Source organism: Papaver somniferum, unplaced genomic scaffold (assembly GCF_003573695.1).
Source record: "Papaver somniferum cultivar HN1 unplaced genomic scaffold, ASM357369v1 unplaced-scaffold_107, whole genome shotgun sequence".
NCBI lineage: Eukaryota > Viridiplantae > Streptophyta > Magnoliopsida > Ranunculales > Papaveraceae > Papaver > Papaver somniferum.
Genome location: NW_020619603.1, coordinates 10,248,101 through 10,320,189, shown reverse-complemented (window position 1 = coordinate 10,320,189; position 72,089 = coordinate 10,248,101). Strand labels below are relative to the sequence as shown.

At 37.6% G+C, this 72,089-nt stretch overlaps 4 protein-coding genes, 1 long non-coding RNA gene, 1 other non-coding gene and 1 pseudogene across 8 annotated transcripts; 6 read left to right on the top strand and 1 right to left on the bottom strand.

The window, feature by feature from the left end:
- The first annotated feature begins 25,788 nt into the window (after nt 1-25,788).
- Nucleotides 25,789-27,055, top strand: LOC113328040. Its single transcript, XM_026575134.1, has 2 exons — nt 25,789-26,883; nt 26,984-27,055. Exons 1-2 carry the CDS (start codon nt 25,789-25,791, stop codon nt 27,053-27,055), a joined length of 1,167 nt encoding a protein of 388 aa, XP_026430919.1.
- Nucleotides 27,056-31,517: 4,462 nt separating this feature from the next.
- LOC113327692 lies at nt 31,518-34,995 on the top strand. The gene is made up of 2 exons (XM_026574836.1): nt 31,518-31,636; nt 32,098-34,995. Exon 2 carries the CDS (start codon nt 32,205-32,207, stop codon nt 34,758-34,760), a length of 2,556 nt encoding a protein of 851 aa, XP_026430621.1. The 5' UTR covers nt 31,518-31,636; nt 32,098-32,204; the 3' UTR covers nt 34,761-34,995.
- LOC113328039 lies at nt 34,830-40,764 on the top strand. Its single transcript, XM_026575133.1, has 4 exons — nt 34,830-34,857; nt 35,518-35,655; nt 35,936-39,680; nt 40,143-40,764. The coding sequence occupies exons 1-4, from the start codon at nt 34,830-34,832 to the stop codon at nt 40,327-40,329; spliced, it is 4,098 nt and encodes a 1,365-aa protein (XP_026430918.1). The 3' UTR covers nt 40,330-40,764.
- A 264-nt stretch (nt 40,765-41,028) lies between these two features.
- On the top strand, nt 41,029-41,108 carry TRNAL-CAG. Its single transcript has one exon. It is a non-coding gene; the product is annotated as a tRNA-Leu (tRNA).
- Nucleotides 41,109-41,616: 508 nt separating this feature from the next.
- Nucleotides 41,617-48,954, top strand: LOC113328150 (zinc finger CCCH domain-containing protein 5-like). The gene is made up of 10 exons (XM_026575236.1): nt 41,617-41,882; nt 42,130-42,504; nt 42,793-42,942; nt 43,041-43,178; nt 43,379-43,537; nt 45,473-45,565; nt 45,872-45,988; nt 46,489-46,563; nt 46,696-46,916; nt 47,835-48,954. Exons 2-10 carry the CDS (start codon nt 42,139-42,141, stop codon nt 48,844-48,846), a joined length of 2,331 nt encoding a protein of 776 aa, XP_026431021.1. The 5' UTR covers nt 41,617-41,882; nt 42,130-42,138; the 3' UTR covers nt 48,847-48,954.
- A 617-nt stretch (nt 48,955-49,571) lies between these two features.
- Nucleotides 49,572-56,106, bottom strand: LOC113328038 (annotated as a pseudogene).
- LOC113328151 lies at nt 50,494-54,510 on the top strand. 3 transcript variants are annotated; one of them, XR_003349281.1, is made up of 10 exons: nt 50,494-50,651; nt 50,753-50,837; nt 51,892-51,987; nt 52,508-52,594; nt 52,731-52,823; nt 52,945-52,950; nt 53,190-53,224; nt 53,716-53,802; nt 53,880-53,943; nt 54,227-54,510. It is a non-coding gene; the product is annotated as an uncharacterized LOC113328151 (long non-coding RNA). The 3 variants fall into 3 exon arrangements; XR_003349280.1 differs by having other exon boundaries at nt 52,945-53,007; nt 54,299-54,510; XR_003349279.1 differs by having other exon boundaries at nt 52,945-53,007.
- Nucleotides 56,107-72,089: the final 15,983 nt, after the last annotated feature.

Here is a 72,089-nt window from a genome sequence, read left to right as displayed (position 1 = left end):
AATGATTGTCTTAGTCAAGGCGAGGTTATAATTTAGCTTTGTGCGATATTTCTCCCTTACATTTTGCCTCTTCTCGCGTTGTTCTTCTGTAAGTAGAATAACGCGAGAATCCTTTGGTCAATGCTTCGTGTCAGACCCGTCTTTTCGTTTTCTCTACTTTACCCAACATGCTTCCGTAATTTCCCCGTAACCGCCACACGTGTTAGTGGTTTCTTCCTCTCTAAGCGACACGTCTTTACTGCTACTCTTCGGATAAATATCTAGGATAAAGATAAAAGATAAAAGTTTTTTATTTTTCTTACTCTTCCTTCTCTTTTCTCTGTTTATCGTCTTCTTTCGAGTTCTTCCCTTCAGTTTTTTCATTTCTGATTTGATGGCGGAACAAGATATACCTGCTTCTGTTGTTGTTGCCCATCACTTTTTGGGTAAGTTACTTTTGCCTCAGTTAGTCGTTTAATGTTTTTCATGATTATTACCTTTCTTTTTCCTCTGCTATAGTTCTAACATCCCCATACTAACATCCCCATTTGGCAAATACAATGTAAAGCATAATCCTTCTAAGAAGTGGGTTGATGTCCTAAAAAGCTGTCGAACTGTTTTAGAAGATAAGGGATTCAAAATTATTGTTCCTCCTGGTTCATCTCCTACTGTTCCTTTGAGTGAGAAAGAGGTGATGGAAGGTTCGTGAAGTGCGACTTGTATTCCTATCGCGTTTGGACAACTAAAGGCGCTGGTCTTCTGTTTCCTCTCTTTGATCCTGAGGTCCCTTTATTCTATCAGGTTCTCGCGAAGATGAATCGAGCTGCTTATCATCTTATTGGAGATGCAATCCGTATCATTCGTGAGTTCTCACTTCGGATGACTGGTGAGGGGAAGATTCTTTATCCAACTGTGGTGGACCCTTATGATCCTGCGGACTATACTGTTGAATCTTTCTTTCAACAATACGTTGTAAATTAGGTTCTTAAAGATGGATCGCGCTGGTGTGTCCGCTTGACTAGGGTGAAGTTGAAATCCAATATGAAGAAGCTTATGGAGGTCGAGATCAACATAGCAATACCAACTCTATCCTTTGTCATTCTAGCAATCCTATCTTAATGCTGAAATATGATTTCTTGCTTTTCTTCTATTTGCTAGAGTATGAAAATACATTGTGTTATTATCTAAGTCCTTCAACCAATTATCTCTTGATTTCTGGTGCCAAAAGTCATCTTCCACTTTCTTCCAATGATTCATCCTTTGTATAGTGAGATTAATATTGCATGATTTATCATCACTATATGGTTGGGATTGATGAGTGGACAATTGCTCTCTTAGATGCCTTATATGAAAATCAATACGACCAAACTGCTCCATGTTCCACTTTGAGAGTTTATGTCTAGCACCACTAAGTTTTTGAGGTATGTTACTATCATTATTCGAGCAGTTCCAAGCATCTGCTATAACATCTAAACAATCTTTTAACCAACACCTATAGAATTTCCAAACATTCCTAGGTCTAACCAATTCTGGCTCAATACAAAGAAGAATGGGACAACGATTTGATCCTATAAAAGGAAAATGTGTAACTTTGGAATCAGGAAAATCTCTGATCCAATTCGAGTTATGCATTGCCAAGTCTATTCTGGCTCTTTTGGGTCCTTGGCCATTAATGCGGCTAGTCCAAGTATGATGAGAGCCAGAATATCCTTATCCATTAGCCCGTCACTATTAATTATTTTACATACCCAATTTTCCATAGAATTAACACTAGTAGAAGCATTTGATTTTGAGATATGAACATTTAGATCTCCCAAAACAACCCAAGCTTGAAAAACATTTTCACTAAGGTCTTCAAGGAATTTTGATTGTTGTTTTTTGAGATCATGGTGTGTTGATCCATAAACACAAGAAAGAAGCCATTCTTGTTTTGATGAATTTGAAGTGATAATAAGATGAATCATATTATCCTTACTACACACGATGTCACGGGGAAAACCATATTTCCAAAGTAGTGTTAAACCACCAGATAACCCTATAGAGCTAACAAAATGAGAATTAGGATAATTAAAATTCTGAGTGAAAGACTTTGCTTTTTCTATCCCCATTTTGGTTTCCATCAAAAAAATTATATCTGGGCTATGGATTCTAATAATATATTTCAAGTTATCTCTAGTTGTTTTACCAGCCAGACCTTGGACATTCCAAGATAATATTTTCATTGTTCTAAGAGGGTTGTTTATGAATACAGACCAAGGAATAGGAAATTGAAATCCTAAATAACTGAAATGTAAACTAGAAACTGTAATGCAAGATAAAGAATAAAAAAAAGGTAATTTAAGATAGAGAATTGATGTGAAATAGGAATTTACCTGGCCATCAGTGCTTGAGGTGGTTGCTTTGCGCCTTTTAGAATTGTTTTTCTCTGAAACAGTTCCATGAAATGATGAGTAAGAGTTAGGAGATGGTGATGGTTCATCCAAACTAACATGCTCATTGCCAGATAAATCTACATTATAATCACTAGAGTTATAGCTGGAAAGATTACCCTCAATCTGATTAACCAATTCTTGCAGAGGCTTCTTGAAGGCATTTTCTGAATGGAGTGAATCTGGATCTATGTTACTAGAATTGAAGTCGTCGAAAGAGACATCCAATTCTACTAAAGCCAAATAAGATTTAAGTAACTCCATATTCGACCTGTATCCACTTTCCTGACCCATTGAAGAATTGAAAAACTGCGACTGTTGTTCCACGTTTTCTTCAGACATATTTCCTGAAATATTATATCTTCCTAGATTTTGGTTCAAACTTTGATTCATGTTGTTAGAGATACTAGGAACACCATCCTCAAATCTGATTCTCTTTGCTTGTCTATGGACCAATTTATCTTTTTGTTTGTTGTTTATTATTTGGACTTGAATCATACCTTGAGGGTTGCAGCCAACCACAGTAATTGGAGAGGAAGAAGCCAAAGGAATCTTCCTTATATTCTTGTATGTGTCTTGCTCATTCAAACAGACTGAATATTTAGAGATTTCTACATTAAATTTCCCCAGGTTAAGATTTGTATTTCCTGCATGCATGCAAGCAGAATCATCAACCATCAATGTACCTTCATTTCTCTGTGTAGGTTCAAGATGATCGACTTCCTTAGTATTCTGATCCACTTGTTCGACAGTTGCATGTTTATTTCCATATTTCAACCCTCTTGTATCAGGGTTAATCCGTGATGGTGGATCAAGTATAAAGGTGGAAGATAGGTAACCTCTCTGTTGCTAGAGAAGATAAACAACAACGGTCTCACACTCAAGCTCTTTGTGATCAATGGTGTAGCAGAATCCACATAAGTTGAACGACTATTTTTCATAAAACAATCTTATATAGACCTTCTCACCAGTTGCATTTTTAATCCAGAAACCCCTACGAAGTGGATTTTTGACATCTAAAAGAACTAGAGCTTTTTGGACCTTTCCTTTTGGAACAATAAAGTCTGGTGGATCTAGCTCCTTAACTTCTCCCATTGTAGATGAAATACTGTTGACTATATTTGGGTTTGCAAACCTTGGTTGCATGTTGTACAGATGTAACCAAAAAAGCTGTTTAGTTAAATCAACTGAACTTCTTGGAATGTGGGGGTTCCATGGTTCTAGTACAAACAGATCTCCTTCCAAAAACCTAGGACCGAACTTGAGAACAACTTCATATTCGTCTTGAGAGTTAAATTTTATAAGATAATAGTCAGTGTCCTCCTTTTTGATAAAGATATCTTTGCTTTTTGGCCAAATATTTTTGAATTCTTTATCCAAATCACTAACTGAGTACACCTTTGTAGTATAGACCTTGCCCAAAAAACTAAATTTAAACTGTGCGGCTCCCTGTAAAAAATCTTCAGTTGAGATTTCTGGTTCCCTTAAAGCTCTCAATCTTTCGGTTATCCATGTACCTTCCATCTTTTGTTGGACTTGTATCAACTCAGAGTCCATCTCAAAACAACAAAAGAAATAAGATAAGAGTTGGGAGAAGAGAATGAGGTAGAAATACGATATTAATAAATTGTTGTTGCTTCTTCCCTGGATGAATGTCTTACACCTAGTATAAAAGTTCTTACAACACAATAACTTAAAAGAATTAAATGAAAGTCGGCTGCTGTGTCTTGAAACCCTAAAAAGAAGGCATGGGTACAATAAACCATTTCATTAATTGCTGTTTAGAGAGTATCAGATACAAAAGGTGGTAGTTGTATTAGCGCGTTCCATAAAAGTATCAAAAGTGGATCCATGGAACCAAATATGGAAGATTACTAGGAACATTAGGAAAAACCACTCCAAACTACAAGCAACCTTCAATCACCAAAGCCTGCACCTAGTGAAAAAGATGAGAGATTTCATTATAACCAATTAATAAAATATTAAACGATTAAGGAAGTATGTAAGATGACATGCAATGACAGGAATGAAAGATTAAAGATGGAAATCGTTTTGTAAAAATTTAGTGAGTCATTCCGATATTGTCGTCGATTCTATCTCCGATTTTCATGTAGTTGTTATATCCTCTTGATATACTCTATAGAGTTGAGTAGCATTATTCGATTAAAAGATTTGTTAGAGCATTGCTCGGTCGAATTCGCATGCGCTTCTATCTCAAGCATGTTTGGCAATGTTAGTGATCAGAACTATAAGTCTTGATTTCTAGTCTACTATAGCTAAGTATCGAACTAGGATAGAAAGTGTATTTGAGCTCAAGAACTCCATGGAAATAATCATACAAGACGAAGAACTACTCAAGGAACTGGTGGAACTTCAGCGGCTAAAAGGTATGTGGAGACTTGAACTTATCTATCACTCAAAAGTCTACCTACTCTATCTCCTATCTTGAGACAAAAGTCGTTTTCCTATATAGACTTTGATTATACACATTTGCTATTTCGAGCTGAGTTTATCTCGCCTATCTATTTCTCGAAATATGTGTTGGTAAGCTTTTCCTTTGGCCAAGTTCATCTTTACCTAGTGACGAAAGTCATGTTATATTTCAATCACTTTAAAAATTCTTACTTTGACGAAAAATAGTTTGTGAATAACAACTATACAATAACGTCCTCTAAGAAAGTTTCAATGATTGAAATGAGAGTTTAGATTATATAACCAATGATGAATACAAGCATTGTGTGGTAACACATATTTGTATAAGTCCTTTTTCCTTGAACCGAAGTTTGCGAACTTTGTTGATCAAGAGAACCGGAACAAGAGTTGTGACCTCAGTCCGCGAACTGGCGGAAGTTCTCGACCCGAGAAAATATGCTGGAGTTTGAGAACTCCTTCCGGGAACTTAAGTCCGCGAACTAAGTCTGTGAACTTAAGTAGGTTATATCTAAATACGATTGTTTGTGAACTTATATTTATATTAATAAGGAATGCAAAATGCAAACCGTGGCTATAAAGTTCATGAACTGATTCGAGGGAATCAAATTGTTTTTTCTTTGATTGTGTCTTGTGTAGTTACATAAGATTTTCTTGCAATTGAACAACTCTCTAACTAGTTCATTTGAGTCATTTGAACTAGTTCTGGTGAAGAAGAATATGGTTGATATGAAAGTGCTCATATGGCTAACCATCTGGTTAATTATTGTTGAACCAACAAATGTACATGTTTGGGTACGATTACACAAACCTAAAATCGTGCATTTTATTTGTGTGTAACAAGCTAAGTTTTCGATCCAACAGTTGAAAGATATTAGCTTGAATCCACATCAGATTTTCATCTAACGATGAATATTGAATGCTTTGTTACCAAGCTAACATTGATTGCAAACCCTGATTTCAAAGACTATATTAGGGAGAACTCTAGCAACTGGGAAACCTAATACCCGCACCTCCGGTGTGATACTAGTTGTATTAGATAGAGTCAATTCTCCTTTAACCTTAGGTTTCTTCCTGAAAACTAGGTTAACGACTTAAAGACTTCATTGGGATTGTGAAGCCAGACCGATACTACTTTCTCGTAGTTGTGTGATCTGATCTTGCATATTCTATCGTGTTGAGTACAATTTTAACGATTGGCTTGAGATTAATATATTCGACAGGAAAGATATAAAAGTAGTCACAAACATCTTTGTCTCATAGTTTGTGATTCCACAATATCTTCTTTCGCCACGTCGATTAAGATTATTGTGAGGTGATTGATAATACTAGGATGTTCTTCGGGAATATAAGTCCGGTTTATCAATTGGTTCCTGTTCACCTTGATTTATCAAAATACGGAACAAAAACTCGTAGGTATTTTTGTGGGAGACAGATTTATCTATTCCTGTAGACTTTTATGCGTGATATAGATTTGTTTATTAAAGTCTCCGACTTTGGGTCGTAGTAACTCTTAGTTGTGGGTGAGATCAGCTAACAGAATCAAGTGCGTAGTATTCTGTTGGGATCAGAGACGTAAAGAGAGCAACTGTACCTTGGATCAGTGTGATACTGATTGGGGTTCAACTACAGTCTGGACCGAAGTTAGTTTGTAGTAGGCTAGTGTCTGTAGCGGCTTAATATAGTGTGTATTCAATCTGGACTAGGTCCCAGGGTTATTCTGCATTTGCGGGTTCCTCGTTAACAGAATTATGGTGTCTGTGTTATTTATATTCTGCATTATATTTTGTTATATAATTTAAATATCACAGGTTGTGTGTTAGAATCAATCAATTGGAAATCCGACCTTTGGTTGTTCATTGAATTTGATTGATACTTGAACATTGGTCTTTGGTACCGTTCAAGTGATTTCTCTTGTATTCAATTAGACTCGCAGATTACTATTTTCTTTAGTAAGAATTGAATCAAGAAAGAGAGATATAACTCATTGATATACTTTATTAAGATTGAGTCTAGTTGATTCTCTTGAAAGTATATTAGAGTTAGTCCAACAGATTGCTAATCGAAATATTGGATGCGGTTGTTGTACCCCGATTTTTCAAGATTATCTAAAAGCGCATCTTTGGGATGAGTTTTGGTTTGTATCTCATTGGTAAAAGTTAACTTAGGTTATTTAGGATGTGGTTTGAATTATCACTATGTTAATAATTTAATAATTCTGTTCAACATTATTTATATTTTGTCCTTCCAAAATTAGTCTTTATTATAAGCAAGATCATATGTCCAAAATTATAATTTTAATTGATTATTATCGTTAAATTTTGGTATAAAAAATATGTATAATTTGATAATCATGTTTATGTTCGTTATATATGAGTCTTACTTTTCTTTTCAACGGTATAGAGTTCACAAATATCTGTGCCGTATACTTTGAGGATATACTGTATTATTGGGAAAAAAAATACCTAAAAGTATCCCTCTTTCACCTTTGTGTGAGCAATTGTTCAAACTTGAAATAGGTTCTTCTCCAATACGTAGTGAACCTTTTGGAATTGTACAAGTAGTTGCACAAATTTAAGAAAAACGTAAGAAAAAATCATTTTTTAGTATTTGTTCTTCGTCTTCTTTTGTGCTAAGACTTTCACAAGATGTACACGATGGGGATCCACCGAACCCAATTATGAGTAATTCTGAGTTAGGAAAAATGACAGTAATGTTTTAATAAACAGAAAATGGGCTATATAGCCAAAAGTATTTTGTGGGCCAAATGGACAGTTAGGATTCAGCCTAGGTCAAATGGACAGAGGAATCTTTAAAATGAGGAGTTTACGTTACTACCCTTTTGAAACCATCAAAGGGATGTCTTCTTCTCGTCTTCTCCATTTTCTGAAACATAACCAGATCTAAAAAAAAGCCAGAGAAAGCTCTCGTTTTCCATCACTTTTGCACCTCATCTTTCTCGTTTTCCATCAGCTCAATTACCAAACAAACAAGTATCATCGTCTTCGTCTTCTTTCTACACCGTCTCCAATATCAAAACCAGTAACATCATCATGTACCTCTACCATCTCCATATCCTCCACAAATCACCAACACCACCATCGACATCATCAACTTTATCCAACAACACCATCATAGATACCAGCAACACCACCATCAAAATGGGTTTTCGTAATTTGATTAAATTTCTCAAATTATGGTTTTATGTTAATTCGATTTCAGAAGATAAGAAATTGGTACTCTGCAATTTCCAAAATCAGGGTGTTACTCTGTTTTTTGTTGAGATTCTAGAGTACTCTGTTTTTGTCTAATTGGTAAGGATTAAGACTATGCTCAAATTGGTAAGTTTCTTGACCTTAATTGTGTTTTGATTTCAAATTCGTTCATCTTAATTAGATGAAACTGGTTTTATCTTGTGCTAGATTTAGTTGAACATACATGGCGAAAATGGGTTTCATCCTATACTAAATTGGGTTGAATTTGGTTTCACCCATTTTAAACTACCATGCAACTAGTTTTCATCCTATACTAAATTGGGTTGAATTTGCTTTGACCCATTTTAAACTAGGATGAAACCGGTTTCATCTATAGGTAGGATGAATCTATGATTTTTGAATTAGGTATCAGTCATTGTAAACAAGGATGAAAATGCGTTTCATCCTATACTAAATTGGGTTGAATTTGGTTTCACCCATTTTAAACTACCATGCAACTGGTTTTCATCATATACCAAGTTGGTTTGAATTTGCTTTCACCCATTTTAAACTAGGATGAAACCGGTTTCATCTATAGGTAGGATGAATCTATGATTTTTGAATTAGGTATCACTCATTGTAAACAAGGATGAAACTGGGTTTCATCCTATACTAAACTGGGTTTCATTCTAATGATTAGGATGAAACTGAATTTGGTTCCATCCACATTCACACTAGGATGAAACTGGTTTCATCCCGTTTTAAATTGAGTTAAATTGAAATTTGTTTCCGTACAAGCTTAAAATAGGAGGAAACCAATTTCATCCTTTCTTAGATTGAATAAAATTTTGTTTTCATCCATGTTTGAACTTGGATGAAACCAGTTTCATCTAATTCAACAGTGGATTGAATTTGGTTTCACCCAGGTTTAATCTTAGATGAAACTGGTTTCATCCAGTTTTAGATTGGGTTGAGCTGGTTTCATCATGTTCAAACTGGTTTATGTATGTTTATATTGCTCATTGTTGTTATGGAGCACTATCTGTTGAGTGTTTGAGCTCATGTAATGGTAAACTGGCCCTTTTATCCATTACTAGGGTTCTTGTTTGCTGGGTTGTTTGTCTGTTGAGATATATGGCTACTTACTGTCATTTTTTGAACTATTGTTATCCTTATTATCTACAGCTTGTTTTTGTTTTATGGTTTTGAACTAATGTTATCCTTATTATCTTGCGGAATCCACCTGCGATCCCATCAACCTGTACCCAATTGAAAATATCAGGCCAACATACTTCTACGCAGCTCATACTTCATTCTCTGTTGCTCCATTATATTCCGTTTCAGCTCAACCTGCACCTGCATGCATATGCCTGCTATTTCAGCTCCATCTCAACTGCATCTCATTATCTGCTCATACATCTACCAGCACCTCATTTGAGCCTCATTCTAGCTTCTCAGCATCAACTAGTAGCAATATCTCTTCAAAGACATTGAACTCATGGCATCAGTTCCCATTACAACAAATGCAACTCAAACTCACTGCACACCAACTTGCCTTACCACTCTCCAGTTGGTTCAATTCCTAAACATACATCTGATAGTCACAGGTTCAGCACAACCCAGGCCATTGCATTTAATCCTTGGCAGTTATCCATGCATGCAACTGAACTGCAATATAGAGATCCACCATTTCAGCGACTGCAATCAAGCAACAACATCTCATTACGGCAGCAACAGCGTCACATCACCAACTGAAGCTGCACATTACAGCATCTCTGCAAGCCAACTCCAGATCTTGCGCTTCCAGCTCTAACCCGCGGAACCAATTCTGCTTTATGAGACTACTCGGTTTTACGATAACCATTGCTTCATGATTACTATGTTCTATGAGATTACCAGTTTTATGAGATTGCCCCTATTTTATGTTACTCTGTTTTATATTGATAAGATTACTCTGTTTTTCCTGAGATTACGCTGATTTATGTAACTTCATATTTTCTTTTTTGCAGAGATCGAGTTCAATTAGAAGTTGGTGTTGTTGTTATTCATGAAGCAATGGTTATCGTGGAAGTAGGTGGAATGGTGATGACATCATTTGGACTCGATTGTCAACTGAAATGGTTGTAATTATGCGTACGTAGAAGCTCTGAGTAGGTTGTGTTGTGGTAGTTGTTGTGTAAAATGATAAAGTTCTGAGTAGGATCTGTTGTGTAGATTTTTTTTTAATTACCCTGAAACAGAGTACTATATTTAATATATTAACTCATGAAACAGAGTACTCTGTTTTTTTATGAGATTGCAGAGTACTCGGTTTTTTTTTTTCCAACCTTTACTAACCCAACGCAGTAAAGATTTGTAGAAGATAGGGACACATTTGTCTATTCATGTTAATAAATAAAAAATATTCTGGGTCAAATATCCATTTTGGCTAAATGAACAGTATTTTTCTGTTTTTTGGCTATATAAACAGTATCTAAAACTAACAATCTATTTCACCCAACTGTTTTGGTCTTTTTGACCAATTTTGTGTTTAATAAAAACAAATTCTCCAAAACCGATCAATTTTTGGCTATTTCTCTTCGAATTCGTCGCAATGGAGACATCTTTATATTATGCCTCTCATAATTGAAAGAGATTTCGACAAATTTTATCCAGATAGAAGGAAAAATTCGAGATTGAAATTTCAATCACAAACGAAGAATTTACAACTGAAATTGTGCCCTAGAATAACGGGTCAACATTAGATAAAACGCAGATGAAGAAGAACAGTCTATTCGAATGGATATAACCGTTCAAAATTGTGTTCCACCGATTAGTACAGCGGAAACATACCCCTTTAGTCCATAGTGCGGGCAAGAGATAGGGGGATCGCTCCAATTAGGGAGGTGTTACCGTCCTAGTCAGTGTAGCGCCATCATTATAGCTGCATATTTTCTGACTACTACACCCAAGTAAGATTAAAGACTAAAAACTACTTAAACATACAATATTCATCATGAACAAGATGTAAATATCACGAAATGTAAAGATTAACACAAGCATATAACGTGGTTCGTCCATGAATACCTACGTCCACGGAGAAGAAGATGTTTTCTTATTGATTATATGGTCTTACTCTTGAAAGTGTTACAGATCTCTTCTAGATTTCTCACTTTCTCTCTATCTAAGTTTCTATCAAGAATTCTCTGTAGAAAAACCATCTAAGATTACATAAGTTTTCCACCTCCTGGTACATGGACTGGTATTTATAGACGGAATAAAATCGTAGTCGCTTGATCGTCCGAGCTGGGTGGGCTGTCATTCATTCCCCTGGCTCCCACAGACTCGTTCTATACCTTCCCTCGTGATGGCGTACTTGGTCCTCCCTCCGAGTTGTCTTGCTCTCCCTTGGATCATGTCGCTCTTCTGTGGAGAACCTCGTGCTCCATCGCCTCTAGGTCGTTGTATAGATCGTTCGAGTCTTCTGTCACGATGCCCAACTACCCAAGTCCTGTTCTTATCCTTTATTAAATGCGGTCTTGCTTTTTATACTTGACCGTCTGAGCAGATTAGATCTTTACATACATGCGTCATTCATGTGGCGCTTGTGCAATTGCCTCGACTGAGACAAATCATTTTCTCATTGAGTGATTTGGTGCTTCAACCTCATCATATCATTATATATTCATCCCTTGGGATGTCGACACGTGGCCATCGGGTATTTTACCCACACATTTTGCTCCTTTTCTTTGCAACTTTCCTATGGCATGATGGAAAGAAAACTGTGTAATTGTGCCACTTTTTCGGCACGTATACCTGTCAGCCCGTTTTAAGATATCTATTGGTTCTCTCAGATTTTCTGGGAACAGGATGTCTTTTCTTTTGTACTTTTCATCCGGAAATCTTATCGTCTAGCTTGCCGCGCCTTTGACCTTCTTGGGTTTGGGAAATCTAGTTAGTTTTCCAAAGATTTTCTCTTCTATTTAAGAAGAGTCTTTTGTGATGAGGGTATGGTCTCCTTCATTCTTTTCTCCGATGTATGCTAAATTTTTTCCTCTTCGTCCTCTATGGGAAAAAGGTAGTTATTCATGTATTTTTTACCATGATGGTATGTACTCTCATTCATGTATTGCTTCGTTTTTTCTTGATCATGTTCTAGATCATCACCAATGTCTTCTCAGAGAGACCTATCTTTTCGCATGACATCTTTAGCCTCGTCTGTTCGCTAAGTGACTGCACCTTCTGTTACGGGATCTCGTATTTATCACTGATTCCTTTCACGGGCAAACTTCGAAACACTTCGTGTGTTGTGTTTCTTCTTACGATTGGCCTTGGGAACATTGTATGCTGTGCGGAGGTTCTAGGGTATAAAATACTATTTATGTTTTCAAACGTATATATATATATATATATATATATATATATATATATACCTTGCCCCTATTTTATGTCGTAGCACCGGAGGCTTGTCATATGTTTAAAGCGGTGGGAAATCGATTGGTGGTTTGCTCCAGTCCAGGGTGTGTGTGAAGAGAATGGTTGGTTGTGCTCCTTCTCATGGATGCTTTCTCGAGCGAGAAACAAGTAGGTGGCGAACCTGTTTCTCCAAGCGCGGCGCGAGCGCGATGTTCTTGTCTGAAGGCGTCGTGTATTTTGTAGCTATGTACTGTTCAGAGTTTGCTTATTTGATCGCTTTGTGCGAGTTGTGTGTCTCGGAGGAATGGCCATATGTAATTTTGATCCGATCATGGATGTCAAAGCCAAGGAGTGATCAGTTCATGTGTTTGGATAAGGCACCGCTTATAGTATTGGAAGTTTATACATAGGATCTTTTCCTTCGCGCTTTCTCATTTTTATTTATTTTTATTTTTTTATTTTTTGGTTCCCTATTTGGGACTAGATTTCCCCCATATGACTTGGAGGGTGATACCTCGGTCGAGTGATACTTGCCCCGGCCATGTGCAGGCATCTCAATTCTGGATATCTCCTGTTGTAGAGGACATCATCCAATTCCGTGATCGTGATGGAATTACCTTAGGTATGTGTCTATGTCGGGTAGCTTAGATAATATACCTGCATCATTCTATGTAGAATGGAAGGTGTGACTAGCACCATGCCATAGTGGTGTATGGGCTTTTGTGGTATGCAAGTATGGGATGAAGTAATTAAAAAAGAAAAAAAGGAAAACAAAACAGAAAAGAATAAAAGTAAATCAAATAAACAAAGCAAAAAAAAAACGAAATTAACACAAAGGAGCGATTTTATTATTTGTCAAAAGAGAGATTTCTAAGCTCTGAGTACATTCCAAGAAGGTTTTATGACCTGTGTACAAGTAGGGATCGTGCCCTATTCTAGGACCGTTGTCGGTTTTTCTAAGCGTTGTAAGCTTTTAGGTATTTGATGTTCCATGGGCGTTCAAGTTCATCGCCATTGGATTTGAGCAATCTGTATGCTCCATCCCCTGCCTTAGCGAGGAATGTTAGTGGGCCTTCCTATATGGGTGAAAATTTTCCTGACTCGCGTTGGTAGGGCGGAATCTCGCGCCAGACTTTATCGCCTGGGCTGAATTATCTCTGGTGAACACGTTTGATGTATTCCCGAGCCAATTTTCTGTGATAATTTTTTGTTTTTTGGAGAGCAATTTCTCTGTTTTCTTCCAAATCGTCCAGCTTGGAGAGTATCATGTCCGAGGTCAGATTTTTCTCCCATGCCTCGGTCTTCGTTGTGGGGATCATGGCTTATGTTGGTATGATTGCCTCTATGCCATATGTGAGGGTGAAGGGAGACATTCATGTGGCTTCCCATTTTGTGGTTCGATAGGCCCATAGGATGTTGTGTAGTTGTTCACACCAACTAGCTACATATCCGTCAAGTTTCTTCTTGAGGATGTCGGCAATAGTTTTGTTTGTGGCCTCTGCCAGGCCATTGCTCTCAGGATAGATTGGCGTAGATTTGTTTTTTCTGATCTTGAAACAATTAAAGAGAAGATCAATGTTTTTCCCTCGGAGTTGTGCCCCATTATCAGATACAATGGCGGCCGGGATACCGAAGCGGCATATAATATGCTCGAAGAGAAATTTAAATACATCATGATCTCTTATGTGTCTTAAAGCCGAGGCCTCCATCCATTTAGTGAAGTAGTCTGTGGCCACGATTAAATACTTCTGTTGTCCAGTACCGGCCCTTAGGGGTCCGACAATATCCACCCCCCATTTGGCGAATGGCCAAGGACTTAGGACAGACTTTAAGTCCATCGAAGGTGCATGTCTTCTTTTGCCAAATTTTTGGCACTCTATGCAAATTTTTGTCATTTGCTTCGAGTCCTCGTTCATGCAAGGCGAAAAATACCCATGTAATTTTGCTTTATGGGCGAAGGATCGTCCTCCACTATGGTTTCCTGCGTAACCATAGTGTATTTCTTTTAGTATGGTTTGTCCTTCCGCAAATGAGAGACATCTGAGGAGAGGCCCAAGGTAGGATTGTTTGTATAACACGCCATCCCGGAGTTGGTAGTTCCCAGACCTTGATATTATCTTGTGTGCGATTAATTGATCGATGGGGAGGTATCCGTTAGCTAGATACTTGATGGTGGGCGTCCCCCAGTCATCCTCTGGCATACTTTCCTCCTGGGCTACTGAGTCGACAGCGAGGATGTCCATGTTTCCTTCCAATGGGATGGAGGGGAGTAGAACCTTTTCGATTCTGACATTGGTAGCTTCGGGGATAACTGTCATGGAAGCTATGAATGCTAAGGCATCAGCATATCTGTTGTTGACTCGGTTTATGTGGCGGAATGTGATGTTAGGTATCTGCTCGATATAGTTCTTAGCGAGTTGAAGGTATCGCTGCAGACATGGATCTGAGGTTTGGTACGTTCCATCTATATGCCGGACAATGAGTTGTGAATCGCTTGTGAGACGCACATTATGGATGCCCAACGCGATGATGACTCGGAAGGCATGTATTACTGCCTCGTATTCGATTATATTGTTAGTGGCAGGGAGTTCGAGCCTTAAGCTATAGACGATCCTTCGGCCGGTGGGGGTTGTAAAAACCATTCTGATACCTGATCCTTCCGAGTTTCACGACCCATCAACGAAAACCTACCATCGGTTTGGATCTTCGGAGCAAAGTAGTTCGGGAGGATCCTCTATCTCTTCTTCCATCCCCGAGATTTCTTCAATCTTATCAGTATCGTCCATCGGGAAGGCCGCTAAGAAATCTGCGACCACCTGGGTCTTGATTGCTGTCTGGGCTTGGTATTTTACACCGAATTGTTTGATTTGGGCCCCCCATTTGGAGATTCTACCTGCTCTGTCGGCATGGTCTAACACGGACTCTATGGGGGATCTAGTGATGACTATTACAATGTGTGCATGAAAATAAGTACGCAACTTTTATGTTGCGTAGACCAGAGATAACACTATATTCTCGATATTTGAATAGTTTTTCTCAGCTGACGTCAAATTTTTGATGATGAAATATATCGGTTGTTCCGCATCTGCATTTATGCGAGTGAGTACTGCACTGATCGAACTATTAGTTGCTGATAGGTAGATGTAGAGGTTTTCACCTAGGTTAGGCTTTTGGAGGATCGGTAAGGTTTCTAGATGTTCCTTGATTTTTTGAAAGGCTTCCTCACAAGCACTAGTCCAAGAAAACTTTTCACCCTTCTTTAAGGTATTGAAGAAGTCTCTGTATTTGTCAGAAGATCGGGCGATGAATCTTCCTAGGCTGCTAGCAGGACATTCAGTCTCTCCACATCCTTGAGCGTGGCTGGGGAAGGCATTTCCAATATGTACCGTACCTTCTCCGGATCAACCTCGATTCCTCGTTTGGTGACCAGATAGCCCAAGAATTTTCCTCAGGTTACTCTGAAGGCACATTTTGCGGGATTGATCTTCATATTAAATTTTCTCATTTGTGCGAAGATTTTCCTGAGATCATGTGCATGATCTTGTGGGAGTTTGCTTTTAACAAGCATGTCGTCTACGTATACCTCTAGGGTTTTGTGTATCCAACCGCCAAACATCTTTTTGGTAGGTGGCCCCTGCATGTTTTAACCCAAATGGCATCTTGGTATAGCAGTAGAGGCCACGAGGGGTGAAGAAAGTGGTATGTTATTGATCTTCCTCGGCGAGGGGGATCTGGTTATAACCAGAGTATCCGTCCATCAGAGATAGCAATCCGTATCCTTAGGTTGCTTTTACAAGCTGGTCTATGTTAGGAAGTGAGAAGCTGTCCTTGGGGAAAGCTTTATTAAGGTCGTTGAAGTCGATACAGATCCTTCCTCCTCCTTTTTTCTTTGGCACGATCACCATGTTAGATATCCATGTTGGGTAATGGACTTCTCTTATCACCCCTGAAGCTTCCATTTTCTTTATCTCTTTATGGATGGCTTCATATTCTGGTGCCACTCTTCTCATTTTTTTTCCGCATAGGCTTGTGCTTTGGGTCAATTTTCAGATGATGACAGCACACTTCAAGGTCTATTCCTGGCATATCTTCCATACGCCAGGCGAAAACATCGGAATATTCCCTTAGAACCTGTATTAGATTCTCTTCCTCTTCTTTGCTGAGGAGTGTCCCTATTTTTACCATACCCGGGTTTTCTTGTGTTCTGATGTTGACTTCCTTGGTTGGATCCGAGGCCGAGAAATTGGATTTTAATTCTCCTATATCGGAGAGGTTTAGTATGGTCCCATGGGTGAGTCCTATGGGATGCTATTCTCCATTGCGAGTTCGTTGCCCGATCGTCTCGCCTCATTCGTTCTGGCCATGTAAGCATTGATTTCGGCCTGATTATTGGAATTCATAGATCGTTTATTTTTTGCTTTGGAAGAATTTATTTTGTTCTCTCCGTATTGAACTTCTGTCTTGTAGCAGCATTTTGCTTCAGCAATATCTCAGTGATTTCTGCCACTCCGTCAGGCGTAGGAAACCTTAGCCTTTGATGGTAAGTCGAGGCCACTCCTTTGATTTCGTGGACCCAGGATCGGCCCACAATGGCTGTGTAAGGTGATAGTACATCTACAACGCAGAAGGTGGTTAGGGTGAGGATCTTTCCCACCCGAACTTCTAGCGTTATTTAACCTTTTGGGCGGGTTGATGACCCGTTGAAGCCAAATATGTTGTAAGTGGAGGGGACGAGACATTCGTCTATGAGACCCATTTGTTTAAATGTTTCATAGAATAAGATCTCCACCGAACTTCCACCATCGATCAAAATTCTGGGCATCGCCCATGGGAGTGCCTTGGTTTTTGTCTCCCCGCCCTCGGGTTCAGGGAGGGCGATGGCCATCGTAACAACTAGTGAGGCTTCAAAGGTAATGGGAAGTCTCATCCATTCCTCCAGTTTGGGTTCTTTGGATCACTAAAGACTTCGTCACCGTTGAAATTTTGTTTGTGAATTTTTCCCGTGATATTTTCTTCTCGGATGGGGTTGTCCATCGCTGAGTGTGAGATGGTGTTACAGTCTAAGTACCATGTCTCGGGGCAGGTCTCCATACGATATATGGGTGCCCCAGAGGTCAGCGTCATACGATAAGTTCTAAGGTGCTCGATTGCATCTCTTGTTCATGTGAACGGGAGCGTGTAAACCGATGGGGATTATTTTTTTGGGAGGGGTAATCTTAATAGATTTTGGGATAAGGGGAATTGTCCTGCTTATTGCATGACTACTGCCAATTTCTTATTCTCATGCTTCCCTTTAGCTTCTCTATACATTGTCTCGAGTCGGTTGACTCGGACTTGGAGTTCGTCCTCATCTTGCCTGGTTTCAGCCTTCTTTCTCCTTCCCAGAGCTCTCTCGGGCGAGAAAGATGGTTCATGGGGGCGATGCCTTGATCGCCTCGAGTTCTCCCCTCGCTTTGGGTTTGTGGCTGCGAGATTCTCAGTCTCGTAGTCAATATTTACTTCGTCGATTCGATTCTTGTTTCGTTTGTGTTTGGGATCAACATCTGATGACCCTTCAGGTAGGCTACCCTCATGGTCGTGCACACCTCTACTTCCCTTAGTAAATCGATCCGATGTTTCCTCGTTCGAGGTGTCAGGGATGTTAATTCGTTCGTCGTGTTGCAGATGCTCGAAAGGGTTTTCCTTCTCCGGGATTTCTTCGATGGTGGTGAGTGGTACCTTCCTTGTTACTTTGTGTTTTAACCTGCGGTTTCTCCATTCTAGATTTCTATTGCGCCTTTCTAAGTTCATCATTCTCTTATCCTGAGCCTCTTGGGTTCTCAGGATGGCTGCAATTGCAGCATTGTTATCGGCGAGGTCTGAAGGGTTGTCCTTCTTGACCTCATCATTTGCTGCTTGTCTCTGCAAGAAGCTCAACCCTCCTGGATGAGTAAGACGAATATCGTCACGCTTCTCGAAGGGGTTTCCCTCTCCTTCGGAGCTTGAATTATCAGTTAATCCTTCCCGATATTGGTCATCGAGTTGTCCCTCGCCTGGGATCAGAGGATCACCTGGCTCCATATCGTCGAGTCCTTCTGTTTGGGCTCCACCATTTTATCCTTGGCTCGAACGAGTAGATCGTCGCCTCACCATTACCTTCCCTACAATATATGCAATTACTTAATTTGTAATTTATTTTAGAAAAGTGGGACTCTATATTTGCAGGTCACAAGCAATTACTAAGCCATAGTTCAGACTGGACATTTTAGTACAGGAAGACTTTGCAGTAGATTTTGGAGACATGTGAAAATGTCAAAACATCCCTGTTTGCATGAGATGTTGATGATGGAGAAAAGGTGTTTCTCCAGTCCTTTTTTTCCGAGGAGATATCTCCCTCAACACGCCATACCCCTATAGGGAAAGAATCTAATTATGACGATTGAGTACGTTTTCCCATTCTAGGAAATATAACTCATCATCTTTTAACTTATGACATCAAACAAAACTTTGAGTTTGATGACTGATTATATACTCATTAATTACTCCGCTTGACTTAAATTCAAATTCTTAAGAAGGAGATTCCGAGATTATGACGAGTTTGATGATGAACATCAAGAAAAGTTTGTGTTTTTCAACTCTCATAAGGTGATTGTTTCCCTATGTAGTCTACTGACTAGCATCTCTTCCCAGCTCTTTCATGGAGGAGATCGTTTGAGCACCGAAGCATTTAGAACTCCATGTTTACTCCGATCTACAACTCTCCTGAGCTACTTGAGGAAAACTTTGAAAATCTTGAAAATAACAAGAAATCTTAAATAAAATTAGTGAAAAAACGTAGATCTGATGATCTTGAGGTTCTCCTAGACTTCTTAGATCGTGAAGATCAATTTTGAGTCCGAGCTCTACTCATTCATCTCAAAAGAAATCTACTTTGTAGTATGAAAACACTTCTCTTACAGAGATTATGAAAGCAACATAGAGTTGATGTTAGGGAGGTAGATTAGATCTTCATACCTCCCTGTTTCTAGCGCCAAAATGTAGCTGCATATTTTCTGACTACTACATCCAAGTAAGATTAAAGACTAAAAAATACTTAAACATACAATATTCATCATGAAAAAGATGTGAATAGCATGAAATGTAAAGATTAACACAAACATATAACGTGGTGCGTCCATGAAGACCTACGTCCACGGAGAAGATGATGTTTTCTTATTGATTATAAGGTCTTACCCTTGAAAGTGTTACAGATCTCTTCTACATTTCTCACTTTCTCCCTATCTAAGTTTCTCTCAGGAATTCTCTGTAGAAAAACAATCTAAGATTACAAAAGTTGTCCACCTCCTGGTACATGGACTGGTATTTATAGACGGAATAAACTCGTAGTCGCTTGATCGTCCGAGCTGGGTGAGCTGTCATCCATCGCCCTGGATCCCTCGGACTCGTTCTTTACCGTCCCTCGCGATGGCGTACTTGGTTCTCCCTCGGATTTGTCTTACTCTCCCTTGGATCGTGTCGCCTTTCTGTGGAGAACCTTGTGCTCCATCGGCTCTTGGTCGTAGTATAGATCGTCTGAGTCTTCTGTCACGATGCCCAACTACCCAAGTCTTATTCTTATCCTTCATTAATTGCGGTCTTGCTTTTTAGACTTGACCGTCTGAGCAGATTATACCTTTACATACACGCGTCATTCATGTGGCGCTTGTGCAGTAGTCTCGACTGAGACAAATCCTTTTCTCATCTAGTGATATGGTGCTTCAACCTCATCATATCATTATATATTCATCCCTTGGGATGTCGACACGTGGCCATCGGTTATTTTACCCACACAATCATGGCGCAACACTGCAATCAGTGCCCTGGCAGAAGAAGCTTACAAGTCCGAGATGTAGCGCCATCATGGTTGAGACAAGAATGGCTACTTGACATGTGCGGTATTATGCGATAGAAAGTGTTGCATATTCCTTATTTAGAGTTATCTCATCTCAATGAAGGAATTATGGATGCACTGCAAGTCATGAAATGACTTAGGCATTAGGTAAGGCTTGGAAAATGCATATGCAACAGTAGCATTTCCAAATGGAACGTTGTTGTCTATTTCTCGGCAATAAGAATGAAAATGATGCACTTAAAGTGTGGAGCTAATCCAAGCAGCGGATTAAGGGATAAACGACATGAGTTTGCACGGATGATGCATCAAAATTAAATGAGATAAGTGCATGGCCATGATAATTGCAACACCATAATGTCTGTGCGTTGGTTTCGACAAAGAAAAGTATAACGCCATCATGGTCGTGCATTGGCTCAGACTGTCAGTTACAAGTTATGTGCGCATCACACGCGTGCCAAATCTAGGAGTTGGTTTGAGACGGTTATAATTAAATTGGCTTTATAACCGATTTTTGGAAAATCCTAGCGAACCACCAAGAACAGATGTGACATTATTTGGCTTGAAAATTTGGCGGTTAGGTAATGTGGATGTCGGTAGGATGTGCAAGCGGTTGCACAAGTTTTGGCATGATCTTTAGAATGAATAAATAGCTTAGGGATCAATAATTTTGGTGTTGTTGGATTGGAGAAGAACCGTTGAATTATAGAGGATAGTTTGTAGAGATGTAGTCTCATGTTTGAGAGAAAAAGACATTAATAAGAGAGTGATGGCATGTTTAGTCCATTGGTTGGACAGAAGTTTTTAATTTTTCTTGATGCAATAAAATGAATTTGTTGCACTATGTGTTTGTGTCTATGATGATGATCTTTTCAAATTGTTTAAGTACATTGATGCATGACAAACCTCTTATGCATGCTTATGGGAGCATAAAGATTTAGAGAGAAAAGAAGAAAGATTCCTGTTACGTAAATCCCTATGAATAAAGGAAACTGCATACTTGATGCAAGTGTGCAAGACTGAGTACTTGTCGGTAAAGTTAATTCACTGAACCATTGCCGATCATGTCCCATGAAAAATTTTAGGACCCAAAATGGACATCTGACAGGAGACATGTTATACAGATGACGGTTGCGTCAGTAGTGGGGACGGTCTATCTGGCCGGTTTACTCACACAAAGTGAGTCTAGCTGTGCCCAGAGAAAAATTTATTATTAGGTTAACAGCCACTTTCCCGTCCTCACCTAGTAGTGGAATGAATTTTCATCGACAAATATAAAACAACTAGTTTGGAACAAAATGTCTTGTACATGAACTCTAATTGATGTATCGGTGTGGAACGTGTTATAAGTTTAGGCTTTGGCCTTTTTCGAAGTATACATGCATAATTGATCGGCAATATCAGTAAACAAGTCATCTACTTTTTATATCTTGGAAAGACGACCGATATAAGAGTATTTTTTTTTCTTTTTAAATTGATCAAATAAGCAAATTGTTTAATTTTTCCTAACTCAATTAACTCGTCTCAGTTCTATCATCTAAGATTTGCTCAAGATTTTTTAAATGGCTACATAAATTTCCAGAGTGCTAATGGAGTAAAAGAGTTACACCATGTTTGTTTACTCCTGACTCATCTGGATCTGAATCATCTGAGTGAAATCACCTGACTCATCTGGATCTGAGTCGATATGTTTGTTTTGAGTCAGATCTGACTCATCTGACTCGGAAATAAGTGAGTCAGTGGTTTGGTCCCATGAGTCAGGGGTATTTTGTTACCTGACTCAAATGAGTCCGAGTCAGGGGTTATGTCTGAGTCATAGGTCGAGTCAGATCTGACTCAAAATGGAAAACAAACGGTCTGACTGCTGACTCGGTCCGAGTCAGCTGCAAACAAACAAGTTCTTAGGTGTATGTGTCGATTCAATTAGACATCAGATAAAAAGAATAAATAAAAAATCTGGCATCTGCCTCGGATTCTGATTGGAGCTCTCTATTTTCTGCCGCTTCTCAAAACTTGGAGGGAAAAAAACACCATCAATTTTGTCTTCCCTAGATCAGATTTAGTAATATTTAGGCCAACTACTTTGGTGCATGATTTCACTTCTCTATATCTTAATTGATTGTAACGAAAGACACCTATTATGGTCTTTCGTGTCTCTTACATGTAACGATATGCCTTAGCTATATTTCGAAGTTGATCAGATTTGATTCACCTCGTAGCTAAGGGAAATCACACAAAAACTGAGTTTTCATTGAAAAACTATTTTACAGATACTCGGTTTCTGTGTGATTTTTTTAACATATACTGAGTATCCATTTTTGTTTTTTACTCTTTTACACAAAAACTTTTTTTTCACTATTTTTATTTACAAAACTCTTTGTTTTCCTATTATATCTCATTTTTTTCTTTCTCTTAGTTATCTTTTAACCTATACAAATACTCCAACGGAAAAAAGAAATTTGGAAAAAAAAGAAAGACGAATACTTAGTTTTCATTTGACACTATTTACAAGAAAACATAATCTCCGTAACCGTAAGGTTTAGCTAAGGGATAACAGAGAGGTTGACCTGAGACCCATTTTCCTTAGCTTCAAATAAGCTATAGCTAAGAGAAATTCTTCACCATAGTTCTTGACCTTAGAGTTATTCAAAAGGAAATAAGTATTATAGAAAGAACGATGAGTTTGTCTCTCGGAATGTCATCCAAATACCACAACAATTCGACTTTATGAGCGCCTTTGTTGTTGGAATTTCTCTATTTTCATATTACAGACTATGACTGTATTGTTAGTTAATACTACCTTTGTTCCACTTTAGTTATAAAGTAGGTCACTTAATAGTGGGACGGAGGGAGTATGTGAAAACTAGATGTATTTGAGAACTGTACATAGTTGATGATTTTGTTCCTTCTAGCATAAGTCCAGTATTCATTTGAACCTTTACTGGATGCAACTTTTTCCACGGCCCCTTCATGGTCAGGCCAAGTCCAATTCGCATCCAAATAGCACAACAACCACTCCAACATTTTTCAATTTTATTGCTACACTCATGACTACTAACTCAATTTGAATCTTTCATAGTGGAATGAATGTCATCACGGAAGCCAACATACATGATGTTCAATGTTCTGCGAATTGACTTGTGACGTGGAAGTCAGGCTAAGAAGTCATAAGAAAACTGTATTTGACTTGAATACCTTAGAATTAGGTGTATGAGTTAAGTCATACAGCATGCAACTAAAAACAAAATAAAATCATAGTATTCATACACTGAACCATATTTAGATACCGAGTCGGATCCAAACAAATAAAATGGAACTCTAGAATGGGAATCAAACCATATCGGGTCCTACCAAACTGGGTTAACCCTACTTAGTTTTAAAAAGTCCACTAAGATTGGTTCATAGTGCAACATTCATTGTAATGTGCACTAGCTGCCTGTCCAAATTTGCAATACGGTTACCACACACAGGACAACTAGTTCAAGTTGAATCTTTGTAGTTGAGTGGAATAGAAGTGTCCGAAGTTTTTGTTCGAGGTAATCTGGGAATAAATAAATTTCCCAACTCAATTGGTTTGTCCGAACCTAACCTGTCTGATTACATCTAAATCTGACACAAAATTATTAGCGTGATAAAAGAGCCAGTTACCCTACTCAAATACCTTAGAAGTTGAATAAGTCTAAACTTACTCTGGCTTTTTCACCGAATTTTACACCGACAGAGACAACACATGGGCTCCATTTCTGCCCATACATATCTCGATGCAGGGAACGCTGAATTTTATCCATTCGATTCCCTTTCGGGATAAAACGAAGTGTGTACTTCGATGTGTGCAGCATTGTTGTTAGAAGTCAATCATTTTGGCTTAGCTTGGTATTGTTGCGGTTTTTATAAAAGCACTTTTCTGCTCTGCGTTGTTGTGCTGCGCTGTGAGCAAAGAACAGTTAGACGTTTGGTAAAAAATTAGTTAAAGTTAAAGCTGATTAAAAAAGCTATCAAACTGTGTTTGGTAAAATATCAAATTCAACCATTGTTGTTGTAGCAAATGACAATAACAGGCTTATCTCTGAAAATTGTTTTACTTAAATTTATAAAATAAATTAGGGATAAGAATGATAAATCAAGCATTAAAGTTGGGTGAGACCTCACCTTATGCATTTCTAGCTTTTAAAAGCCCCTCCTCTCCGGCTTTTAAAAGTTAGGAATTTGGCAAGTGCTTTTGATAAAAAGCATTTTAATTTTTTTTATCAAACACTAATTTTAGAAATTATTGACATATATAAATTTTGAAAGTGTTTTTGCAAAAATTAAAGCATTACCAAACCCAGTCTTAGCCAGAAAAATGAAAGCGGTCTGACATCTGACTCAGTCTGAGTCAGACATTTAACTGGATTCAGATCCTATGGCAGATCCAAACAAACTGGGTGAAACTGTCTAGAATGGGTTTCAAACCATACCAGGTCCTAGCAAATAGGGTTAACCGTAGTTTTGTTTAAACGAGTCCTTCCAGATTTCTTTGCCCTAACATATCCCAGAAATATTTTTGTAGGCTCACAACTCACTTATTAAGGGAATTCGGGCAAGTAAAACGCCTCCTGTTGCTGAAATCTGAATGCTGCTCCCGGTTCTTCTTCTTCTTCCTTCTCCTTGTACATCAGGAAAGTTTCAGTAAGTTTCACTTCCTCCCTCAGTTTTATATTTTTCGCAGTTCTTCTTTCCATTACAACTGAGCTTATAATTGAAGGGATTTAGGGTTCTTAACGTTTGTACATATAGGGTTTTAGTAGAATTTTCCGAAATGGGGTTTAATATAATTGCTTATGTAGATTGAATTGGACCTTTACAAAATGGGGCTTCTCAAAACATTGAATTTTCTATGTGGAAATTTCAATTTTTGATTTGTATGTGTAGGTAATGGGAATGAGGCTTAAGACACTTATAACTATATGTCAATCTGGGGGTGAGTTTGTGAAAAATAAAGACGATGGTTCATTGTCATACGTTAATCATTGTGGAGATGCTCATGCAATCGACATCGATAGTGAAACTAAGTTTGATGATTTCAAGTTGGAGCTTGCTGGATTGTGGAATTATAGTCCCGAGACTGTGACTATCAAGTATATTCTTCCAGGTCATGGAAAAACACTTATTAAGGTTTCCAATGATAGAGAATTGAAGCGTATGATCGAATTCCATGAGAATTCACCCATCGCAGATGTTTTTGTTATAGGGAGAGATGTTGTTATTCATCATGATGTGTCCGACAGGCCTGCCGCTACCATGTCAGAAGCTGTGGTTCCCATTGTTGTTGATACACCTGTTGATAGCAAAATTCTTGATTCAATTGAACCGGATCCCCTATGTGATGTTCCTCTTGAAAGTATATCTCCGAATCAATCACCAGCTATTGCTGACTGCTGCTGCAAGTGCTGCTGAGAATCATAGAGGTGAAGAATTGGAAAACACCACTGGTGTTGGCCAAATGTTTACAAATATGCATGAATCCAGTAAAGCAGCTATTCAAAGATCGGTTGCATTAATCCTGATGAAGTATAATGATTATGTTGGTGCTAGGAATAAGTTACTCGAGGCACGGACATCAGATCCAGGACTTGAATATATTGATGAGTTGATAAAAGTATGTGACATGGTATGTGCAGTTAATTCTCAAGGGAGTGGAATCAGTTGGTGCTCGGTTCTTGGGATTAACAATACAGCCGATCAGGATGACATAGAGTTTGGGTACAAGGAGCTGATGAGAACTTTGGAACCCGTTAAGAACAAATTTCCGGAGATTCAATCAGCTTTGGGTCTCATTGGAAAAGCTTATAGCGAGTTTGATTCGAGAGGAGCTGCAAGCTTATTCACTGTTGGTCAGTTTTTGGCTGTCTACGATCAAGAAAAAATGCCTCGGGTGTATGCTCAAATTATTGGAATAGAAAGTTGTTATAAAAAGGAAACAAATAGCACAGATAACATACTGTATGTCAGGTGGCTGAGACCTGCACCTACCAACCCAGATGAGAGAAAATGGCATGAGGCAGGTTTGCCTGTTTCTTGCGGGTTCTTTAAGATTGATAGTGTAGGCAAATGTGACATCGGTGCTATCTCACATTTGGTGTCGTCTTTTCGAGAATATCACTATTCTGACAAACTGTTTGAGCTTTATCCACAAGAAGGTGAAGTATGGGCACTTTATGAAGAGTGGAAACCATTTGATTGGTGCTCGGATCCTAAAACAGGAAAAGGATGCAAGTTCTCGCTCGTGGAAATTCTCAGTGATTACTCGGCTGCAGCTGGTTTTAAGGTTGCATCATTAGGAAAGGTGGCAGGGTATAGTACCATCTTTCGAAGGAGTGGCGAATCTTATCATATTGATGCTAGCAAATTGTTTGGGTTTTCTCATGATATCCCAGTTAGGTCCACCGGTGACATGAAGGGTCTATTTGCAGGTACGGTACTTGATCTCGACCCATTATCAGTACCTAAGGATGTTGTTGTTGATACAGTTGCAGCAGAATTCAGTAATGGTTCTTCCAGTATTATGCACCAGAATTCTTTTCTTGTATACGACCTAGGTACAAAAAAGGTAAAAAAACAACAACAAGAAGAAATTGACAATCTAGGTACATTCTTTTCTTGTATGCATTATGTCAAATGCAGTGAGTTTGTCTTTTGGATTTTTTTAGGTTGGTGTAACCCGTAAATATAGAATGTCATCCAAATACCACAACATTTTGTCTTCTAAGAGTCTTTTGTAGTTTAGTTCCGTTGGTTTTCGTATTACGGACGATGATTGTACTGTTAACTAAAATGTGAAAACTAGTTGTAGTTGGGAACTGCAAATAGTTAATAACTTTGTTCAAATAAGTCCAGTATTCATTTGAACTTTCAATGGCGACAGCTTTTTCCAGGGCCCCTTCATGGTCTGGCCAAGTCCAAAATCTCATCCGAAAGATTTTTGATGTTAAAAAGTAACTTTTTAAGAAATACCCAAATAAGTTATTTAATTTTTTCGTGGTTTGAAGTCATTTTTAGATTTTGTTCCCAACCTAATTGTTGTCTTTTTTTACTTTTAGAAATCCAAAATTATTTATGAAAATATACACAAACACCTTCAAAAAGAACCAGGGAGTTCCAAAAATGTAAATAAAGCCCCGGCCTAATTGCATCATTGTGAAACATGTGTAAGTTTAGGCTCTGGTCTTTGTTGAAGTGTACACGTACGTTTGATTGGCAACAGTGGTAAACAAGTCTTCTATCATTTTTTTCATTATTTTCTTAAAGTGATCAAGGAACAAGTTGTTTACTTTTTTCAAATTTAACTGACCCGTCCGAATCAGATTCTTTATATCTGAATCTGGCTAAAATGCTACTCAAAAGTGGGGTCATAGAAAACTTTTGAATTGATATGTGATAAACAAGTATTGGAAAAAAACGTTGTATTTGAATGAGCTAAGTCAGACATCAGGAAAATGAGAATAAAAATCTCATTCAGACTGAACCAGATTCGGATCCTGAGTTAGATCCAAACAAACTAAATAGAAGTCTAGAATACAGCTAAAACCTGATACCATGTCCTAGCAAAATGGGTTCACCAACTTCACCTTCACCTTACTTAGTTTAAATAAGTCCTTTAAGACTCCTACATAGTAGATGATGCGGACATGAACATTGACAAATTCTGGTCGGATGTTCTTCGGCCAAAAAACACATTCGGAACAATCTCTTGATGTAAGCATGAACATTGATCGTTTTGTGAAGAAATCTATCGACCTGAATATAAACATAGACTGATTCTGGTTAAAACCAGAAAACCTTGATTTCAAAATTTTAAATTTTTTGTGTGAATGAAATTGTGAGGATTGGATTAATAGAAAAATACCTGATTCGGGCCATTTCTTATGCTTGTATTGTTTTAAGAGTTTCTTTGTCTTCCGTAACCATTTTTTCCTCGATTCTATAATTCAACTTTTCGCAATTCTTGGATTACTCTCACAAGGATAAGTAACTCTAGTCAATTGTTTATTTCATTTTTCTTGCCACGCCGTCATATATTAAAGAAAATGACTAATCATATTTTGAGTCATCGATAACCAGGGATGTCCTCATTTGCAAATGAAAAAAAAAGGATAAAAATCGATGGCCGATGGAAAGAGGGTTAACATTTGAGAAGGAAATGAAAATATATTACACTTTAGAGAATTATTTTCTATAATGATGATTCAATGGAGAGTAATTTGATAATTTCACCCAATTTAGACACCTAATATCCTCCATCTACTTGGGAACAAAATTTTAGTAAGCTTCTAATAAATGAGACTTGCTAAAAAAATTTATGTATGCGGATGATCTTTTGATAACATATAAAGCAACTCTAGAAGGAACTAACCACCTCAAGCTTCTTCTACAAGCTTATGGCACATCGGCGGGTTAACACATCAACGCTTCGAAATCCATATTAATCCATCACCCGAAGCTTGAGCAACACCAACTAGATGATCTAAAACAAGCCTTCAACATGCAAACAACATCATACCCCCTACCTATTTAGGAATACAATTTAACACAAGGAAGATCATCACGCTATATTTTTTCCCCGTTACTTCAACGGCTAGCGCGCAAGGCAAAAGGATGGATGACTAAATGTCTCACCCAATCAGGAAGATTCGAACTCATAAAAACATCCTTAACCCCTACTGCCAACCATCTCATGCAAACCCAAATTCTTCCTACCCATATCCACCAAAAAATGGATCGTATCACGACGAACTTCTCTGGAGTCACGATTCTTCCATCAAGAAGCTCCACCCACTAGGAAAGGATAAGCTCCACAAACCTAAATCCCAAGGTGGGCTTGGAATACGAAGTAGCAAGGAACACAACAAAGCACTACTTATGAAACGAATTTGGAACATCCACGAAAAATCTAACTCTGTATTAGCTAATCTTTACAATGTAAAATACCTCAAACAGAACCCCATTTTCGGAAACATCCCACCTCTGCCATCATATCCTAGCCCACAGTGGAGGCAGCTAGCCTCGCTCATACCAACTTTCAAACAACATCTCTTACACCAAATTGGAAACGGAATAAACACCCCCATACAAGCAAACTGGATCCCACAATTCATCAATACCATTAACCCAACTTCTTGTCATCCAATACAATCGGTTGCCGACATCATCGACCCGTCAACCAGAAATTGGGATCATAAAAAATTGAACCTATTACCCCAACCCATAATTCAACGAATCGTTAATATCCACATTCCACAGAACAACCAACCAGATACGATCAGATGACCTTTTACCAAAAGCGGAAACTTCACTACTGCTTCAGGATACAACTGTCTCATCAGCGCTTCAACGCAAACCCAACAAAACCCTCTTCCTCCATCCAAATTTCTTTGGACACTTCCATGTCCCCCAAAAGTACAACTTTTCTTGTGGAAAGCAATCAATGAGGGTCTACCAACCCTCAACATTCTTAACCGCATCCAACTCACCAACTCCAACCTATGCCCTCAATGCAGTTCTAATCCTGAAACATCCACTCACATTCTGCTTCAATGTCAAACAACTATAGACTCTTGGAACCTATTGCTAACCCACCTCACAAACCACCGGAACAACAATCATGTCATATCCACTTCATTACCTCATCAAACAACTATACCCCAAATCCTTAAAATAAAAGTGCCTGCACCGATCACCACAACCTTCTGCTTCCTTTTTTGGTCTCTATGGATAACCAGGAATAACATGATGTATCGTCAATAACAACCAAATCCGACAAGTATAATGCTAATGGCTATCAAACTCCAGCAGGAATATTCATGGGCCCAGAGCCACCTCCCACCGGTGCTCCCTGAGATGCATCCATATGAAAACCCTGCCCAAAGAACAAACATAACTTCAACCATCTTTGTGGGACGGGTCAAGCCCCACTCAGATTGGATCAAAATTAACACGGACGGGGCAACAAGGGGTTACCCCGGAATAGCAGGAGCAGGTATTATATGTCGAAACGAGGAAACCAGCACAATCCTGGCAATAACACAACCACTAGGCATCACCACAACACTTGCATCGGAAACTTGGGCCATGCACATCGCTTCTAAAATGGAGACTGAACGAGGATGGCCAAAGGTTCAATTTTAAACGGATTCAGAAAGTTTAATGAGATTTCTAACCTCGGATACCGACGCCCCATGGTATATATCTAATCTGGTTGCAGAGATCAAACAAAGGCTCACCCAAATCCAGCAATACACCATTAGACACGTCTACAGAGAAGGAAATAAAGCGGCAGATGGTTTAGCAAATCGAGCAACGAATGAATGTTCCATACGGAGGCTCACAACCACCATATGGGAACACACAATTCCACAGTCTTTAGGTTTTATTGTAATAACAGACTTTATGTGTATTACGTACCCCCGTGTAATTTCAGTCTAATTTAATAAATTTCATGCTTCAAAAAAAAAAATGAGGCAGGCCTCAAAAACCACGATTTAAAAGCGATTCACCTACTGAAATCCCTCCTAAGATTTACCTCGGAAGAAATTCTAGATCGAAAAATTTGAACATTGTGTTTCATGACGATCATAATTTCCACACACCGATTCATGATTGTGTTTGTCGTGCCACCGTGAATCTGAAAAATTTAGATAACCAAACATACCAAAAAAAATTCCCACAAAATCCTCTGCTCTCATAAATTCCACCTCAGCATTCCTCAACCAAACACAACATAAGAAGTTTTAAATTAGTGAGATCAAAGAACTTTTAAACGGAGACTCGAACCTCTAACCTAACACCTTGTTTGCTTTTCCATGACTCATCTGAGTCGTTTGAATCTGTCTCGTCTGGATCCAATTAATATCACCTTATTTAATAAGTTTGTTGTTTGAGTTGGATTTGACTCATCTGACTCAAGTATATATGAGTCGGTTGTTTGGTCCCACGAGTCAAGGACAATTTATTCCCAACTCAAATGAATCCGAGTCAGAAGTTAGGTTTAAGTCAGATCGCGAGTTAGATCTGACTCTAAACAAGCGGTCTGACATCTAACTCGAGCCGAGTTAGAGGCCGAATCAGATTCGGCAATCGAGTCACCAAAAAACAAACACACTCCAAGTGTGAAAGCCAGGTCTTGGCCACCCGGGTTAAGTTAACCATCGATGGTTAAAAAAAGTCTTTAAACCTTTCATATTCTCATTTTGAGGTCGGTAGTTCAACTCCTTGCCCTAGCTATTGCAAAACGCATTTGGACTGACGCCCACTGCTGCTGCTGCTCTCGGGTCTTCTTCCTCCTCCTCTTTACACTTCGGGCTTCAGTAAGTCTCTCTTCTCCCTCATTTTTATATTTATTGCAGTTCTTCCTATTTCCTAACTTAGAACAAAAGGGTTTAAAAGTATGAACTTTTTTGATGCTATCATTATCTAAACTAGGGAAAGTTGCATGTTTCTGAGCTGATAATTGTAGGGTTTTACAGTGCTTAACTTTTGTACATATGGGCTAGTAGAATTTCTTCTATTTGCCAAAATGGGGTCTTAGGAATTCTTGAATTTTCCAAAATGGGGTTTTAGGAATTTTCTAAATTGGGGTGTGAGGAATTCTTGAATTTTCCAAAATTCTTGAATTTTCCAAAATGGGGTTTGAGGAATTCTTGAATTTTCCAAAATGGGGTTTCAGGAATTCTTGAAATTTCCAAAATGGGGTTTTTTGATTTCTCAGTAACTATGTATTATGTTTACTGCTTAGCAATTTAAGTAACTGTTGTATTGGGGAATGTAGGTTTTGGAATAGAAGATCAATTTGGGATTTTTGTGAATTAGAGAGGATTCGGATGGTTGAGACTTGAGACAGAAGCAGTTGTTCGAAGATGGGTTGCATTAATCTTGATGAAGTATAATGACTATGATGGTGCTAAGAAAAAGCTAATTGAAGCACAAACATCGTATCCAGGACTTGAATATGTTGATGAATTGATAAAATTATGTGACATAGCAATTACAGCTAAGTCTCAAGGGAGTGGAATTGATTGGTACTCGGTTCTCGACATTAGCAAGACAGCCAATGTGTCTGACATAGAGTTTAAGTTCATGGAGCTGATGAGAACTTTGGAACCGGTTAAGAACAAGTTTCCGGAAATTCAATCAGCTTTGCGTCTCATCGAAAAAGCTTATAGCGAGTTTGAAACGAGAAAAGCTGCAAGCTTGGTTCCTTGTGGTTCTGTGAAGCCACTAGACATAGCGCATTCAGAAACCGTGAATATTGATAGCGGAGCTACTTCACAAAGTTCTTCTGGGAGTAAGAGAATTGTCAGCGAGGATTCAGATAATAACAGTCTAATATGCAATACAGGGGAGCAGCCTTTGAAGAGGGTAAGAAGTTTGGGTGGGAATGATTGTGAATTTATAGCTGAGACCCAATCGTTCCATAAACACCTAGGAAAAATTTGCGGCCAAGAAGCGAGCTCGGATAATGCTATAAACAAGACCAGGGTAAATGAAACGGAAGGATCTGAGAACCTTATGAAAGCCATGGTTCACAAGGAACCTGCTCTAGCAACTCAAAATGTCAAGAAACTCATTACTTATTCACGGCGTAGACATCTATCACCAAGAACATGTGAAGCAAAAAAGAGTCAGGTTGATGGAACATCAAAAGATGAAAACACATCTTCAGATAATTTGGAAATGGATAGGTCATCCAGCGAGAACGTAGTCAATCTAACTGCAAAGAATGACGGAGAAAAAGTGGCGGAAGAGATTGATTTGGAGAATGATGGATTCAGTTTGGAGAATGATTGTGAATTTGTTTCTGAGACCCAATCACTCAGTAAACTCACAGGGAAAGTTTGTGGTGAGGAAGTGACCTCGGATATTGCTAAATGCAGTACTAGATCAAATGAAGTGGAAGGATCTTTAGGAAGATTTTCTGGGAGCGGTGTGAAATCCATAGTATGCAACTATAAAAAGGATGGTGCATTTGCTGTTGGTCAGTGTTTGGCTGTTTATGATCAAGAAAAAATGCCTCGGTTGTATGCTAAAATTACTAGAATAGAACATCGCTATAAGAAGGAAACAAATAGCTCAGAAGAAGTACTGTATTTTAGGTGGCTGAGGCCTGCTCCTGTTAACGCAGATGAGAGAAAATGGCATGAGGCGGGTTTGCCTGTTTCTTGCGGGTTCTTTAAGATGGATGGTTATAAGATAGACAAATGTGACAAGGTGGTTTTCTCACATTTGGTCTCATCGTTTCAAGAATATCGTTATTCAGAAGAACTGGTTGAACTTTATCCACAAGCAGGTGAAGTATGGGCAATTTACAAAGATTGGAAACCATTTGATTGGTGCTCGGATCCTAAAACAGGAAAAGGATGCAAGTTCCTGCTCGTGGAAATTCTCAGTGATTACTCGATCGCAACTGGTGTTAAGGTTGCACCAATGGTAAAGGTGGCAGGGTATAAAGCCATCTTTCAAAGGAGTAGCTTCTCTTATCAAATTGCTGCTCGCAATTTGTTTGGGTTTTCTCACAATATCCCGGTTAGGTCCGCAGGTGACATGAAGGGTCTATTTGCAGGTAGTGTATTTGATCTCAACCGGTTGTCAATACCTAAGGATGTTGTTGTTGGTACAGTTGCTGCAAAATTCAGTAATGGTTCCAGCATTAGGCATCAAAATCCTGGGTTTCCTCGTACATCTTCAGTGCCGAATCCCGAAATCAATACAGGGAATCAGTATGCAGGGTATGTTGCTCCTGGGAATCAAAATGTCAAACAGCACAGTACAACTTCAAGGCTAAGACTTCTTTCACCAAAATCATGTGAAGTTAATAAGAGTCAGGCTGATGGAACATCAAAAGGTTGCACCACATCTTCAAATAATTTGGAATTGGATGGGTCATCAAGACAGAACGTACGCAATCTAACCGCAAAGAATGACGAAGAGAAGTTGGCAGGAAAAGTTTCTGGCCAAGTGAGCTCGGGTACTGCTAAACACAGGAGTACCGATATTCAAAAAGAACTCGTTCAACTTTATCCACAAGCAGGTGAAGTATGGGCAGTTTATAAAGATTGGAAACCATTTGGTTGGTGCTCGGATCCTAAAACAAGAAAAGAATGCAAGTTCCTGCTCGTAGAAATTCTCACTGATCACTCCCCAGCAGCTGGTGTTAAGGTTGCATCACTAGGAAAGGTGGCAGGGTATAGTACCATCTTTCGGAGGAGTGGCCAGTCTTATCATATTGCTGCTAGCAAATTGCTTGGGTTTTCTCATAATCTCCCAGTTAGGTCCACCGGTGACATGAAGGGTTTATTTGCAGGTACGGTACTTGATCTCGACCCATTATCAATACCTAAGGATGTTGTTGTTGATACAGTTGCTGCAGAATTCAGCTACAGTTCCAGGATTAAGCACCAGAATTCTACATCTGCTCCTATAACTTCAATGTAGAACCTGATCCAACTCCAACAATGACATTCTATTTCTTTCCGAAGCACAGAAAACTTGAAGAAAAAGAAAATGTCAGACATTATGGCAAATGCAATGAGTTTGTCAGTTTCTCTTCTATCAGTGTCTTTTGGGTTGTAGTTCTTTTGTTTTCTGACGATAGTTGTCCTTTAAATCAAATGTGAAAATTAGCTCTACTTGTGAACTGACTATGAAATTCCAACCAAAAGAAAACTTGTGCTGCTGTGCATATTTGATGATTTTCTTCTTTCTAGCATAAGTCCAGCATTCATTTGAACCTTCACTAGCTGCAACTTTTCCCTCAGCCCCTACATGGACTGGCCGTGTCCAAAATCTCATCCAAATACCACAACAGCTCCACCAAAAATTTGCAATCCTGTTGCCACACTGCAAGACTACTAACTGAATTTCAATCTTCACCATGGAATGGACTGTCATCGCGGAACATGTAACAACTGGCTTGGAAATTGGAACGGTCGTGCACATGAACTCCAATTGATACTACCTCCATTTCAGAAAAACTGATACTTTTTTTTTCTGAAATCGTTAATATAATTCAAACCAAACTACCTTATCCCATAAATCCCACCTATAAAATTTCGCAATCAAATGCGCCATAAATTATTTTATTTATAGAACGGAGATTCGAATCTCTGACCTAAATGTGAAACTCAGGTCCTATCCAACTGGGTAAAAGTTAACCCTGGTTGGGTTTAAACAAATAGTTTAAACTTTTTAGATTCTTATCTCGAGGTCACAAGTTCTAATCCTTGCCCTAAAATTAAGGGCTTTCAGACAAACAAAACGCCCACTACTGCTGATGCTGCTTTAGGTCCTTCTTCTTCTTCCTCCTCCTTTCACTTGCAGGAAATCTCCGGTAAGTCTCCCCATCTCCTTCATTTTTACATTTCTTGCGATTTTTCTGAACTTAGAACAAAAGGGTTTATAAATGTTAGATCTTTTTCACATTTTAAGATGCTTCTGAGCTAATAATTGAAGGGTTTTGAAGTGCTTTAACTTTTCTACCTCTGGGGTTGTAGAATTTGTTCAATTTGTGAAAAAGGGTTCCTTTTTATTTTTGATTTCTCTGCAACTGTGTTTGATGCTTTATGCTTGGGAATTTCCACTGTAAGTAATTGTTGTTTTGGGAAATGTAGGTTTGGAAGAGCTGATCACAGGTATAAACTTGGGGATTTTTTTTGAATTGGAAGGGATGGGGAGGGTTGATATGGAAGCGGCGGTTCGAAGATCGGTTGCATTGATTCTGATGAAGCACAATAGTTATGTTGCTGCTAGGAAAAAGTTAATTGAAGCAAGAACATCGTATCCAGGACTTGAATATGTTGATGAGTTGATAAAAGTGTGTGACATAGTATGTGCAGCTGCATCTCAAGGGAGTGGAGTTGATTGGTGCTCGGTTCTGCAGATTGACAAGACGGCCGGTGAGTCTGAAATAGAGCTTAAGTATACAGAGTTGATCAGTACCTTGGAACCCATTAAGAACAAGTTTGTGGAAATTCAATCAGCTTTGGGGCTGGTCGAGAAAGCTTACAGTGCATTTAAAGACAGAGATAAGAGTTCGGAGTCTGATTCGAGAGGAGATGCAAGATTGAGTCCTTGTGGTTCTGCTAATCGGTTAGAGGTAGCGCATTCAGGAACCGTGGATATAAATGGTGGAGCTACTTCACAAGTTTCTTTTGGGACTAAGAGAAATGTTAGAGAGGGTTCAGATGAAATATGCAACTCTGGAGAGCAGCCTTCGAAGAGGATAAGAAGTTTGGGTGAGAATGATTTCGAAGTTACAGCTGAAACCCAATCACTCGATAAACTAATTGGAAAAGATTGTAGCCAGGAAGCGAGCTCGGGTACTTCTAAAGACAGGATTGCTTCAAATGAAGAGGAAGTATCTTTAGGAAGATCATCTGGGAGCCCAGTGAATTTAAATACGGAAGCTACTTCGCAGATTTCTTCGGGGACTAAGAGAAATGTTAGTGAGTGTTCTGATAAAAGCAATTTAATATGCAGCTCGCTGGAGCAGCCTTTCAAGAGGGTAAGAAGTTTTGGTGGGGATGATCCGAGAAGAGCTGCAAGCTTGCTTCCTTGTGGTTCTGTGAAGCCATTAGACTTAGATCATTCAGAAACCGTGAATATAAATGAGGGAGCTACTTTACAAAGTTCTTGCGGGACTAAGAGCATTGTTGGCGAGGATTCAGATAAAAGCAGTCTATTATGCAACTCAGGGGAGAAGCCTTGGAAGAAGGTAAGAAGTTTGGATGGGGATGATTGTGAAGTTCTAGCTGAGACCCAATCACTTGATAAACTACCCGGAAAAGTTTGTTGCCAGGAAGCGGGGTCAGATACTGCTGAAAGCAAGAGTAGATTAAATGAAGTGACGGATCCTGACCCCTTATCAGTACTTGAGGATGTTGTTGAGGATACAGTTGCAGCAGAATTTAGCAATGGTGCCTGCATTAAGCACCAAAATTCTGGATCTCCTCCTATCACTTCACTGCTGAATCCCGAAATATGTAGGCAATGTGCAGGGGATGTTGCTCCTGGAGATCAAAATGTCAAGCAACTCAATGCAACTTCAAGGCCATTAACATGTAAAGAAAAAAACAGTCAGGCTGATGGAACTTCAAAAGATGAAAGCACATCGTCTTCAGCTAATTTGGAAGCGGATGGGTTGTCAAAAGAGAATGAACGCAACCTAACTGCAAAAGATGACAAAGAGAAAGTGGCAGAAGAGATTGATTTTGAGAGCGACAGTGTCAGTTTGGGTGGACTTATGGTGAATGTGTCTGAGCATGGAAATAGTGCAAGCCACTCAGATGATGCAATTAATAAGTTGGTTGACAAAGAGAAAGTGGCTGAAGAGATTGATACTGAGAGTGAATGTGTCAGGTTGGGTGGGGATGATTGTGAATTCTTAGCTCAGACCCAATCACTCAATAAACTCACAGGAAAAGTTTGTGGTGAAGAAGTGAGCTCGGATACTCCTAAATGCGGTACTAGATCAAATGAAAAAAAGAGTCAGGCTGATGGAACTTCAAATGTTGAAAACACATTATCTTCAGATAATTTGGATACGGATAGGACGTCAAGAGAGAATGTAGGCAACCTAACTGCCGAAAATGACATAGAGAAAGTGGCAGAAGAGATTGATTTCGAGAATGATGGAGTCAGTTTGGGTGGACTCATGGTGGATGTGTCTGAGTGTGGAAATAGTGCAAGTCATTCAGATGATGCAGTTAAGAAGTTGGTTGACAAAGAGAAAGTGGCTGAAGAGATTGGTACTGAGAATGACTGTGTCAGGTTGGGTGGGGATGATAGTGAACTTATAGCTGAGGGTCAATCACTCAATAAACTCACAGGAAAAGTTTGTGGCCGAGAAGTGAGCTCAGATACTGCTAAACCCAGTACCAGATCAAATGAAGTGGAAGGATCGTTAGTAAGATTATCTGGGTGCACAGTTAAATCCATAATAGTTCACAAGGCTGGTGCATTTGCAGTTGGACAGTTTTTGGCTTTTTACGATCAAGAAAAAATGCCTCGGTTGTATGCTCGGATCAATAAAGTAGAAAGTTGTTATTCAAAGGAAACAAAGAGCACAGAAAACACATTGCACGTTAGGTGGCTGAGACCTGCTCCTATCAACCCAGATGAGAAAAAATGGCATGAGGTAGGTTTGCCTGTTTCTTGTGGGTTCTTTAAGCTGGATAGTGATGAAATAGATAAATGTAACATTATAGTTGGCAATCACCCTGTTATCTCACATTTGGTCACTTCGTTTCAAGAACATTGTTATTCAAATGAATTGGTTGAACTTTATCCAAGAGAAGGGGAAGTGTGGGCACTTTATAAGGAGTGGAATCCATATGATTGGTTCTCGGATCCGAAAACAAGGGAAGGATGCAAGTTCCATCTCGTAGAAGTTCTCAATGATTACTCCACAGAAAATGGTGTTAAGGTTGCATGTCTAGTAAAGGTGGCAGCGCATGAAACCATCTTTCGAAGGAGCGGCCTCTCTTTTCAAATTGCAGCTCGCTACTTGTTTGGGTTTTCTCATTATATCCCTGTTAAGTCCACAGGTGATATGGGGGGTTTATTTTCAGGTATGGTACTTGATCTCGACCCATTATCAATACCCGAGAATGTTTTTGTGGATACAGTTGCAGCAGAAGTCAGTAATGGTTCCAGCATTAAGCACCAAAATTCAAGACCTGCTCCTATAACTTCTATGCCGGATCCCAAAATCTGTACAGTGAATCAATGTGAAGGTGGGTCATCAAGAGAGAATGTGGGCAGCCAAACTGCAACGAATGATGAAGAGAAAGTGGCAGAAGATATTGACTTTGATGGTTTCAGTTTTGGTGGATTTATGGTGAATGTGTCTGAATTTGGAGTTAGTTCATGTGATTCGGATGGCGCAGTTAATAAGTTGGATGACAAAGGGAAAGTGCCAGAACAGATTGATGGTGTCAGTAAACTTATGGTGAATGGGTCTGAATGTGAAAATAGTTCAAGTGACACAGATAATGCAGTTAATAGGTTGGACGATGAAGAGGAAATGGCAGATGCGATTGATTCTAAGAATGATGGTGTCAGTTTGGGTGGAATTATGGAGTCTGAATGTGAAAATAGTTCAAGTGACTCTGATGATGCAGTTAATAAGTTAGATATTGGTCAAGTTATAGAAATCATCAAATGGAATGGAAATATAGAATCGAAATGGCAAACTAAAAATGCCATGCTTTCCTCCTTTGAAGAGGATCCCATCCTTTGTATGAAAGCTGTTTGTGCTTTACATAGAGAGCAACTACCGAAGGGAAAATCAGTCAAAAGTTCATTGCATAACAGGAACCGACGATTTAGTGTCTTTAGCAAGTTCGTGGCACTCAGGTTTGTCCTTATAAATCTCCATAGTCCTATATGTTTTTCCATCTTTTCTAATATGTGAAATTTATGCTGAACAAAGTAATACTGCTTTTTTTATGTTTATGTTTACTATGTTTTGCATAAGATGCAACTTGTCACCGTTGTAGTATCTGTCTGAAAGCTTGTTTGAATGTGCTTAATGTCATCCTGCTTCTTAATTGCTGTAATCAGATGCCCTGACACCTTATAAGTTGAATAGCCCGTAGCTTAATGATGATGGTTATCCCGTGTTAAACCATTAGCAACTTAGTTCCCTAACATTTGGATGGAAACTTCGATAGTTGCAAAATTAAATTATGCTGATGTAAAGCTCTGAAGTGCTGCAGCCTCTTTTATACGATTTGTCGCACTGTACTGTTTCATTTGCATAAGTGCTTGCTTTCTGGAAATTTCGATTAATTTATTGTCTGTTACATTATACTGCAGGGGAAGTGAGATGGCTGAGTTTCTGACGGATAATAATCCCAAAGGTGACTTGAAGAGGTCTGCAAAAGAGCTGGAAGTTTTCATCCCTGAAGGACTAGAAGATTGTAAAACTTTAGCTCAATTCTACTCGAATGAATTATTCATCATATACCAGAACCACGAAGATCCTTTCTTCGGTCCATATTAGGTTAACAACATGATGAAATCGAAACTTACTCCCTCCTTTGCGTAAGTTAAATATGGATAGAGCGACTAACGATTGTAATATTGTAGGAATAGGTGGTATATATGTACTTGGTGAATGGTGATGCAGGTGGATTTTTTGTTGTGTGTTTTGTTCAGCTCCTTTTTGCGAACAAAACCACTTTTGCTGAAACATTGGTGCTTCGGATTGGCTGAACTAACTGGTGGGTAGTATTCCGAACTACGGGCTACGTCTCCTTGAGGGTTTGGTAAGTAACATTTTGTCTTTAAAAGATAGTGTTTTGTAGTGTTTAGTCTTTATACTTCTACCTGTCATGTATATAGAGACCTGCTTATCTTTTAATAGCTAACAAGGCTGTTGATGAAGAACACTTTTTGGAAGTTTATTATGCAGTAATTTAGTGGAGTTTCTAGTTTCCGTTCTGAACAATTATGCAAGGGGATTTGGCCATACCCTGTATGTTGAGATCAATATATGTATCTAGCTTACGAAATTAAGTTAATTCTCTTTTTATCTTTTTGATGGTGCTAATTTATAAAATGCAACATTAGTTCACTGATCTTAGACTCATATGACTCTGGTTTCAGCATTTTGAAAATCCTGCACATCAATTGGTAGTCCAGGATTCTTATGCCGCTCAAGGCTTTATTATCGGTTCAGTGTTCTCAGGAAACGTAACCTGACAGTTTGGCCGAGTGGTCTAAGGCGCCAGAATCAGGCTCTGGTCCGAAAGGGCGTGGGTTCAAATCCCACAGCTGTCAATATTTTTTTGGCCCGGCCCAGGAGATAAGTCTCTCCTAGTACTAGTGTTTTTGGATATCCAAAGCAAAATACAATTTCTTGCACAAAAAAATTAACTTCTTTATTTTTCTTCTAAATTCTAAAACCCATTTTGAATTTGTATTTCCTTTTTCTTCTAAATTCTAAAACCCATTTTGAATTTGTATTCCCAAACTAAATTCTGATCTTTTTGTTTCATGATGTCGAAAAATGACTTCTGAAGTGATGAGTTTTAAGATGTCGAAAAATGGTTTGTGAAGTATCATCGAAACAAACTATAAGTCAGTAATCCACCTGCATTCCCCACCCGGGTGTATGTATAAACTTGGAATCAAATGATGAAATTAAAACTCATTAGATAGCTTGCACAAATATCGACTTACCGAGAACCAGTCGGTCGACCGCACCAAGTGGGCCAACAATATTTAGCTTGTTTTATAAGCCCGGTCCACTTTGCCGTTATTATTAATAGCAATATAGCGGCAAATTTCCGCAGCTACTCTTTTTCTCTTTCTTCTAAATTCCCAAACTCTTTATCTGGATTTCAAACACCCAAAATATAAATTCTAGAAAACAAGTGATTCCGACTAAAACCCAGTCAATATTTCATTCACTCACAGGATTTAGGGTTCAATTTTAGGGTTTTATCAATTGAATCATCAACCATACCTCGCTGTGATTCGGTTTCCCGGAACCAGAGATGCATTCAAGAAGAAGAAGAAGATAGACGCCTGGATTGATACAAAAATCATCAGGTACATTCTTATTTTTCTGATTAGAGATTTTCTACAGATTATTAGTGATTATCATTATTGATTTAGAAATCTAGGTTTGATATTAGAATGCCCTTAATCTATTTGTGAAAATGTCTCTTAGAGATTCTGAAAATTTTAAGAAAAACAAAATTATGCTCCCGGAATCTTTGCTTCTCAGTTATATATAAGATTGATTGATAATGATCTGAGTATGGGTGCTGAAGTTTCCATTGGATTTACATTTCAGTTACATATTATGTCGCGGGAGGTGATCAGTACAATGGCTGAAGAAGAAAAAGAAGAAGAAAACAAAATGGAAGAAACGCTGAAGAATGTGAATTTGTGTAGAAAAGAAAAGAGAAAAATGTTGAAGAAGTTGAAGAGGAAGCAGATAAGAAAAGAGATAGCTGTGAAAGAAAAGGAAGAAGAAGAAGCTAGATTGAATGATGTTGAAGAGCAGCGGAAGCTCGAGTTGAAAGAGAAAGAAGAAGCTGAGTTAATGGAGAGGCAGAGGAAAGAGTTTGAAGAACGTGAGAAATTGTGGCTTGAAAAAGCTGCTAAAATGGCCGAAGAGGAAGAACAACGAAGGGTTCGAGAAGAAGAAGAAGATAAGTTAAGACAGGTTTGTATTTCTCTCAGTTACTTCACATTTAAACCTGTAGATAGCAACAATCTCCATCGAAGTCTGTCTTTATTTTGCAAAACTTGTGGACTACTCATTCCGGTATAAATATGGTGATATCTTATCTAGAAACTTGTTTATTTCTGTGTTAGTTAGTTTTTCGGTTGAATTTTGTTTAGTGGGTTAGACATTGATTGCGGAGAATGAAATTTATTTCTTTATTGCATACTCTGTTTGCATTTGTAACTGAAATCCTATAATTGATTCATTGTTTAAAACTTGTGGCAGGTTGAAAATGATGAGTTGAGTGAAGATGAGGGTTGGGAATATGTAGAGGAAGGGCCTGCAGAGATTATCTGGCAAGGAAACGAAATAATTGTTAAGAAGAAAACAGTCAGGGTTCCTAAGAAAAATAATGATCAACAATTAGTGATTGAGGTACTGGTGATGCTTAACTATGGATATTCTAAGTTTCAAACTGCCTCGTTTTCTTCATTTCTTGACCAAAATTGAGCTTTTATTATAACTCATGACAGGATAAAGAAAGACCCACATCAAACCCACTTCCTCCACAATCTGAAGTTTTTGCCTCCTACAAGAATTCAGCAGGTGTGTCATCACAGGGTGTTTTTGACAGTGTTGCTCAGGAGACGCCAAACTTTGGAACCGAACAAGTATGCATTTCAATTATATTATTTCAATTTGTATAATAATGGCTTTCCTTTTGTTTTATTTTAGTTGTTGGGGAGAAATGACTGCACCTTTTGAGCATAGTTCTACATGACTATTTTCTGATAGCCCATGTATATCTATTTTTTATGATCCAACCTTTAGTACTATTAGTTGATGTTACCTTGTTTTATTTTTTTCGTAGGATAAAGCCAATTGTCCTTTCCATATCAAAACTGGTGCCTGTCGTTTTGGATCGCGTTGCAGCAGAGTTCATTATTACCCTGATAAATCATGCACATTGCTTATCAAGAACATGTACAATGGACCTGGCCTTGCTTGGGAGCAAGATGAGGGGCTTGAGGTCCGTATCATGTTCTAATTTATTATTGATTTCCTTACCAGTGCAGAGAAACTATTTATATGTAATTTGAGAAGGTTGTCACTGTTTCCACTCTCTATGGATATAAGGTAGCACATGCTTACATGCATCATGTAATTATACAGACTAGGCAACTGTTGATATTTAACTTTATGCTGGATCTAGGTGCTATCTGAGTGAAACTTATGCTCATTTAGCTCTTAGGTGCCGTTGTTTCGAAGTGAAAAAGAGGATAATGGAACAGAACAAGAAGCAGTTGTTAGGTGTTAAAGTCCTATTAGATAAACTTATGGAGCAAGTGCACTGATTTGAACTCTGTAGACTATAATAGGGGATTTACGTAGTCATCTTTGTACCATAAGCGTCTTTTCCGAGTAGTTTAAATCGTAACATAAAGGAATCTACAGACCACTAAAGTTTATAATCATAACATAAATGAGTCTACAAATTGTTTTTACTCGCTCTCTCATTTTACTTTGGTTTTTTAGTTCAACTTAGATACAGAATGATATTTGCATGTTAGTGATCCCAAGTTTTTGATGTCTTTTGTCCCCATGTCACAATTCATTGATTTAGGTGAAATTCTACTAGAGCTACTAGACAAACAGAAAAATAAAAGGTGAAAGAATCCTATAACTATTGCACTGATTTAACTATTTGAACACCCTTAAGTTCCCTTCTAAAATTTGTAGTTGTAAGCAGGAGCAGATGCTCATAGTGACCGAGACTTTTATAGGTTTATTAGGGATCTAATGATGAGAATACTTTTCTTAATATATAGTATTATGTAATGTTTGTTGCAATTATTATATTAGGCTTCTTTTATTGCGAATTTGTTCTTTTCTTTGACTTAATCATCAGAAATCCATCTCAAGGTTCACTTTGGCGGAGAATCCACGTTTTGGTCTTGTTTGAGGATGGAGATAAAAGATTTATAGAAGTTCTGTATCCTATGTAACCTATATTGGTTGCTGACGTTATGAAATATATACTTATATTTTGTTGTTATATGTCATTTTTTTTTTTCAATTACTATAATGTTTTCCTTTGAGTTGTATCTTATAATTTTTGTTTTATATGGGGCACTTTTTATACCGCACGAGCTTAGGATTTAGGATATCCTTCCATAATGGAGCCTACTTGTTGATGTTTGTATTTTTAGGAAGTATTTCCTTGTTTGTGTCTTTTACCTCCTTAACAACTTCTAGTAACCTACTCTTGGGAATTCTCTGTTTCCTGGGCAATGGAGGTATGCTTCTCTCCCAGATAGTACTTTTAAAGGTTGAACATGCAGGTGATGGTATCTCATCTGTAGACATGATTTAGATGGCATTTGATAACTGCATTAATTCTGTTGTTGTCAGCTCCATACATTATTATAGTGGAGAAACAATAAGAAGCTTTAGATACCGTCTTAAAGAGTCTCGTATGTGCAATTAGTGGTATGGAGACGAGATAGTCCAACTAACTAGTAAAATTTGATCACTGGATTCATCTCTAGGCCATGTAATGAAATCGTTGTTACGTCCTGCAATTCCATTCACTGTTCACTGGCACCTTACTTTATTGACAATGTTGTTTTATCTAGAAGCTCAACTAAGTGTTCTCTTCCTTCTTTCCCTATCGAAACTAATTTCATCTCTTCAATTAAATATGTTCAAACTGTGATCACGGTCCAAAGTGCCCGATGTATATTGCTGGATGCAATATATTATTTTAATTATGCATGATCGAAGTTCTTAAGGTGAACGCATGATATTGCTATATGAAGGTTAGGGATGGATTTTCAATTTTCTAAGCCTGACAATTTCTAGAGTTTGACCTGGTCTATCGACATATTAGATTTAGTCTTTTGTCATGTTTATTTGCACATATATATATTGTATCTAAAAGACTTGGTTCCTTCTTATCTCCCAGCAAACTGATGAAGAGGTTGAACGCTGTTTTGAAGAGTTTTATGAGGATGTACATACAGAATTCTTGAAGTTTGGGGAAATTGTGAACTTCAAGGTTGCTTTCTATATTAACTTTACGTTAAGATATTACTAACTGAGAACTTTCTGAAAGGTTACTACTTACTAGGGTTTTTACTTTTCAAGCATATCTGGGTCTAAAAAGCTGTAAAAAAGTTCCATGCTATTGCTAAGGTCTTTTTTTTTCTCCTTTCATGTTCAAATCTTAAGTTTGGTCCTATTTTTTGGTGAAGGTCAAAAGAGTTTTGGCTGGACCTTCCTCGAACACTTCAGATAACTGTTATAGAAAATTACTTACACCAAGTTATGATTTGCAATTTTAAAGCTATGATGTTCTGTTCAGGTATGCAGCAACGGTTCATTCCATCTACGTGGGAATGTATATGTGCACTATAAGTCTCTAGAATCAGCCATCCTTGCTTATCGCTCTCTAAATGGTCGCTATTTTGCCAGCAAACAGGTATTTATTTCTTCACCGCTACATAAATGTTTTCTTGTCAAACATTTGTATGCTATGTGGACATTTTGTGGCACAGACTTAAGTTGTAACCCATATTCAATTGTTTGGATTTATCTAGCTGAGACTTGCTAAGTGGGTTGCATCGTTATGAAGAATATCGTGTATAGAATCTCAGAATGAGTTGTAAAGTATTGAATGGGGAATCATTATGAGCGGGATTATTTACTTTCTAGGTGACGTCATTGGGTGTTGAAACCCACAGCTGGACGTTCAAACTCCTCTACACTCTGAATTCTGACATATAACAAATGACTCTCTGCTTTACCAGTTTCCTTAGTTTTTTTCCTTATAAAGCCTTTTTGGGTTTCTTAAAAAACTAAATCATGAATATAGTTTTTCCGTATTCTCTTCACTTTACCAGTTTCCTTAGTTTTATGCTTGTCTCCATGATTATAGCTTATATTGTTCCTGGTTATCATGTTTGTACTGGCTGTTAACAGATAACATGCGAGTATGTTGGTGTTACTAAATGGAGGGTTGCTATCTGTGGGGAGTATATGAGATCGAGACTTACGGTACATTTATCTCTTCCATTATATATTTATCTGTGTTTTCATTGCATTAGCTGCACTGTTGTGATAAGAAAAATGGTTATTCTAAATAATTGTGGATGTTTATACTATTCTTCTGTGGCATCTCTTCGGCAGACTTGTTCCCGTGGAACAGCTTGCAACTTCATACATTGCTTTCGCAATCCTAGTGGTGACTATGAATGGGCTGATTGGGATAAGCCACCTCCTAAAGACTGGGTGAAAAAGATGGCTTATCTATTTGGCGCTTCAGATGAAAATGGATATGACAAACACGTTGTACCTGAAAGCTGGGGAAAGCAGGAAGGATCTCAAAGGAAAACTCCTAAGAGTGACAGGTATGCTCGATCAGCTGGTTAAACCCTACATATCTTTGTGCCTTATAGCCTGATGAATGTGTTTGTTTTCTTGATTCTTAGAATGATATAACCATACTCATTGCTGTGTACTGTCATTTTTCCTTGGCTCCTGTTTCATTTCCCACCTGGTCCCCATATAGATGTTTGCTTCTCTATGCTTTCACTCTTTTTTATCTCTGTTTTTCACTTTTGATTCCAACACCAAACAGCTACTTAAATTCATGAATGCTAAAGGCGGGCACCATGTTTGCTAAAGGCGGGTAGTCAGGATTATTTTGTTTTATATGGATTGGTACCCGCCTTTTGCAATCCCGTTTAAATTCTTCAACGTCTAGCACAATATGGACCTCGAATTTTCGTTTGGTTCATGTAACAGTTGGATGTATTCTGAAATCTGTGAGCGGTAATTGTTGGTAGACGTAGATCGCAGTGAAACTTAATTTCCGAAGTATTGACATCTTATTTCCGACTTTGTGCAAGTTGAACTAAAATTCGTCCCACAGTTAGTGAACTATGAAGTAGTGGTCTTTAGAGCATGAGTCTCACCACTAACCTTAGATAGCCATCTACTGAAGTTAAAATCAACATGGTCAGAGTTCAGACTTGATTTGTTATCATAAAGTTTAGGCTTGATTATTATCATTTGGTGCTGGGTCTTGCCATCTGAAATTTATCTTCATCATGGGCTGGTCCCTAAAATGCTCAAGCACAAACTATTCTAGGATTCATCCATTAGGAAGAAATTAATAAACTGGAAACTAAAATGCACTTCATCGGTATACATCATTTTTTGCTTGCTCCGGGAAACTTTGGTATCTTGTGAAGTAGTTTTATTATTTTGATTTTGCAGATTGTGATGCTGGGTTCCTTCTAAATTGTTCTTATTTGATACTGCAGGTATCGTTCAAGAAGATCTCGGTCCAGAACTGTCGACTCCTCATGTAGCAGTGATGAAAAGAGAGACAAGGGAAGTGGTCACTCAAGCAGGCAGAGAGACTCTCATAGGAGTAGAAGTAGGAGAAGCTCCTATGAGCACAAAAGACATGAAGAAAAAACTAACCATGAAAGTGATCGATATCTAGAATCTGAGGATTACTTGGACAAGCACAGAGACGGACAGAAAAGTCGGGAGGGGGAGCGTCGCTCTAGAACACAGGCAGATTATCTCTATGACAAAGGAAATGAAGTGGAACGTCACCATTCTGACAGAGATAGACTTAACAGGAAGGATTCCCACAGAAAGAATACCTCAAGAAGAAGAAGGGAGCATTCAAAGGATCGGTTGGAGGTTACCAAATCTGGCAATAGTAATTTGTCGGCAAGTCCTGGCCGTTATGATCCTAGTGCAGATTACAACTCCAACGAAAACATTGATCAATGTAATGATTGGGAAACGTCAAGTCGCCATGTTGAACATGGAAACTCTAGAAGGTCTTCTAAATCTAAAGAGAAGGAAAGCTCTGAAAAGTTGGATGATAAAAGAAACAGCTCCAGATATTCTGACAGATCTCGCAAAAGGAAAAACTCAAAAAGCCGTGAAGAATCTGAAGAGGACCACTGTCACGAAGAGAATAAAAAAGCCCAGGGTCAGAAACACAGACGAGATGATTACAACGAAAAGAATAGAGAATATAGAACAACAAAGGAGACTAGTAGTGAAAGGTTTTCCCCAGAAGAATCAAAAAGAAGAACAGAATTTAATCAAGAGGAAGCTGGTATGATTGCAAGTCCAAACGAAATTTATGATGGTTCACAGAGACACAAGAATGGTGGCAAAAGGGAAAGAAGCCGCACTACAAGGTCAGACGATAAGACCAGCAGTCGAGATGTTCACAGTTTCAAACATAGGACTTCAAGGAAACGTTCAAGAAGCAGATCTCCCATTAAATCAAGAAGAGAGTCATCTTAGATAGCTTGTGAATTTTATGTTCTTGTCACAAATTCTTCATCGACAATGTTGTTAAAAGAAATGGTACAGTTGAGAAAAAAGCTTCCTAGTCATATCTTGGTGACGTTATGTATGATGCTTGGCCATCTTTTTCTTCTAGTTGATTGAAATATGAATTGTACTGTGGAAGCTTGAGAAGCTGCCAGCGCTACAAGACAATATGCCGGGCCAAAAATTGTCGGGCCTAATGTTAATGCTCTCTGCCTCTCTCTCTCTCTCAAGCACCTCAGTTTAAGTATGTGGCCTGAACTCCCTATATTTCTACCCCTTCTCTGTTTGCATGTTAGTCCTTCCATGAACCCGTTGACATTGAAACTTGGCGAAAGAATAGTTCCATACACTTGCAGAGTAGGAGCAAGATAGAAACAGGTGGTCTGCAGTTTCCTCTTCTTGTTGACAGTTGGGACATCATTTTGAAACAACATGCTTCACCACCACCACCATTCTCAACAGGACTCGACAGAAGAGATGTTTTCGTTTTCGAAGGGGACGCAGTTTTTATTATAGCAATTAATTTTAACCAACTTGCAAGTTATATGTTTTCCCCCCTCCTCTTTCTTTAACAAAGCTTACCAGGAGGTCGAGGAGATTTTATTAATAAAAGACGAAAAACCAGAACATGGGGGTGAGGCAGGAAAATAAAAGTAGAAAATGCAATCATTGTACAAAACATGGAAAGTGAATGATTATATGTCCATAAACTGATCACCGGATATACGAGTACAAACCCTAGCATTCGTATAAATTCGACCTGGTCGACAGACGTAACCCTTTTCTGGTGCACAATGAGTGTCATCTGAGCAGATACAAAGTCCATCTAGGGCACAACCATCCTTAACAATACTCCACCTTGATCTAAACCTAGAATTTGATTAGTCCACTTACTAGAAAACAGTACTCCAGAAGGATCATATCTCTCTTTCACTTTCAGGAACTCATTTGCATGTTTAAACTTATTGATTGCACCAATAAACCCAACGTTGCAATTTTTACCCCAATGTGGTAATCCTCCGTACTTGAAAAGTGCCTTCTGTTCTACTTCTTCTATTATATCCTCAAAAAGTCTAGGCGTTGAAGCACTTCTACTTCTATAATAGACCAAGTCGAAAAGGATGGAGTCTTCTTGTGTACCTAGGTAAGCATCTGAGCCTTTTATGTACCTTATTTCGATCCCATTTTGAAGCTCTATAGTAAAAGCTTAGGGTTCTAGGTCTCTAAGCTTTTGTACATCCTCGATGAACTTCTTAGCTTTTGATATCGGTAGACTGATAGCAGAGTTATAAATGAAGTTGCCTTTAATTCTTGAATCCCATATACATGCTGTCGTTGGATCACCCAAAAAGCTATCTACGCATCCACCCGACGATTGTAAACGGTTTTGATATCCTAGTACCGGGAAACCTGTAAACAAATTACCGTCATTTGTGAACCCAAGTCCAGCAATCCAGAATTCCGATGTCTGTTCCTTGGCTCTGATGCATTTTCCGGATGCATCGCCTGTTACACTACAAAAAACAAGGCTTCTAGGGACAGCCACTTCTACAAAAAACGTCCCTAGAGGTTAGTTGTTGGGACACTCTGTTTTAGCCGTCCCTAGAATTGTCCATTTGGGACGTACCATTTTCTCTTTACCTTCTTTCATTTTCTCTTTACCTTCTTCCTCTTCTTCTGAAAAAATCTCGTTAAGCTAAACCTCCTCCTCCGTTCGTGATATTCCCCTCTGAGATCTCAAATTCGTTCACAGTGAAGCGACACTTGATTCTCAGGTTGAATTTCTTCCTCTTTCTCTCTCAATTTTACGTTGATTTGATTTTAGGGTTTGCGAATTTTGTTTTGAAAATCTCACGTGGTTGTTTTTTGATTTTAGGGTTTGCAAATTACAAGAGAACACTTTCCGCGTCTTCATCGATTTTGGGTTTGCAAATTACAGATGCTCATCATGCAAACTTTGGGTAAAAATCTATCTCTCATTCCCTTTGAATTTTTTTTGGTTTGATGTTTGAAACGAAGAATTTAAGGTTGCGGTTAGGAAAATCGCAGTATCTAATATTTTGAGGTAAAATTTGTTATTTGTTTCAATTAGAGAATATTAGTTTTGAGTTGAATCTGCTATATATTTGGTTCAATTAGAGAATATTATTGATTGAGATTGATAATTTTGAGTTGAATCTGTTATTTTTTAGTTCAATTTTATTGATTGAGTTTGATAATTTTGAGTTAAATCTGTTGATAAGAGTAAGAGGATATTCAAATTTCACTATACAGGAATGAACAAAAAGTGTAAGCACCAGAAAAAAGTCCTCCGGCACAAGTTTACTCTAGATTTGAATCGTTTTACTACGTTGATAGTAATTTGTAAATCATCGGCGAGCAAAATTTGCATCCTTTATATTACTAATTGTTGCTGGATTAATAGACTTCGCCCCCTTTATGTTTGACTGTTCTTCTTTTCTTGTGAGTTTTCTTGTTGTCCAAAGTTGATATTTGAGGCCAGATTCATTAAGCTTCCCCTGTATCCTGTACACGCTATCATCATCTACTTTCTGTTGTAGTTTCTTGTTACTTTCAGCGTGTTAAATGGGTTCAACAGCACTAGGTAATCCTCCTTCTGCAATCATTTGATCATAAACCTGCTTTACTTCGCCAATGCAGTGATCCTTGCAAAACCCCAATACCCTCTTACTCCTATCAGTAGCTCTAGCAAAGAAACTTCTCATTTTAGTAAGAAACTCAAATGATTATGATTTATAATTTTTCCACTATATTGATTTACTTCTTGTGATTCCTGAAATGTATTTATGAACATTACGTTTTGGTTCGTTGAAGCATACTCCTACTAACATTTTTCTCTCCTAGTTCAGCATGATACGTTCTTTTCCTTAATGATTCTCTATCTAGTGTACTATATCTCTTTCTAATGTATTACATCTATCTTCATATCTAGCCTGTACTTATTTTATTTTATTTCTATCAATATATTCACTGGCTTGAGGTGTATTGCACCAGGTGCATATTTCTGGTGGTGGCAGTTTTCCTCTAGCGAGCGTTACTAACTTAGCTGATCCTTTCCCTTTACCATCTGTTGATATCAATAATCTAAAGGTACCCACTGTTTATGTTTTAGTTTTTAACCTTTGTTTGTAAAAGATAATTCTTCATACTGTTCTATTCTCTAGAAAGGCAAAGGAATGGGGTTGTCTGGGACTTGGGGTTTTTGATCTGAACTATATCTTTCAACCTTGCATCATTAGTACAGTTTCACAATTTAGGATCTGTTTTTGTCGACTTTCGATGTAGTGGCTTTTGTATTGTCAATTATTGCTACTAGAACTAATAGTATGGTGTTTCCTTGGGTAGCTTGGTTCAATAAGTGACACAGATGTAGATCTATTAGGACACTGTTAAGAGACTATGAATTTTAGGACAGGAGTGTATCTCCGTTAGAGTACAAATAGAAGGGGATATCTTAAAATCTCTAATAAAAAACAGATCGAGAACCTAAATTACTATGGTGTGCGATAAGTGTAATTTTTCTCTTTTTCTGTTGTGAATTCATAAAGTGAAGTACTATGGTTTAAAATTACTCGTACGAAATGATGACTTTTAGAGTTTTGATTTGCAGGTGAGAAGAAGCTATCGAAAGGTGATCGTTCCTGATAAGTAGAAAGAAGGTGCTATCCAAGAAACATCTCCTATCTAAGAAAAACAGGTACATCATGTTATTTCCTTCCCTCCATCCATAACTCCTTGTATTATATATAAGCTGACTCTTCTCATATGGTATCTCTGAGTTTATTTAATCTAATCATACCTTATCTAACTTTTGATATATTGGTGAAGAACAGTAATCGAGTTTCCATCTCACGTTCTGTTACTACAGAGACTCCCAACTGCATCACTGCTAAAGATTGCTCAACTTATCCAGTTCAAACATTATAGTAAGAATTTTTGTTTGTGTTTTTTGTTCGTGTAAATTTGAATTAAAATCAATAGCATTTCCCTTCAATTTCTTCTAGGGGTTAAATTTTTGTATTTGTACTGAATTGAAATTGATTGTAGATTCAGGTGAGTATGTTGTTCGAGAAGGAGAAATTAAGTATGGAATTTACTTCATCTGGCAGGGTGAGATAAGTTTGTGTGTCTTCTTGGTTTTATTTGAGAACCGTAGAATGAATTCGGGTTTCTCAGCTGGTGTATTTTGTAGGCGGAAGTTCATTGTATGTCTGCTAATGTGGAGAGTTAGTGTTCTCTAATTCCATAGTTGCTTATGAAGTTTCTTGAAAATGTTGTGTTGGCTCTTGTAGATTGCTTGAGATGTGAGCATCGGGTGTTGAAGAAGGTATGCTTTCCTTACTAACAACTCTTATGTAGTATTATATTTTTCTCACCTCAGTTGATATTTTTGTTAGTACTGTAAGAGGCATCCTGGGGTTTATCCAACATAGCAGCAGGTACTCCTGCTCATAAGAAGTTGACATACTTTAGCGAGACATTGCCTTTGTTGCTACATCTTCTTTCTGCTGCTCATTCGACATAAGAAATGAGGTAGCGTATGCACTTGGTAACCTTTGTGTCGCCCCGGTTGAAGAAAATGGCCAACCAAATACCTGAGTCCTTTTGATAATTTACCCTCGCATTTTGTTTGCTTTGATCTTGTTTACTCGATCCTTAGTCCTTTTGTGTATAATTGGAGTTCGATGTTAAGTTTTTCATTTTTGTCTTCGGTTTGCTTGAGAGATTGCACTCCTGTTTGTTTGAGAGATGTGGATTCTTTATTTTACACTTTTGAAGCATTTAAGCGCACTAATTTATTTTGCTTTGAAACATGAGTTAGCGGATATAGAAAATAGGGCCAAACAAAAGGTTCAACAGTGACACACTGGCGGCTCCAAGCCACATATGAAATCCAACAAAGAGGTAAAGCTTCGAGTCATATCTGTTTTTTGCAGTTGTATTACGAATTGACCTAACTTTTGAAATTGATTTACTTGTAGGGTCAAATGGAAATGCGGCAGGATACTGGCAGTTCAATGGAAATTCTGGTGCCATGTGCCAACGGTATGTGCCTTATCCCAAATATTCTAATTGAGGTGAGTTAAAACTCCTCCAAAGGCATATAACACAAACTGGAAATGCAAACCCATAAACTGAGTATTTATTCCTCTATCCCTGTCCCAATAGTATTTATCCTATTTGGTTTGTTCATTTCCATTTTCTCGTAAATAAACTGTGTATGTAAGTTAAGATACTAATTATTTTCAGTAAATAATGCCTACGACAATCTGAGATGCTGATAATTTGGTTCTAAGAAATTTCTTGTTTTCAACTTTCCCTCTTACAGGGAGGCGAACTTATTTAGGTTAGATACTACGGTTTCGTTCTTCATGTATGTCGATCGATGACTTTGTTGCAGAATTTCGATGATGGTAGATGGTAGGAATTAAATGCTACGGAGAAATAAAGTTCGTTCTGGAGCAGAAGCAATCAAATACATTTCCAGTGCATATGGTGCACCGTTTACGTCCAAGTTGTGTACAACTATGTACATCACCTGTTGATTGTTTTTGCGGAGTTTTTTCTTTTGTTGTATGAGACTTGTTATTCTAAATGTTTGAATCATTTTTGTGAAAAACTTGATTTCATGAATGAGAAAATACTGTGTGAATGAATGTTCATAAGGGTAAAGGGAAAGGCATCCTGCCAAAGAAACCAAGAAAGGTCTTACCAATTTTTTCAAACTTTAGCAACGCTTTTTTGGCGTTACTATTGGGTCACTGCTACTGTTGGAATTTTTGTCTAGGGACGTTAGAAAAGTATTTGGGATGGATTCTAAAACCGTCCCTACAGCGTGAATCCGTCCCTAGAAGTATTGGTGACGGTTGTATTAAGCCGTCCCTGGAAGCCAAAACCGTCTCTAGTAGTATTAGTGACGGTGGTTCAGGGGACGGTAAAAAAACCGTCCCTAAATACCTGTTGGGACGGCTTTTAGACTTTTGGGACAGTTTTATGACCGTCCCAAGAGGCCTTCTTTTTTGTAGTGGAATTAGTTCTTCAGTATCCTCTGTTGGATTAACCAACAACAACAGCAAAATTTATATTCATACAACAACCAAATAGACTATTAGTTATATGGTTCAAACAAACAAACATGCTGGATGTACCTGAAGCTCTTGCCCACTCTATATCTGGTATCGAGAAAGAACGAAGACCTATTAAATCATTGAGACCATCACCGGATACATTTGATGACACTCTATCATCAAGTCGATAAAGCGCCTTACGCTGGTAGGGATACCAAACTATGTCTGCAAACTCATGTTCTTTGCCCAAGGTGGTCGCCCGAGTCGCTAAATCTGAGTCATCTTCCCTAACAACTGTTATGGATCGTTTGAAAAGCGGCTCAAGTTGTAATGTAACCTACAAAATGAATCGACCTACAGATCCTATTCACTCGATCGGCTGGCCAGAGACGTTTTCAAAAAAAAAAAAAAAAAAAAAAAAAAACCAAAATTATTATTACGTACGCACCTGTGAAATGATACCAAGAACTCCAAGGGATAACTTTGCTGCTTTGAGGTCAGAATGATTGTTGTCAAGAACTTTTACTCTGGCATAACCTTCATCGGGACTAGCTGGTGTGACAATTCTAAGTCCGATTACATTGTCATGAAAATAACTTCCGACCCATATACTACTTCCATGGGCACCAGTAGAAATCATACCGCCAACAGTTATACCCCACCAATAAGGGCTACAAGGAAGTGCCAATCCAGCTTTCGCAGCCTCACTGATCAAATCTCGAAGTAATACACCGGATTCAACTGTCATGGTCATGGCGGACTTATCGATACTCAATATACGGTTGAGGTTTTGAGTGTTTATGATTAAACTCCCATTCTGACTCTCGTCGGGACAAACCAACTTGGGCTGAGAGTGAGAATACCTAGTTGCAGCTTTCACCTTGTAAGTTTGCTTGGAAGCCATGGCTACCTCTGATATGATTTGTTGTTCCGTTTCTGGGTAAATAGCTTTTGATACTCTGCATATTTCTCTGCCTGGAAACTCACCTATCGAATTTGTAATGGTGCAGTTAGTATCACCTTGTGATGAACAGTTGATGGGATTTTCTGGAAGGATACAATTAATGACACCAATTAGGAGAAACAGATGACATGCTAACACAAAAGTAAACCTGGAACTCCAAACACTAAAACGAATCATATCGCTCTGTTTACAGATATGGCTTTGTTAAACTAAAATTTATCAATCGAGTCTCTGGCTTTATACAACTATAACTGAATAATTAACTTTTCTTCCTCTTTGTTGAAGAATCCTATTATAGGGGCTGATGGTTTCTTTGGAGGGACTTCACCCATAATACCAGTGTCCACCAAATTGGCCAGGGGATGTCCTAGCGTAAGGTTAAAAGTCTAGATTACCCTTCCATCTTTAAAAGGACTTAATTAGCCTCATTTTATCCCATAAAAAGACTAAATTACCCTACAGTATTTTAAACTTGATCAATACAAAAAAATCAATCAAAATCAATTTTCTTTTATCTTTTCTCTTCTCTTTCGGTCTTAACCGTTCTTCTCCATTAATCTCTTTTTTCAAACTGGATGAATATTATCCAGCACGACTTACGTAAGGTAGGATTATTTTATTTTTCTTCGAATTAGGTTAGATGCGTTCAAATTTCAGTTAAATTAGGATTGCACTTGGTGTTACGGTTGGTTATTCTTCAATTACCAACAGTAAATTGGATTTCTGAAGGTGTTACAGTTGGTGATTGAGAAACTACAAACCGTAATCCTAAAAAACTATTTGGAAAGCTGTTCATTTTGTCACCATAAAAATGTTTACGGTTTGTGTCGATTTTAACAATACCAACCGTAAAATTCCTGAGTGAAAATCAATTTAAGTTTTTTGAATTTGGTTGCGGTTAGCTTTGACTTAAGAGTCACGGTTCGTCTAGTAAGATAACAATCCAACCGTTAGTTGTGGTTGGAACAAAGAAAGAGAGACCATCAACCGTAACTAAATTACAGATCATCTCGTGAAAACTAATACCAACAGTAACTGGTTTTACGATTGGGTTTACCCAAATTTAACCATTTACGGTTGGTAGTTCATCAATTATGAACCGTAACTCTCATTTACGGTTGGTTACGTGGAAAACTGCACCCGTAAGTCTCTCTGAAAATCTAAAAATTTTGATCTTTTTATGTATAATTTTGAGCAACAAAAAGCTAATTGGAACTAAGTTAGAGGTATACAAGGTCATATAAAGATTTACCCATTTCAAATATATCACGGAATCACTCATCTTAGTTGAGTGAATCAAAATCTAGGATTTCAAAAAAAAATCACAATTTTTCCTCCTTTCCACTCTTTTCCCCTTTGAAAGAAACTCAATTAACCTGATTTAGTTTCTCATAAATATAGAATTGACAACAATTAATCATCATTAGCTAATTTGAATTAGAATATCAACACTGACTAAATGAGGACAGTTTAGCAATTATGCAAAATACCTAGATGTGGGGTATTTGAAATTGCTATATGACGACCTTTTTTTTGTCCTATTATAAAAGTCTCCTGAATAATCATCAGCTCCTGTAATAGGATTTTTGTTATATACCTACCAACGTGCACACATGTGCGAATAATAAAATCATAAAACAAATGTACTCAACGTGCTCCCATGAATTTCGTTTTATTCTTTCATTGGGTAAAAGTTTAACAAATACTTGCTGGTTTAATAAACAAGACACCTGACTTATCTCTATGAATACTTCAAACTTTAAACAATAATTAACTTAATTGGAGGTGGAAACGATGGAGCATCTCTTCGTCCACTGTCCTAGAGCTGGCAAACGTGCGGGTCGGGACTGGCTTGTTACGGGTTACACGGGTACGGGTTAATATGGGTAAGAATCCACGGGTTGGCATTCTTCACGGGTAATTATTTCTTCAACCCGCGCCCGTAACGGGTAAAGCTTGCGAGTTCACGGGTTAATCCGGCTTGTTTAATTAGAACTAAAATTAAAAATTAATTAACTTAATTTATAAAATGGTCAAACAAAAATTACAAAAGTTAGACCTCCATACCCATCTTAAAATTCATTAAACCATTTTCAGGCCTTTTAACTCCTTCCCTGTAACACCAAACATGCATCTAAATATCTAATCACTTCATTTTCAGCTCAATCCATCCCGAAATTCATGACTTCAATACTAGCAAGAACTCTTTTCAGTTGTGTTCTCTGCTCAAACTCAGACTCATGCCTATGATAATCATCAGCACCAACATTTCAATTCCATAACCTGCAACACCTCATGCTTGCACAACAACCCATTAGTAGCACCCCCAAGCTTCATATCAACTCACACCACATCCGCAACATTCTCCTCTTTTCAGTTCGTCAAATTGAAACACCATAATAGATCAACAGCTGCAACACAATTCAAATATGACAAAAATCAAGAGCAATTTTACTTAGATCTAATTCTTATACAAATTCATATAAACATTAATGAATTTGAAAATTTCAAACCCAAATTAAATTGAAACCCAAAACAGTTATTTAAGCGAAAGTAGTAATCAAAATCTCAAAAACATTCAACCTAATTGTTGTCGTATTCTTCCTTCTTTCCGATTAACCTGATGTTTAGCCAGTTGCTTCCGTAGTCTTCCTTCTTCCCGATTAATTTAGGCCTTGTAATCCTCCTAATGAGACACCCAACCCAATTGAATCAGTATTAATAAGAAAGCAACCATTTAGGGTTTTTCTTCTTCTGTAAAATGCCAAAAATTGAATAGTTATTTCTTTTAAGATAATGAGAAAATTAAGAGAAACAGAGTTTACCAGATGAGAAAATTGGTCATAGGTGGCGGTAGTGCACCGGTGGTGAAGCGCCTGTCGATGTACGACTGATATGTATTTTGTGAGAAGAGGAAAGGAGAGAAAAAAAGAACAGAAGAAAGATGGAGGTGCTGACTGGTGAGGAGCAGCCGCAGTGGGGAGAAGAAAGATAAGAAAGAGGAAAAGAAATGAGATCTTCTGTCTGCTAGGGTTTTCGTTCTTTTTATATCTTAAACGTACGAATAGGATTAATGCTAGATGATCTGACTGTGGAACTAAAACTTATTACTTAGGGATTTTTGACAGGTTAACGGGTGGTACCCGCGGTTTTACGGGCCGGGACGAGTTAACCCGTTTACTCACAAGCCGGCATTTCTCCAACCCTAACCCGGCTTATTTAGCCACCAGCCGAGCCGGGTGCGGGTTTTTCACGGGTCGGGCTGGGCAAACCCGCGGGTCTTGGCTTGTTTTCCAGCTCTACACTGTACGGAGATTAAAAATTTTTGGGAGTATTTCTTAGTTTCTATGAAGGTTAACTGGGTGATACCCCTTGTAGGATCAGAATCTCGCAACAATAATATCTTAGCGAAATTATCAACAACACAACACAACAGCGTCACAGAACAATTTCAGAAATGATATAATAAACGACGTCAGCTAAAATCATGAGAAAGATGTGATGGTCCTGCGAAAATTAGAGAGTTTGCGAGATTAACATTTGTAAGGTTGCGAGAATGTCGCAAACCATATCCGAAAATAAAGGACAGATTAGCTGTCATCCACTATGTATTTCCCTATAAATAGTCGTTCAGTTGTAAAGGAGAGAGAGAGATCTTTTTTGAGTAAGAAACAAGTAAATAGGAAAGAGAAAATCTAGAGCAGTGGTTATTCTTGATTCCTTTATCTTTTCTTGTAAGAATGTTCAAAGATTCATCAATAATATTAAGATTGTTAATCTAAAAATGAGTTCAGTGTTAATGAAATCATACGAGGGGTGTAGTGTAGGATTTCCTGCAACTACATAATGACGCTAGAAACAGGGAGGCTGAAGATCGAAAGTTGAAGATTGTTGTTGAGATTGTTCAAATCAAGAAAGTGATTAAATAAATCAGTGAACCAGTTAAAAGAAAAATAATTAGAGTCAATGAAGATGAAAAAAGATTGGAGTGTAATATGATAACAAAAACAATGGTTAATGAATTCCATGAAAACATCAAAGGAAGAGTACATAAACGAAATTTTGAAGGAAGGAAGGTTATGACGATAGAAAATACATCACCCTTGAAAGATTGTGAAAAGCAAAAAATCACATTCATGGCGGCAGAAATACCAAAAGAAAATTTGAACCACACATCTCCATTGGTTATTACAGTGCCTATTACGCGAAAAGAGAAGGAGTCAACAACAAAATCCACGGGAGAATGGATATTGAACAGAACTTTAATCGATACATGAAGTTCAGTGGATATAATATTTTATCATGCATTCAGGGGAATGGTATTTAAAGATGAAGAAATGTCCAGTTCAACATATTTTGTTCATGGCTTTGGAAAATCCACAACAAAACCTAAAGGAGAAATAGTGGTCTGAATTCCACTAGGAGAGATCGAAACACATGTAACACTATGCGTGGTGGATATGGAATCGCTATATAATATGTTGCTAGGAAGACCATGGATACATGCGATAAAAGTTGTAGTATCAACGTTGCATCAATGTATTAAATTCCCCACACCAAATGGAATAGGAGAAATCAGAGGAGATGTTGACAATGCGAAATTATGTCATCAAATTGAAGTAAAGCATTATGAAGGACAAGCAAAAAGGAAACAATTTCGCAGAAAGTTGGCAAAGTAGGCAAAGAAAGAAGAAGAATTTAGAGTATATATGATAAGGGCAAAAAAAGGAAAGGGAATACCCAGCGAAATTTCGGAAGAAGGAGAAGGACACGTGAAAACAATAAAAGAACCAACACCAATGGGAGAACCCAAGCCCAGTTACACTGCCGCAGAACCAACAAAAGAAATAAACGTTGGGAATATAAAAGAACCTCTAATATTGAGAATTGGAACCAAGATGGATGTAGAAGAAGAAGAAAGAACTGTTAACCTTATGCGAGAATATAAAGACGTTTTCGCAGGGAGCATGGATGAGATACATGGAATAGATCAATCAATTGCATGCCACAAGTTGGAGATTAACAAGAATGTGAGACCATTTAAACAAAGAACAACAACTTACCATTCCCAAATAGAAGAAGAACTACAGAAAATGCTTGATGCGGGAATCATAAGAGAAGCTAAATACCCAGAATGGATAGCGAATATGGTCATTGTCCCAAAGAATAACAAAGGAATAAGGATTTGCATAGATTTCACTGATTCAAACAAAGCTTGCCCTAGAGATATTTTTCCGTTACCAGATATTCCTGAAATGGTGGAATCCGCAGTGGGAAATGATAGGGTATCGTCTTTAGATGGGCACAAAGGGTATAACCAAATCCCTCTCGCTGAAGAAGATCAAGAACATACTGCTTTCTTCGCCCCTAGAGGTTTATATTATTACACGAAAATGCCATTTGGTTTGCGAAATGCGGGAGCGACATACCATAGAATGGTAGAGAAGGTGTTCGCGAAATGGATACACAAAACATTAGAAGTATACGTGGACGACATGTTAGTAAAGAGTAAAGAAGCCAAAGAGCATGTACAGGACCTGAGGGGGATTTTTGAACAAATGCGGCAGTATAACATTAAACTGAATCCTGAGAAGTGTACTATTGGAGTTGCATCGGGAAAAATTTTAGGCTACATTGTATCAAAGGAAGGAATACAGGTTGATCCAGAAAAAGTGCAAGCAGTTCGTGACATGCCAACACCAGCAACAATAAAAGATCTACAGAAGTTGAATGGACTTCTAGCTTCGCTGGGGAGATTCGTTTCGCGATCATCAGACAAATGCAAATATTTTTTCGATATACTCAAGAAGGGTGCGAAATTCAAATGGACTGATGAATGCGAAAAAGCTTTTTAAGGGATCAAAGAACATCTTATGAATACAACTATTTTACAAAAAGCAGAATCAGGAGTTATTGATCTGTCTTGCGACGACTCGCATGCATTAAGTGTTGTGTTATTGCGAATAGACGCAGGAGTGGAGAAACCCATTTATTACATTAGCAAAACTTTTAATACTGTCGAGAAGAATTACTCAAAGATTGAAAAGTTAATCTTAGCATTAGTTTATGCATCATTTAAGCTCCGCATATATTTTCAAGCGCACAAGATAAAGGTATTAACAAAAATACCAATTGAATCAGTGATGAAGAATTCTAAAAGATCAGGAAGAGTGGAGAGATGGAATGCACAAGTAGGCAACTTTGATATTAAATATGAAATTTTGTCTTCACCAAAATCACAAGTTGTTGCAGATTTCTTGGCAGAATTTCCTTTAGAAGAAGATGAAGCGGTAGAAGAAATGATGGATATAGAAGAAGAACACGGAGATCCAAAAGATTTATTAGCAAAACTAAATAGATGAGAGATATTGGTAGATGGATCATCAAATGGAGAAGGCAATGGAGTTGGAATTGTTTTAATTTCGCCAGAAGGAATAAAGATGGCTTTTTCATTCATATTGGAATTCGCATCCACTAATAATGAAACGTAATATGAAACTGTGATACATGCCCTAAAATTCGTAATAGAAATGAAACTAGGAAATGCCAGAATCACTAGTGATTCGCAGCTAGTTATTCGCCAAATAAAGGGAGAGTATACTACGAATGAACCATCCTTGAAGAAATACAAGAAGCTCGTTGAAGAATTGTCAGCGAAAATCCCAAAAATAAAATGGAGGCACATTTCAAGGAAGGATAACAGACTCGCAGACGTTTTTTCTTTCATCTCAAGCATGATGACAGATCCAACTGCGAGATGCATAAAAATACAAACACTTCTGTCACCATCAATCTATAAAGAAGAAGAAGAAGTGGACGTGATGATAATAGACGGTGAAGAAGAAGAACAAACGAACAATTTCACAGATTGGAGAACGGAACTTCATGCATATTTGAAAAAAGGAGAAACACCAAGAAATAGATTGGAAACACACAAGTTAAAAATCCGCGCAACGAATTATGAACTAAGAGATGGGCTGCTATGCCGAAAATCCTTTAATGGACCATCACTCAGATGTTTGACACGGGAGGAAGAAGAAAAAGTGCTAAAAATGTTACATAGTGGGGATGCTGGCAATCATAACGGGGGAAGATCTTTGGCACATAGAGAAAAAATGCAAGGCTATTACTGGCCGAAGATTGTTAGCGGTATGGAAAGGAAATACATGCACCTGGAGCACCATTGTCATCTTCAACCAGTGTGTGGCCTTTTGGAAAGTGGGGCTTAGATATTGTGGGGCCATTTTTACCAGGTTCTGGACAAAGAAGATACTTAATAGTCGCAACAGATTATTTCACAAAATGGACAGAAGTCAAGGAAGTACAGCATATTCGCGACAAAGATATCTTTACATTCATATTCGAAAATATCATTTGCAGATTCCGAATTCCTGCGTAGTTGGTATCTGATAATGGGAAACAGTTTGAAGGACAGAACATAGAAATGTTACTTAATGCATTTAAGATAAAATGTGGAAAGTCTACTCCTTTGTATCCACAAGCTAATGGGAAGGTAGAAGCAACAAACAAAACAATTGCAGATATATTAAAGAAGAAATTGGAAGGACATCCAAGATCATGGTGCGAACAAGTACATAATGCAGTATGGGCTTATAATATAACTAGAAGAGAAGCTACTGGAATGTCACCTTTTTTTTTTAACATACGGATTTGAAGCGGTGTTACCAACAGAAGTTGTCATTCCGACAACAAAGAGAGAAGCTTGGGAGAAAAATCTAGTGCGGGTTTGATCTTAAACAAACTTGATGAATTAGAAGAAAGAAGAGAAAAAGGTTTACAACATATGGAGAATTATCAGCGAAGATTATCCCGAGAATATAATAAACATGTCAAAGTACGCGAATTCCAACCAGGACATTTAGTTCTGCGAGAGAGACCAATATATCAGCGAGAAAATGGTGGAAAATTAGCGAAGAAATGGGATGGACCTTACATCATTAAGGAGATAGTTGGAACAAGATTTTATAGATTAATGGATCCAGCAGGTAGAGATGTTGGTCACAGACTTGACAGACCATGGAACATGTTGTACTTAAAAAGATATTATCCGTAAGAAGCTTTGAGAAGTTATGGATTCTGAAAGAATAATTGCGAGATTATTCATATCAAAACAAGATCATGATGTGCGAAACTTTCGCAGAGATAATCACAGAACAATGTCATAAAAGAAAGGGGCGAACCTTTATGGCGTACATCCTAGTTCGCGAATAAAATTTCGCATGAGGCAAATGTAAGACCTAAAGTACGTCATATAAGGGGGTACTTGTTGCATGGCTCAGGGAAAGTCTACACCGCCACCGGAACCTGAGTCATGGAGATTTGGGGTCAATAAAGCCAATCAGGGAGAGGCACCTTGGATTCTCAGCTTAAGCATATGACTTAGGTTGGGCGAATAAGGTAATAAGGACTCTCCCAAGGAGTGAAGATCTGATCAAGGCGCCGAGGTACACGGTTGAGTCAAGAGTGCCAGGGGCGTTTGAAGCGTACTTTTCCATTCTTGACAAGTCTTGGCTTATACTGCACACGGCCTGAAGAAAACCCCACTTAGTGTGCAGTCTCGTAACCATAAGCCCTATAGGTAAAAGGGATAAGAGGCTGCGAAAACAACTGGTTGTTGTTAAGACTGGATGGGAGGAGATAACCTTGTATGGTAGAAGTACGCCTCCTTGAAGGGGCAACCAGGGGGAGATAAGGGCGGCACCATCCATTAGGGAGAGGATAAGTGTCTTAAAACACAAATGTCATGAGGCTTTTTATTCGCAAGGGTATTAAGGCTTGTCATATTTGTGCAACAATCCTGAAGAGGCAATAATACAAAAGAAAAAGATAAGACGAGATCAATGGGTTTTCGCATGAAAGTGCGAAGACGTCCTGCGATTTCGTCGCAAGACGGCAATGTCATGGGGATTTATTTTCGCAAGAATATTTAGGCCTATCATATTGTCGCAACATTCCTGAAGAGGCCACAATACAAAAGAAAAAGTTAAGGCAAGATCAATGGGTTTTTGCATGAAAGTGCAAGGACGTCCTGCGATTTTATCGCAATGACAAGAGGTGGCATAATAAGACCTTTAATTAGGAAGGCAAAATAAGACCACATGACAAAACAAAATATTTATAAGTATTCATAACAAATTATCTTTCGCAAGAAAGATAATGAGAGGCAAGTATGGGAATCAATAAATAAGAGGCATTATCTTTCTCACCAGCAAAATACTAAAAGGGAAAATTGATTCCAAAGTTGGTTGAAGAATATTATTCGCAAAAAGTAATAAAGATAAGACAATTCAAGAAGATAGAACTAGATAAGAAGCTCATGCTTCAGTATTAATTCCAGTAGAAGGAGAATAGACGTTCTTCGCCAATGTTCTCATTATCGCAGCCTCTCCTTCATTTCGATTCTGATCTTCGCCTTGATTAGCACCTTGATTATCGCCAGCAATTACTTCTTCAGAAGAGATTTCTTTTCTTTTCTTGATTAACACCAGCAGATGCTTCCTTAGAAGGAATTTCTCCATCTTCCAAAAAATCCTCTGCACCACTTTCATAATCATAATCACTGTCAGGACGAGGAACTTCATCATCATCTACTTCCAAAGGTTCGATTGATGTAGGAGGAAGAGATTTAGACAATAAAATATCATTTACAAGGACTTCAGCCCGGAGATGAACTTGACGAAGAAGTGCTCTCTGATGATTCCTATCTTGAATATCCTTAAATAAGCAAGATAATCAAGTCTTCTTTCTGCTCGGTCGCGAGAACCAGTAAGGACAGAGAGTAATGCATTTTCTTTGCGAATTTTGGCATATTTAGCCTCCAAAACAGAAATGGAGGAATGAAGATTTTCTCAGACTCTGCGAAAGGTAGAATACAAAATTTCAATAAGATGAAGAACTCAAAAAGATATGACAAAGAAAAGATAGTTAAGGCAGTCAAACTATTATGACTACCTTCCTTTTGCGAAATAAGGTGTTGAATCAAGGTCAGACAACTATTCTCCCAACGGTCCATTGCGTCATCAAATTTATCTCCAACTAAACCTTTAAGTCGAGACTGAAGATTTTTCTCTTTAGAAATAAGAAAGGCATTTTTCTTCGCAAGAGAAGAATAAGATTCTTCTAATTTGGAATATTGTTCTTTAAGTTGATTCGCCTTTACACTTAAAGCTATTCTACCTTGAATGAGTGTATCTCTTTCAGCGATAGATGACTCTGTTACTTCTTTAAGTTCATTTCTCAAAGAGCGAAGAGATTGTTCTTGGTCATCACATACTTTCTGAAGAATGCTAAGTTGTTGCGAAGATATCGCCATCTTGTTTAAACAAGTTCATTTCTCTTCAAATAAGGTTTTATTCTCATCTGATAAAGTTTTCATCCCTAAATTAGCTTTAGTTAAAGAATAATAAAGGCGAGATATTTCATTACTTAATAAATCTTGCCTCTGAACTAATTGGGTATTTTCATTGGTAAGATTATTTATATGATCAACAAAATATGAATAGAGGTTATCTAATTGGTTATATTGATCCATCAAAATCTCTTTATCAACACGGGCTTCTTCAACAGCAGATTGAAATTGATATCTCTTCATTATTCGTTTCTGGTTTAAGGCTTAACATGCGAAAGAGGGATTTCAAGGATAATTAAATATGGGAAGGATAAAATCATTAGAAAGGCAAATTGAAGACACAGATAAGGAAATCATACCTCTCAATTCATCATTTTTCTTGTGAAGGTTGTCACGATCCAACAAAACATTCTGAAGCTTTTGATATTCGAGACGAAGAGCATTACACTCTTTTTCCAAAGCTGTTTGTGAATCAACTATGTCAGAACCGAAATACTTACTAAGAATTTCGCAAATACTAGACTTGACAGGATCGATGGAAGACTTCTTGCCATCATACAGGACTTCAGACAAAACTTTGAAAGCAATATCTATTCCTTCCACGGTTTCTTTCGAAAAGGGAAGAGACTCAGGTAAAGAACCGACAATGATAGAAGGTTGAGAAACATTTTGAATAGGAAGAGAAGAAGTTTCATTCACAAAAGGATCAATAATGGGGGTTTCAATCATTGAAAGGTCAGTTGAAGAAATGAAGTTTGAGGCAGCTTTTTCGCGAATTGGAGATAATGGTTTATCTTGCGAAGATGTCGCAGGAGATTTAGAAGAGATAAGTAAGTGGAATGGAACAGAGGTTTCAACAGTTTTAAGGTGGAGAGATTTCTTGAGAGGTTTATTGACATCCTTATCACCTTGCGAATTACAATCCAGATAAGAAACAGAGGAAACAATATTGTTATTAGAAAAGAATAATATTTCTTACTACCTTCTGATTCGCAGACTTTCTTTTATGCACAACAATCTTATGTTGCGGTTTGGGAATATTAAGGTTCTAAACCGTAAATTTAGTGTTGGAGGCGCTTTTGCTGAAATAACAACAATATGGGAATCACATAAACAACATCAAATAAGGCAGTAAGCAAGATCAATTTCAGCAAAACCCATTAAGGAAGAAAAAAGAAAACTAACCTTGATGAATCCATGGAAAACACTAGCAGGAAGATTATTTCGAAGAAAATTACGAATGATGAAGATCTACAGAGGGAACAGTATGAAGTTGAAGAAAAACTTAAAAAGATTGAAAGAAGAAGAAAGAAGAAAAGTTGCAATAACGGAATTTGCAGAAGAACGATGAAGTTGCAGAGAAAATAAAAAGAAAGAAAAAGATAGTGAGAAAGAGTATATATAGAGGAAAACTTTTCTCGAGAAGATAAACACAATTAATTCGGAAAGATATAAGCAGTTAAAAAGCAGCAGTTACAAAAGACGTGTCAAGAAACAGATGGGAAAAAGGATACGTGTGATAAATGCAGAATATGAAATGATGGATAACTGCGGCATTTCTCACATCATTCTCTACTTCGCAGAGAAGATATGAGAAGAGGCAAGATGTAGTATCAGAATCTCGCAATAATAATATCTCAGCGAAATTATCAACAACACAACAGCGTTGTAGAACAATTTCAGAAATAATATAATAAACGATGTCAGCTAAAATCATGAGAAAGATGTGATGGTCCTGCGAAAATTAGAGAGTTTGCGAGATTAACATTTGTAAGGTTGCGAGAATGTCGCAAACCATATCCCAAAATAAAGGACAGTTTAGCTGTCATCCACTATGTATTTCCCTATAAACAGTCGTTCAGTTGTAAAAGAGAGAGAGAGATCTTTTTTGAGTAAGAAACAATAGGAAAGAGAAAATCTAGAGCAGTGGTTATTCTTGATTTCTTTATCTTTTCTTGTAAGATTGTTCAAAGATTCATCAAAAATTAAGATTGTTAATCTAAAAATGAGTTGAGTGTTAATGAAATCATATGAGGGTGTAGTGTAGGATTTCCTGCAACTACACCCCTACAGTTCAAATCAATGTTGATAGGATGGAGATTAGAAAGAGTTTCTGCGAGGACAAAGACGGTGTGGCATTTGCTGCCATTAGCAATTAGTTGGGAAGTTTGGAATGAGAGAAATAGAAGAGTTCACGGGGGAAGTGCAAAACAAGTTTCGAACTGGAGATTTCTATAAAACAATTGATTCATCTTTGGAGCTCTACCACAGATATTATCAATCACTATTCTGCTTCGCAGATTATGCATCAACGGGAGTATATAGTTAGTGTATAATTTCAGCGCTTTGTTTTTCTCTTTATGATGGTCTTTTGACCTTGTAAATAACCTGTACATATATTTTTTTCTTTTAATATATCCTTAGCATTTTAAAAAATAAATAATTAACTTAATTTCATTAATTAAATTTTCTTAATAATGCAATTAACTAACTTGTGTACCTAACCAAAAAAATAGCTTGGAGTTAAGTTATTGGATAGGTTTTCAATTTTATGCGAATGGTATATCTAGGTTGAGCGGGAAAGGATAATACAAATACAAATTAACAATAAAACAACTAATCAAGTAATTTGAATTGAAAAATTTGTTGGTTGGTCCTAGGCCCATATAGTTCTTTATAGTATGGTCCAACCGGAATTTATAATTATCCGGAGGTCCAAAATTAATTAAAAGATGAAAATTACTTACCTACCCTTAACATTAAGCGTGTGAAGAAATCAGTCTCGTTCCATGATTTCATTTCTCTACTTTCTCTTCCCCACAAACACCACCTCCAAAATCAGAAACCAAAAAATCAATTTCTCATCGAAATCCTTGCAATTCAATCAGAGATTCACAAATCAAAAATATAGATTCCGATTTAAGAGAAACCAAAACCTAGATTATGATTTCCCATATTGAATCAAATTTTTTTCTGTATCTACAAAGAATAAAAATCGAGAAAAATGATCAAAACAAGAAGAATTAGTAAAAACATTCAAGAAGCAATAGAGGAAGATGGTAGTGCTTCTGTATCAGAAGAAAATGATTATGAAGAATCACCAACACCAAAAACCAAATCAGCGAGCAAAAAAAAAATAAAAGAGAACTAAAATCAAAACAAAGGTATTATATTGTGTTTTATTTCAATTTTGTCTCTAATTTTTGTTTCCAAGATAAAGATCCACCAGTACATATCTCCCATACTGGTGAAAAACATAGTTTATGCTTGACAAAATCATGAAAAAGTAACATGTTGCTCGTTATTTTTGTTCCCGAGACAATGATCCACCAGTACATATCTCTCACACCGGCGTAAAACATAGTTTATGCTTGAAAAAACTTTAGAAAGTAACATGCTACTTGTTATTTTTGTTTCCGAGAACACTAATCCACCAGTACATATCTGTGATACTGGTGAAAAACAATTTTTTTTGAAAAAAATATTATGTTGCTTGTTATTTTCTGTCTACGTGACAATGATCCACCAGTACATATCTTTGATACTCAATTTTTAATCTTTCATTTATGACTATCTTTGTTTTAGACACCGTGAATTTGAAGCACATAACTCACATACTGATGAATTAAGTAGTTTTATGCTTCATTTATGATTCTCTTTGTATTAGGACTATGAATTTGCAGTACATTATACCAGTACTGATTAAATAAGTAATTTTATGGTTTCATGTATGATTGTATGTGTGTTAGACATTATGAATTTGCTTTTGACAGTATAATTTGGTAGTATCTATATGTTGTACTAAAAAAAAACTGGTTTATTTTGATTAATATGATCTATCGGTGCATATACGATAGTTTCTTTTGATTTTGATAGTGCGAATTAGAAGAACATATCTGTCATACTATAAAAACCTAATTGAATTTGACTAATATGATCCGTCGGAATACATATAACAATTTCTCTTTCTTTTGACAGTTTAAATCAGCAGTAGTATCGGTTGTATTGCGAAAAACCTTGTTCATTTTGTTTTATACACTATGAACTTTGAGTATATAAATCATATACTGAACCAAAAATATGACGTAGATTGTGTTAAGTTTTATACACTATGAACTTCCAATACATAAATGAAATATTGAAACAAAACTATGATTGTGTTTAGTTTTATAGCCTATGAACTTTCAGTACATAAATGGTATACTGATAAAACCTATGATGTAGATTGTATTAAGTTTTATACACTATAAAATTCCAGTACATAAATTATATACTGAAACAAAACTGTGATTGTGTTTGTTTTTGTATACCATGAACTCCCGGTACATAAACGATATACTGAAATAAAACTAGTTCATTTTTCAGGTAAGGTTGTGACGAAATCCAAAAAGAAGTTATGTAGATCTGGTCTGACTGCATTACATACTCTAGTACATAAAATTAGAACGAGTAACTATACTTTGAGTGACGCCCAGTCGCAGAATATTAGTGAACCCTCTTATGGAAATTTATTCTTAATGATGTGGTACACTAACTATGTGTGCAGGTGGTCGTTGCTCATGATTAAAGTCTGCATATGCCTGGAAGAAGTTGGATTGAAATCAATCTATTTTTTTTATAAGGGGACATATAAAGTGTATTTGAAAAAAAAAAATGGTTTAGTTTTGTTATTTTCGTAGATTCGTCGCTTATTTGATAAAAATACTTTGTGGTATCTAAATTAAGTGAAATAATGTGACAATTAAGTCACTGAATTCCAAATTAGCTCACTAACGATTGTGTGGTAATACTGTAAGGTTATAGAATTCGAGGGCAGTTGCGCTACATTGTGGTACTTGAGTAAAATGTTGTAGTACATATCTGTTGTACTGGTTTGGTTTTTCTTTGTATATATCAATAAAGTTCGAATTTATGTAAAAATGTTCAGTGCATTTATATTGTTTACTGCTCGGGAAGCTACACTGCTTATACTAGTGAAATATTTTAGTACATAACTGATGTACTGTTTTGATTTCACTTCGCAATGTCCGAGAACTGTAAACTGAATCTCTTGTTTGTCCCCTCGATAAAGTCTTAATCATTCACCAAATTGTTTGCAGAAAATGTATAAAAAATGCACTCAATTCCTTCACCGCAAAAAATAACTAAATATAGAAGACAACATTTGTAGACATGTATGGAATTTATATGAATCTACAAGAGTTTTCTGTAACCATTAACTTCCTTTTTTATCTTCCTATTATGTTGTTTTACATGACTTGGTAAATAAAAATATTGGTATTCCAAAAAATCAAATTGCAAATAGGAAAAACCGCTGAATTTATAAAAAAATTCCATAGTTGTTGTATCGCAGAACTGAGATGACAACTTTTCCAAGCTTTGCAGCCCCCCTGCAAATAAATGAATCTTCAATCAATAAAGGGATTGTTGATTAATGATTTTTCGTGGGTTAGTAGTAATGAAGTTCAAACTCTCGGACTTGTGAAGATTAAATTTAAAGGTTTAATAAAGTTTATATACAAAATTATTAACAATGAGTGCGAGAGGTAACCAAGACACTAGATTCCACTATTATGCAAAATTGAATGATAAATATTTCAAAACTCTATTCAATTCTTAAGTCCTATTTTATCTTTAATTCACTACGAATCATACAGATTCTCAAACATTATTTGTAAACCTTAAGCATAGATTATCAAGAGATTAAATCAAGCATAACCTATCAAACTCAATAACAAATAATTAACATAATCATTCAAACAATTTAAAACTCTGCAAAAGCAGCGATTAG

Bases quoted from the DNA above. Each gene is read 5' to 3' on its own strand.
- LOC113328040 (XM_026575134.1), top strand. From the start codon at position 25,789: ATGCATGAATCCAGTAAAGCAGCTATTCAAAGATCGGTTGCATTAATC. The intron at 26,884-26,983 runs GTAAAAAAACAA...GGATTTTTTTAG, and splicing joins ACGACCTAGGTACAAAAAAG to GTTGGTGTAACCCGTAAATA.
- LOC113327692 (XM_026574836.1), top strand. From the start codon at position 32,205: ATGAAGTATAATGACTATGATGGTGCTAAGAAAAAGCTAATTGAAGCA.
- LOC113328039 (XM_026575133.1), top strand. From the start codon at position 34,830: ATGTCAGACATTATGGCAAATGCAATGA. The intron at 34,858-35,517 runs GTTTGTCAGTTT...TAAACTTTTTAG, and splicing joins CATTATGGCAAATGCAATGA to ATTCTTATCTCGAGGTCACA. The intron at 39,681-40,142 runs GTTTGTCCTTAT...ATTATACTGCAG, and splicing joins AGCAAGTTCGTGGCACTCAG to GGGAAGTGAGATGGCTGAGT.
- LOC113328150 (XM_026575236.1), top strand. From the start codon at position 42,139: ATGTCGCGGGAGGTGATCAGTACAATGGCTGAAGAAGAAAAAGAAGAA. The intron at 42,943-43,040 runs GTACTGGTGATG...AACTCATGACAG, and splicing joins ATCAACAATTAGTGATTGAG to GATAAAGAAAGACCCACATC. The intron at 46,564-46,695 runs GTACATTTATCT...TCTCTTCGGCAG, and splicing joins ATATGAGATCGAGACTTACG to ACTTGTTCCCGTGGAACAGC.